Source organism: Papaver somniferum, chromosome 11 (assembly GCF_003573695.1).
Source record: "Papaver somniferum cultivar HN1 chromosome 11, ASM357369v1, whole genome shotgun sequence".
In the NCBI taxonomy this organism is placed as follows: domain Eukaryota; kingdom Viridiplantae; phylum Streptophyta; class Magnoliopsida; order Ranunculales; family Papaveraceae; genus Papaver; species Papaver somniferum.
The window spans coordinates 81882238-81954326 of record NC_039368.1 but is presented as its reverse complement, the minus strand read 5'-3'; the positions used below and the strand labels follow the sequence as shown (position 1 = coordinate 81954326).

At 36.6% G+C, this 72089-nt stretch overlaps 4 protein-coding genes, 1 long non-coding RNA gene and 1 other non-coding gene across 9 annotated transcripts; 4 read left to right on the top strand and 2 right to left on the bottom strand.

The window, feature by feature from the left end:
• The first annotated feature begins 8712 nt into the window (after window positions 1-8712).
• LOC113321422 lies at window positions 8713-11646 on the top strand. The gene is made up of 5 exons (XR_003346646.1): window positions 8713-8831; window positions 9407-9559; window positions 10297-10396; window positions 11170-11340; window positions 11558-11646. It is a non-coding gene; the product is annotated as an uncharacterized LOC113321422 (long non-coding RNA).
• Window positions 11647-12017: 371 nt separating this feature from the next.
• TRNAE-UUC lies at window positions 12018-12091 on the top strand. The gene has a single exon. It is a non-coding gene; the product is annotated as a tRNA-Glu (tRNA).
• A 594-nt stretch (window positions 12092-12685) lies between these two features.
• On the bottom strand, window positions 12686-13255 carry LOC113324679 (bifunctional protein FolD 4, chloroplastic-like). The gene has a single exon (XM_026572977.1). It carries the CDS (start codon window positions 13253-13255, stop codon window positions 12686-12688), a length of 570 nt encoding a protein of 189 aa, XP_026428762.1.
• A 31216-nt stretch (window positions 13256-44471) lies between these two features.
• On the top strand, window positions 44472-51836 carry LOC113320292 (ankyrin-3-like). 4 transcript variants are annotated; one of them, XR_003346016.1, is made up of 12 exons: window positions 44472-44824; window positions 44908-45078; window positions 45170-45301; window positions 45596-45735; window positions 46261-46281; window positions 46933-46993; window positions 47669-47751; window positions 48575-48676; window positions 49601-49771; window positions 50013-50092; window positions 50462-50581; window positions 50692-51836. XR_003346016.1 is itself a non-coding variant. In XM_026568220.1 (12 exons), the coding sequence occupies exons 3-12, from the start codon at window positions 45063-45065 to the stop codon at window positions 50493-50495; spliced, it is 840 nt and encodes a 279-aa protein (XP_026424005.1). In that variant the 5' UTR covers window positions 44472-44647; window positions 44766-44824; window positions 44908-45062; the 3' UTR covers window positions 50496-51834. The 4 variants fall into 4 exon arrangements, 2 of the variants coding, with proteins under 2 accessions (XP_026424005.1, XP_026424004.1); XR_003346015.1 differs by having other exon boundaries at window positions 50462-50599; window positions 50692-51835; XM_026568220.1 differs by having other exon boundaries at window positions 44472-44647; window positions 44766-44824; window positions 50462-51834.
• Window positions 51837-60050: 8214 nt separating this feature from the next.
• On the top strand, window positions 60051-62363 carry LOC113324678 (F-box protein CPR1-like). Its single transcript, XM_026572976.1, has 2 exons — window positions 60051-60730; window positions 62303-62363. The coding sequence occupies exons 1-2, from the start codon at window positions 60051-60053 to the stop codon at window positions 62361-62363; spliced, it is 741 nt and encodes a 246-aa protein (XP_026428761.1).
• Window positions 62364-64775: 2412 nt separating this feature from the next.
• Window positions 64776-68924, bottom strand: LOC113321419. The gene is made up of 11 exons (XM_026569320.1): window positions 68820-68924; window positions 68686-68731; window positions 67801-68126; window positions 67418-67498; window positions 66821-67273; window positions 66572-66707; window positions 66299-66461; window positions 65909-66037; window positions 65596-65790; window positions 65380-65502; window positions 64776-65155 (listed from the first exon to the last, which is right to left on the bottom strand). The coding sequence occupies exons 3-11, from the start codon at window positions 68069-68071 to the stop codon at window positions 65042-65044; spliced, it is 1665 nt and encodes a 554-aa protein (XP_026425105.1). The 5' UTR covers window positions 68072-68126; window positions 68686-68731; window positions 68820-68924; the 3' UTR covers window positions 64776-65041.
• Between the last annotated feature and the right edge of the window lie 3165 nt (window positions 68925-72089).

Here is a 72089-nt window from a genome sequence, read left to right as displayed (position 1 = left end):
CCCACCTTCTTCTTCCCCAAAACTCACTTCCCCCAAATTTCTCCTCTTCCCCCGACCATGGCAGACACTGCCATGTCTGCTCCGCCGTCTCCATCTCCACCACGACCACAAGGACACCACCACCATCACCTACCTCTTCCCTAGTCGTGTCTGTCTTGTTCTTAGCATTAATTTTTGATGCTACCAAGAAGACAAACATAGCTAGGGTTTCACAGTGGAGAGAAGATGGAAATTGTAGCAGCGTTCGAGTAGAGGATTAGCAGAGGAGGAGAAGTACAAGCATGGGTCGAGCCTATTTGCATCAGAGGGTGAGTTAATTTTATTATTTCTCGAAACCCTAATCCTGCTGATTTGGGGATTTTCCAATTTAGGGTTTGTAGAAATTTAGGGTTCTGTAAACTATAAATTGATGTTATGGGTGTTGTAGAAATCATCTCTGGGCTAGCCAGTGAACAATATTTCCAATCAATTTTCATTTTCCAATTTCCATTTTAGCAACAGTTGATTGTGTGTAACCTGTGTGCATGTTGTATCTTAATTTAGCTTGTTTGATGAATGCTTGTGTGTGTAACATGTTTAGCATGAGCTAAACTGCATTAGGCTGAGGCTCAGTGAAGCCTTGTGCACTGTAAAATGATAAGTTGCTAGGATAGTTAACTCCTTGCCCTGTTTTGCTTGAGCATTGGGAAGAGATTAATGCTCATAGTGCCTGTGATTGATTGTTCTGTCAAAAGACAGTCAATGCTAGGGGCAAACTAGGGAGCAAATTAGTTTTCCTCCCATTCTAGATGTATGCATAGGATTTTCAACTCAACCTAGAAATATGCTGTTTGATTAGGACACAAGGTGGATCCTAAGCCTTAGCTTAGCCACAAATCCTTTGCAGTCACTTAAATTCAGTTCTATTTTGCTCCTTGTTCAGTTTATCTCCTTGCCTGTTTTGCCTGTTTTTCTTGCATTTTGAAGTTGTTGTGCACTGAAATCAGTGCACAAACTCCCCCTGCCCTTGGCTTACAGCCTTGGTTCCCTGCTATTGTTATTTTATATCCTCTGCCATTTAATCTTTGTTGTGCTGCCATCTTGTGTTAATTGCTTTGCTTGCTAACTGTTTTAGTGCTATCCACTGCCTTCATCCATCACTGCTCACTGCCATAGTGCCTTGTCTCCATTACTAGCTTAGGAAAACTTCTTGTATGATCCCACTCCCTGTGGACAAACCCCTACTCATCCCTATACTATAAAACTTGGCCTTGTATACTTGCAAGTTTTGTGTGCAACCCCATTTTCACACCAGTAAGTTTGCTTCTTAAATTTAAATATTAATGTAAAACTAAGACTTTCGTGGTTTCATATCTAATGGAAAATGAAAACAAGAAAAAAATGTTATGTTTTTAAAAACAGTATAAAATGATTTTCGAAAGTTGTTATTAAAAATTGTACCAAACATGTCTTAACTTCTACATACATAACAAAAAAAGTACGTAGAAATCTTATGAATGCTATGAATATTTCCAGATAAATATTTGTTTATCATATTATTTACATGTGTTTTTTTCCCAAATGTATTAAAACTAGCAGTTACTTTTCCAAGTGAAACTCTATACGTTCTTATTTTTATGGGGTTCAATGATATTTTTTACCCAAATGCACTAATTTTCATACACCATACCAGAAAAATTAAAAGTCGTGATGTTTAATTTATTTTATCTAAACAAAACCGACCATACTAATTTCCATACATCATGGGGGGAAATTAAAATTTATGATGTTTAATTTGTTTTATCTAAACAAAACCTACATGTTAGACAAATAAAAAATCCATACAACACAAATCGAACGAAGAGGTTGACCCTCGGTAATGCTTATTGATGATCAAGGAAGATCTTTGTTTCCAACATTTTGCTGCCTTGCCTGTTTTGATTCATTTTGTCTTTCCTTTTCTAGAAATCTCGCCTAAAATGTCATGTTTTTTTGACGATGTCTACGGACTCCTTTCTGTTTCTGTAGCTTGTCATTCTTTAGTCATCACGTTTTTTCCTACTTGGGGATGTATTCATCTATGTTCGTATGGATTCATCCTGCAAAAAAAAAAAAAAACTAACTAAAATATAATTTGAGTTAACAAAATATCTTGTTCTATACTAAGTGGTTACGTATGTAATTTAAGGATCTCATGTGCCTTTGGAGTTTATTCAATACTGGCAACAAATGACCCAAAAAATCTGGGTTTGGTACTTTGGTTTTAGCAGTTCTCTAATTGTCTTGTTGGTTCAGTGGACTACCTGATGGCTGATGATATATTTGGTGGTAATGGACTTGAATAAGAAGAAAAAGGAATTGATGGTTCACTTGACTGCAAAAAAAAACATAAAATTTTTTAAAAAGTTTGAGTTAAATTTTTTTGGACTTAGATTAGTGGAAACTTAAAGAGAGAAAACGAAAGGATTACAGTTAACACTAGGGGTATAATCCATAAGAGAAGCAAGGAAATCTGGGGGTGCAACATCATCATCATCATGTCTCATTTCAACTGATTTTGATTATTCATCTTCTCTTCTATCTGTCAGTAGAATTTGGGGATTTAGGGTTGCAATTCCTCACCTCGCTTTGCGTTTCAGCTCCCACTTTCTTTCTCCTTTATTCTAGTCTCCAATTTGGATTTTCAGTCGACTAAATCCCGAAACCTAACCTTAGATTTCAGTTCGTCTGATCTCGGAGATAAAAGAGAAGAATTTTGACTAAGATGAAAATCGGTTTGTTGTGCTGTTAAAATGAGAAATTAAACGGATGAAATTCAATTATTTTTTAATGGCTGTTGTTTAATGTGTTGAATGAGGTGTGGTGCAAGAAATTGGGCGGTGAAAAGGCTACTAACAGGGAATACCAATTTGCTTGGAGTGTATTACTAAAAATGTATACTTTTTTTTAGCAAAGAATAGGATTTTATTCATAAAGAGAGCAAAGTACAATACTTCAACAAATAACAACTGACGCTCATAAACTCAAGAATAAAGACAATACATATTCTAAAATATGAAATTAGACAACTGAATTGGAATTATTCTTAAACAGAACCCGACTAATGATATTACGTGGGTCATTCCGCCAAATTTGGTACCTAATACTTGTTCTAGCAAATACTGCAGCTTCTCAGCTGCAAGATTACAAGACCTTTTTGGAAAAGTAACATTACACGACTCAAGGCTCTTGATGATTTCTTGGAATTCTAGAAGGATATTTTGATCTTGCCATTTGAAACCCTCAACATCACTATTACAACGATCAACTACTGACCTCCTTCCATAATAACTTTTGTGTACTTCATTTCCTTAATCTTGAGAAATCTTAAAAGTACAATAGACCCAGCTTGATTTACATCTCTGGATCTTGCTGAGAAGGCCATTGCTTCCAGGAATTTCCTTGTCCAATTAGGAATAATCAATGCAAAACCAACATTAGAATTTTCAGATACAAAACGTATACGAATTGTGTTTTTTTGATTCATATCCTTTAAAGAAGGGCGCGGGTTAGATTTAGAAGGCATAATTGGAAATACGCTCACAAATTGGGAGATACTCAAAGTCATATGAGGTTGTATTTTCGCTAAGTTTTTTTGTTTTTGGAAATGAAATGTCAATACTGCCTTTTACCCTAATAAAAACTAAAAACACCTAAATCATTTTAAGTTGATATCCCCATTCCTCTAAAACCGATTGCTCCTGTTTTTCACTTCTTACATGACTTCTTCATTTCATCGTCAATTAATCAATGATTCCAAAAAAAAAATTGAAGCAGAAATTAATCCATGATCATTTCATCTTCTTTTCTAATGAAAATTATTAGAATAGGAAGTTAACTCAATCGTAGCAAGAAAGAAAAAGTTAACTTCAATACAGCAAATCCAAATAGTAATATTTCAATTGTAAAGCTAATGAAAATGATTAGAACAAATCTTTTCAAAAAAAATAAATGCTATAGTATGTGGTATCTCACACGTGGGTCAATAACACAGTGACACACATCATGCAGAAAGACAAGTAGCTCAACATATTCTTTTCTTTTGTTTTCAGTGTATAAATTTCAAGCTCGCATCCGTCATTATTTCGTTGTCTCAAATTTCTGCACCCAAAATGACCACAGTCAGCATTGTCGAGAAACATTTTTCAAAGCCTACTGTGAACTTACCATTGCTGACTCTTTGTTTGACAATATCGACTGTACCTGGATATTGAGGGAATATTAGGCATTGTTTTATGATGAATGAAATACCTATTTTAGAGTCGTTATTGCCTTCATCATAAGAAAAACACTGACTGTCGACTGTGATTTCACGGATCAAATACATATAAATTATTAATGGATGACTTAGGGGTTAATTTAGGGTCCGATTTGGGTTTTTTTCATGGATGAAAGTTTGAGGTTGCAACATCAAATTTGGAGTCATTAAAATCAATGTAACCACCTTCTTTTTGTTGAGATGAGGACTCCTCAATATCAAATTCCTCACTAGTATCTTTCATATCACTGAAACCTCCTAAAATCCTCCTTCTTCTTCTACTCTCTATATTCTATAACTAACACTAAAAGATATAATCAAAATATAGAACTTAAAATTAATACTCCTGGGGATACTTAAGGGTGATTCAATCATTAGTAATAATAAAAAATTGGATAAAGGGTTTTTCAAATTACTTCATAATATTATTTTTTTTGTTTTTGAGTATCCCCTAATTTGTGGTGGTGTCCCCCAAGGTTATATTGGGTTGGACTTTGGTTACGTGGTATTTTGTTTTAGATGAAATGTCAATACTTCCTTTTACCCTAATAAAAACTAAAAACACCTAAATTATTTTATGTTGGTATCCACCGTTCCCTCAAAACCGACTGCTCCTCTTCTTCTCTGCTTCTAACTTCTTCATTTCGTCGTCAATTAGTTGATGATTCCAAAAGAACTCGGAACAAAAATTAATCGATGATCATTTCATCTTCTCTGCTGATGAAAATGATTGGAATAGGAAGTTAACTCAATCATAGCAAATATATATATATATCCAATACAGGAAATCCAGATAGTAATAATTCAATTATAAAGATAATGAAAATGATTTATAGTTTTTTAGAAAATAGTATAGTACTTGGTATCTCACACGCGTATCAATAACACAGTGACACACATCACACAGAAAGACAAGTAACTCAACTTGTTTTTTTCTTTTGTTTTCGGTGTATAAACTTCAAGGTCGCATCCGCCATTATTTCACTGTCTCAAATTTTTGCTCCCAAGATGACCACAGTCGGCATTTTCGAGAGACATTTTTCAATGCCAAATGTGAACTTACTAATGTTGTCTCTTTGTTTGACAATACCGATTTTTCCTGGATATTAGGGGAATATCAAATGACGTTATTGTTTTATGATGAAGGCAATACCGATTTTAGAGCCGGCATCGCCTTCATCATAAAAAAAAAATGCCAACCGTGGTCTGTAATTTCATGTATCAAACACACATAAATCAATGGATGACTTAGGGTTTGATTTAGGGTCCGATTTGGGAGGTTTTCTTGGATGAAAGTTTGATTCTCTAGAAAAGGTTGCAACATCAAATTGAGAGTCATTGAAATCAACGTAGCCATCTTCTTCTTGGTGAAATGTGGATTCCCCAAAAATCAAATTCCTCACTCAAATTTCCCAAAATCTTTCTTCTTCTACTACTACACTTTCTATAACTATATCGTTAAAAGATAAAATCTAAAGTTTAATCTTAACGTGGTTGGGGATACCAAAGGGTGATCTCGTTATCATTTTTTTCTGGATAAAGAGTTTTTCAAATTACTTAATAATATTTATTTTTTCTTTATTTTACTTCATAATGTATTGATGTGTTTTTTTAGTATCCCCCAATTTGTGGTGGTGTCTCCTAATTATGATTTTTTTTATAAACTTCCCACATTACGAGCTAAATTGACTTATTAAAGACCTTAATTATCTTCATCCTCTGGCTCTTTATTAAGGTCGAGAGAAGACTGATAATATGTTTATAAACTTCAATGATCATTTATCCAGAGAAGGTCCCATTCACACAACTAAATTAAGAACAAAGAAGATTACAAAGGTTATTCCAGAAGTCAATTGTGGTTAGTAATTTCATGAAAACCGGGTTTAGACCTCTACCCAAACCCAACCAATCGGACTGGTCCCACTACTAGATCAAATCCGCCAAACCCAACTATACAAATATTCTAGTCTCAAACTCAATCCACCAAACCCAACTTATACAACGATTCTAATATAAATCTTTACGTGGGGATTGGAGCATGATTTTCTCCTTAGAGTTTGATGGTAAACCACTAAGCTATAAACCTCGACCTAATTGGGGTCTGGGGAGAATTTACAAGGGAAAAAAAATCACGTGTCGGGTCAGTAATGGACCCAGAATGATATTCCTAGTAGATGGAATAAAAAGCTTAAATTGGATGACCCCCTCCACTCCAGTCCATTCTGTTCCAAAACCAAAAACCCTCGCTACTCTTTTAGAATTTTCGACAACTGATCAGTCAAATTTTCTGAGACGGAATCAAAATGGATCATTGTAGTGGTATATATTCTTCTTTCCAATAGTAAAACCCAAAAAACAATTAGCTTCGATCTTCTTCTCCATCAATCGTTTCTTTTTCACTTGCAGTTATGGAATCATCAAGACGTGCCGCTGTTATCAGCGCGGCTACCAACGGGGAACTTAAGCGACTCAAGAGTAAGTAATTTTGAAAAGAAAACAAGAACACCTTCTAATTTTTACTGTCTAATTTTTCATAATTTTTTGATTTTTTTTTCTGTTTTTGTTTAAATCAGAATTACTTGCAAAATATGATGATGGAAGAGGATTAGCAAACACCGCGATGAATGTTAAGGATGACAATGGAGTAGGAGTTATTCACTTTGCTGCCGTAGAAGGAAAGCTAAATGTTCTCAAGTACTTGATTGAGGAATTGGGACTTGATGTCAATATGAAAGATAAAAAAGGTATAATTGAATAATTATTTAGGGCTTAGGTTAAGACTAGAGATTTGTGTCTTAAAACTAATTGTATTGGTTGAACAGGTGATTCTCCATTGTTACATGCAACAATGGATGGGAATATCAACACTGTTGATTGTTGAATATCTACTCGGAAAAGGTGCTGATCCTGAGACATCCAACACAAAAGGTTATAGTCCTTTGCATTGCGCTGCTGAAAAAGGTATACCACATTCCTAACAATTGAAGTTAATCAATTTTTTGTGCATTATTTTCGAAATTTTTCTCATGGTACATAACTTTGTTTTAAATCTGTGCTGCATCTTTATCTTTTATGGGCATAAAATTTAATCGGAGGTCAAATACAGGATACACGGAGATACTAACCAGACTACTTTCAAGAGGTGTTAATGTAAATGCTTTAAGTGAAAATGGCACACCCCTAGATATGGCTGCTAATCACGACCAACTCGAGGCATTGCAGATTTTGTTGGAGCAAAATGCAAATATGAGTTGGATTTACGTGTTGTTTATGAATACATGTGCAGTTGTGAATTATCTACATGTAGAACCCTATGTCTGTTTCTGATATCTGTTAATATAGTTGATTGGTTGATCTACCACTTATACACAGGGTTTGACATTACGTTTTGTCTGTTTTATCTCTAGAACTGTTATGATTTAGTGAGTAGTGGATAAAGGAGTTCCGTTCAATATCATACTCTAGTGAGGGGTCTAATTATCCTTTCACTTGAGTGCAATAACTTGGAATTGTAGTTAAGGCAGAATACACATTGGTGCTTGATTTGGTTAGTCAACCATGGATAGCTACAACACAACTACTAAGAATTTCTCTCTTTAATGTATATATTTATTTAACCTTTTTTGTTATTATTATTTCTTTTCCAACTATACGTAGTTAAATAATCTAGCTCTTTTGTCTATGCAGCCTAATTTGTCTTCTGGTCGTGCATTTACAACACTGGCGGGATCTATTGTATCTGGATCTTTACCATGCGTCGAGCCTTTACTTGAGGTACCAAAAGAATCACCCTGTTAGTCTGTTACAGGCCTGTCTGTGGTAGTTTTCTTAGGAATAGCTGCAATTCTGTTCCCTCTTTGTTGATTGTGCCATTGTGGTCTTCCAAAGGGATAGTCAATATTTGCCCTGTGTTTTTAATGTCAGCATTTAGATTTGGTTTATTATTTTCGGTTTCACCAATTTAGTTATTTTCACACTTTTCTGAGTATTTCCACCAAATATATCAGTATCTGGGATGGTTGAATGTGACAGAAAAATCAAAAGCTCCTATCTTGGATACTAAATTCAGCTGGAGTTGCCTTTGATGCATCATTAAGATGTCAGTCACCTGTGTAATCATATGGTAGCATACATAGAACCCAAGATCAAATAGATACGTTTAGGAGGCCCCAGAGACCCTGTCACCAAAGAAGCAAAGTAAAAAACAGATCCAAGATTTCAGATGTTGATTTTTATTTTCTGCAGAAGTTGCTCCTCAGATTGGTCAAAATTTTCTTTCAGTAAGCTCTGGCAGTGGTTCAGTATGTTTTGAATGAAGTATCTTCTTTAGAGTTTAGCAAGTTGGTCTACTATGATCCTGCTGAGTACTTTAGTGATTTTTGATGCCTGTATAATATGAAAAACATTCTACCTTCTGCCATCTTTATAGGCTGGTGCTGACCCGGATGGTGGATCATATGGAGAGACACCTCTGGTAGCTGCGGCAACAGATGGGCTAACTCAAACTATCAAGCATTTAATTCAAGCTGGTGCTAATCCAGATATCACGGATACTGTAATGTTATTTGACTTTTACATATTTCATTTATCTCTAACTTCGTTATTTCGATGTAGTTGTCGACCAATATTTTATCTCAACCGCAAGCTCAATACATCCGCATGACATGCTTTGCTGCTTATACTATACCGATGTAACATGCACAGATATTTGAGGAAAATCTCCTCACCATCTTGAAAAGTTTCAAGTCGTTTTTTAGTGTGGAGTTAGAAACTGTTAGACTGATTATCCTTCATATGATCAACTAAGATTAAAATTGGTAAACTTATAGACCAGAGGATGATAATATTAATTAAGGTTACATTCTGGTGACACCTCTAAATATCGATGTGACCTTACCTCAGACGCATGTTGAATTTTATGCAAGTAAGCAACCCTTTTCATTAATGCTTCTCTAGGCCCAGCATTCTGAATTTATAAAATGGTTCCAAATATGTACGACTTTTATTAAAACATAGATCTTGCATTTTTAAAAGGTGGGTTTGCTAGATATTCTGCTTGACATCATAGATCCTAAATTTTCTTTGGCATATAATTAGGCTTAAGAAATTCAACTTTTTTTTTTATCACAGTATGGACTCACACCATTAGAAATTGCCGCACTCAATGGTTATCATAATGCTGTTGAGATTCTTTTCCCTGTAACCTCTCGTATTCCGGAATATATCAACTGGAGCGTCGGTGGAGTAATTGCACATGTACAGTCTGATCAAGCTAAGGAACAGGTATTCAACATGTAACTTACTTCTGTAGTTCATAACCAAATAATTGGCGGCCTTCCTTCTATTATTGTTGCTTAAGCCTTAAATATCAGGGGAAGCTTGCTATTCGTGAAAAATATGGATGCTGAATTTGACTTGGAATCAACTGCCCACGTTGCACCGTTTCCACCTCATGTTTCTTACATACTAAACTTGGGACTTTTTTCACATATCTGAATCTAAACGAATCAATTTCCTGTGAATGCACATAGAGTGCAAAGAAATAGTTTGGCTCTCCAATTTAAACCATGGGTTGCGGATAAGCAAGTGCAATATGTATAATAACTAACTTGCATTACTGGTGGACCCTTGGTATAGTCTTTCTACTTTCTTCTTTTTTATGAATGGACATTTGTTATTTCAGTAACGTCGTTTAGGTTAATGCACTAAAATTGGAATAACCCCGACAAGAATAGAAGTTTAGTTGTTCATTCTGTGACGGTATAGATGACGCATGTTTAAACAACGCACAACCTTTTCTTTCTAAGAAAATAACATCTTTTTCATCAAAGAAGCAAACCAGGTTTACTCTAATATTTTCAAAGCTGCATCATAGTTCATTTATTTGTTTTGTACATGTATACCAATATTGTGTAAAATAAAATACAAGTGCGATTTTTATAATGTTATAGCTGCTATTTTTGTAACCTATGTTTTACGGCATTATGTCTTAATAACTGTGATATCCTTAACTTTTGAAGAGGGAGCTGAAAGCCAAGGAAAAGTTTGACGAGGCAAAGTTAAGTGGTGCAGATGCATTTAAGAAACAGGACTATTTTAACGCAATGGTTTGCTACTCAGGTACGTTTTCTTTTTAACATGACTCTATATATCGATGATGCTTTTAGTTGAATTTATGGCTGCGAAAATTGTTAGCTTCAGTGAATTCATTTTGACGTATACAAGTTTTATTGTCATTGTTGGAAGTTCCAATTTGAATTTTTTTAGAATTAATTGACTAGTAGTGTATTTCTGGGTTCTATCGTATATCCTTGAATAAAAGCTGTTTGACTTCTTTATCCCGGTTTCTTAGACGGTTCTGCATAACCTAGCAGCCTAGTTAAGTGTTAACTATTTAGTTACTGTCTACTGATGTATTGCTCTACGTCTGAACAATGCTAGTCTACAGCAGGAACTTTCTCGTAAAGTTTATGTATCCATTTTCCTCAAATGGTTACTTAGTTTAATGTTGTAAAATGTCTCCACCATTTTGTTGATTAAATATGTGGTGGTTCTTTTCAGAAGCTTCAAGAAAATACTTGTAGTAATTGTATATTAGACCAGTGTGAGGTTGTTCTCCACCTGACATGATATTTTCATGCTATTGAGAAAATATATTTTCATTGATTCCTGGTGTTTGTTCGAGGTCTGCCCATTTCCTAAAATGTATTGATAGCTTTGACTAATTTTTTTCTTGTCACGAGTTTTTACCTAATTAATACTGCCTTCAATCGATGACTGATGTTTCATACTTTCATTTTTTTTCCATCTCGGGTTCATATTTTCATTCCATCTTATGTTACGTGAAGCAACCATTACATAACTAATGCCCTCTGTTTATGATGCGAATATAGGCAAACGAAATTGATCCGCATGCTGCAATTATACTTTCTAACCGTAGTATGTGCTTGGCCCGCATGAAAGAAGGCACAGAGGCCTTAGAAGATGCCAATGCATGCATATCACTAAGGCCAGATTGGCCTAAGGCTTATTATAGAGCAGGTGTAGCGTACACTTTACTACGAGTAAGTGTTTTCCTTTTTTTCTTTTTCCCTCCTTCAAAAGAAAGAAAAAGCGAAATGTATTTCTCGTTTCGTGTTTCCGCTGTTTATATTGCTGCTTTGTAGGGTGTTTTTTTTTTTGATGAGCATTTTCTAGGACGCAATCTGTATTTGTTATCGAGCAGAAAAATGCAAAATGGACTGTGTTTTCAAGTTTCTTTTGTTGCATTCTTTATTGCAGAGGTACAGTGATGCACAAAAGGCCTTCCTCGACGGTTTGAAGTTGAGTCCTAATAATCAAGAGCTTAAAGATGCATTCAGGTGGAATTCTATTACTCCCCTTTTAAAAATTATAATTATTTGATCTATTTTTCTTTTTAAAAAAAACTTTTGTGAGGAGTACATGTTTTCTCTAAACACACACTATCATCACGAAATGAAGTTTCAAGTTACTTCATCTGGCAGTCTGGTTACCAACGCTTGAAATGATCTTATCCAGATTCAATAACCCATTTTTTACATGATAAACATAAACTTTTCTTGCGGGTTCTATCTTTTAAGCCGTGTCCCCGAGTCATTTACTCCAAGTGTCCTTTAAGTCTCTTTTCCCGGTGATATTATGGTTCCATATTTTGCTTCTTGTTTGGCTACAGGGTTGAAATGAAGACATCAATTCATTGATGTTTAAATGAAGACATCAATCCATTGTAGTCCAGCCCGGTTAGGATACCTGGCTTTCACCCAGGCGACCCGGGTTCAAATCCCGGCAATGGAATTTTTTTATTTCTTTTGTGATCTGAACAGTGCAAATGCTTCAATAAGCTGTTTTTTTTTTGTTATTATACTTGGTTAATTTCTTTGCTCTTATACCCTGTGCTTCCAGTGTGTCATGCTTTCTTGTTTTGATCAGTGCTTCTCAACTAAAACACTATTACCTGGAGTAATAAAGACTGTGAAACTTAGAAGCTTTATCAAACAAAAGGATCAAAAGGATAACAAAAGTAGAATTATTACCCACGTCCGTCGTACCTCATTTCTCGGAGATTTCCAAAAAAAATTTATTTGTGTTTTCTTGGCATAATTTATGATGAACAAAGTTCAGCGTACACACCCCATGCTTGGTGCCTCCGAGAGGAATCACACCGTAAACTAGTTAAATCTCTAAGAAGAATTTATTAATATATTTCTGTCTATAAAATACGAAAGAATTTAAAACCGAACAGTACATAGAAGAAAATATGTTCCAGCTGGTCATTCAATCTTGAGAGCTCTCTTAGCTAAACGTAACGTGTTTGATAGAAGCATTGCAGTGGTCATGGATTCCATTGCTCCCGGTGGTGGACTTATAACTGAATCAATCTCCCAAGTCTCAAACGTCCCCAACAAATCGATAGCCTGGTCCTAGATGACGTCTCTGATCGATGATTCTATTATTCCCGGTGTCAATGACTACTGCTCCTGGCTTAATCCAGCGACCCCTCACTACGTATGCTCTTTCTGCGGCACAGATCAGGATATCTGCTTGTTTGACGATCTCCGCGAGGTTCTCTGTTCCACGGTGCACAAGAGTGACCTTATTGGCTCCATGCCTCTCTAATAAATATGCGACAGGAGGTGCAACAATGTCAGTTTCACTTCCATTACCAATAACAACTACTGAGTTCCCCTTTATACGAATCTCACATCTGTACAACAATTCTATGCAGCCTTTGGCTGTACATGGAATTACGGAAGGAAATTTAAATGGCGGCTCTTGATCTCGAGTTTTTAGTGAACTGAATCCATTAACATCTTCCTCAACTCGAACAGCATTCAAGATTTTTTCCTTATCCATATGACGAGGTAGAGGCAGCTGAATGTGGATACCATGAACGGAGGATTCCTCGTTGAATCGCGAAATATAATCAAGAACCTCTTCTTCTGATGAATCTTCTGGCATACAAACTACATCTGTTTTGATCCCTGCTGCTTGAGCTTGTTTTCAAGATGAACCGGCGAGTGATTCCTATCCCCAACTATATAATAACAGCTAACATTGGTGTGACACCAATTTCATCCCTCATCCACATTACTTCATCGGCGATTTCCTTCGCAACTGCCTTTCCGTTAAGTCTCACTCTTGGAAATCTAGTACTCATGGACATCGCCACAGCAGTAATACAAGAATTGGAACTTCGACGTTGCATGCTGATGGTGTGAACACAAAGATCTGGTGTCATCTGAGTATTCACAAATAATGCGCGCAGACTCATGACAATACAGTAAATAAGCTGCGCCTGAGGGGAATGGATAGGTTATGTCGAATCCTTGACTCAGAGTTCTAATATTCTTCCTCGTCTCATCAACTACAATCATGGTTCTTGGCTCATACAATAACATAAATAGCGGACGAAATATAAAATGTACGAACATGATATACCATAAGTATCGAAATGAACATATAAAGTGTAAATGCATGAATATAGATGAAACGATTAACTTATATGATTCATCACTCAGATCTCTGTCTACGGGTTTGGGTTTTTCAATATATGTATGAAGGTTACAGAAATATTCGAATGACTTTGAGACCAATATAAGCCTGCGTAGCAGGAGGAACTTCACTTACACTTTCTCTATCTCTTTGTCTCTCTCCTATTCTCCTCTCAATGTTTTTCGGCCTCCTTCTTCACTTGGGAGAGAGGGGTATTTATAGGGAAGTTACGTGGGGTCCACTTCTAAAGCCCGTTATAACCTTATCCTCTTGTGTTTTGTGCCACTCACGCAGAAGTCTTCGTGTTCTCGGCTGCATCTGCGTGTTCTGTCTGGATACGCAGTATTATCTGCGCTTCCAATACGGGCTGACTGATACGTATGCTGTTTGAGGGTACTTAATGTGGGTAGTTGAGATGTCTGTCCGCGGTAGACAGCTGTCCTCTGCCCCTGTCTTGTCTGCGTCAGTTTGACTATCCCCAGCTGTAGATCTTAGATCTTTCTAGGGATAGGATAAAGTGACTCTTGGCTGTCCACGCGTGATATCATATCTTGATGCCCTTAGCCGCATGTCCTCCACGTGTGTCTTTGTGGGCACGTGGCGGAAGATGAAATATGTACCTACAATTTGCCCCTTTTCCTCCTACTGGGCGGTTAGTCGAAGTGGGAAGAAAAAACGTGTTACTCTCTTCATCTTCTCTTTACTATTTTCCTAGATTTTAGGGCACGTTCCCCACTATTTGTAATAACTTCTTCTTGTGCAGTGGGGCGGTTTTTATTTCTCTTTGCATATATATATGAGAAGGAATGTGAAAATTCTCTAATCATAAATTTCATTCCTTCTCTTTCCTCGGAATTTTCATTATTTGTTCTCTGCTTTTGTATCTTTGTAATTAACTGCTGCTGCTGCTACTGTTGCTCCTCAAAGTTTTCTGATGTTGTTGCTACTGTTGTTCGTCGAGGTTTTTTGCTGCTGCTACTGTTGTTCGTCGAGGTTTTCTGCTGCTGCTACTGTTCGTCGAGGCTTTCTGCTTAATTTTTTATTTATAGGTAGGTGGTTTTACTGTGTGTTGATTATATTTTGATGAACTGTTACTATATGTGTTTGTGATGAAGAACATATATATAAGTGTGTGTATGATTGCCCCTGTTCGTTATTACAAACAGTAATGATTTCTTCCTTCGTATATGCTTGCCCCTATTTGTTATTTCCTCTTTTATTTAGGGTTTGTTCTTATTTTCCATCTGGTTCATGATTATGAAGAACTGGATGAAATTGGGTTTTTTGATTTCTGTTTTGTCTTCGCGGAAATCTGAAACTTGTTTGTGTACTACGCATACATGGCTGACCGTCCGCAGTTTTCTTATCAAACTCCACCGCCTAGTCCGCGTAGATCTCCTCCGCGTAGGGATCCTGATGTTTCTCCGCCTGGTGTAGGTTCGTCTAAATCTTCCCAAGGTGATGCCCGTGTTTATAGGGTTTCGTCTTCTTCTGGCCAGAGGCACTTATCTTCTAAGAGGGGTGAGTCGCATAGAGGGAATACGTAGAAGGGGGACCGGCCAAAAGAGGCTCCTGGCTCCCGGTATGTTGTTTCTCGTCCCTTAGTTAATCCGCGTGATGATCCTAAGAGAACGCGGGATGTCCTACCTCTTCGGTCAGTGGCGCCTCCTTCCGCGTCTCATCAACATCCTCTACCTACCCCTCCAGTGTCTCAACCCAAGGGGAGGTCTTCGAAAGAAGTGGTTTCGAAGACTGATATATCTAAGGTTCATCCTAAGAGGAAAGCTTCCGAGAGAAACCCTTCGAAGGGTTATGCGCCTGATCCCGTGGAGGAGGAAGATATTTCTCAGGAAATACGTAGCGTCGCTGTTGGGGAGAAGAAAGTGACCTTCAAACATATTGATCTGGAGGTTTTCAAGGAAAAGCATGGTCTTCAGCTATTCGATGTTCGTTTTTACGCTGCTGATGATGATATTACTTATGAGATGATATCGACATATAAGTTTGATGAATTTCATCTGCTGACCACGGTGGGGGCCTTTGAAGCGGGTCTTATGTTGCCTTTGTACAAGTCTGGGGATTCTTTTTATTATGATGTGTTGGCTGGTCGAGAGGGTTCTTCGAAGAACACACACTGTCGCTCTATTTCCCAACTTCATGGGAATTATCTTCGTGCACTGAGGGAGTGTTATCTTCGGAGCAAAGGAGAGACAATGATGACTCTTTATGTTCCCAATCCTGAGGAAAGGGAGTGGTATACGCCTGAGAATTTTAACAAGTCTTTCGGTGACTATGTTAACAGTAGGAATCGTAAACCTTGGAGTGTGAGTCTTCGGAATATTACCGCTCCTCATGGTGAGATCCGCCTTCTGAGTGAAGTAAGTGGTGCTAAGGTGAAGTACGTCCCGGGTACAGAGAATTCTACTAACAAACTGGAGTTTCCTACTCGTGAGCGGATCAAGCGTGATCATGACTATGAATGGCACGCAACTTTTATTGAGTTTGTTGGTCCCTGGGATTGGGGGTGGGTTCCAGGTCCGCACGGATGGCGTCCTACCGCAGATAGCCAGATACGTGCGGCTCCTCCTGCTCGTTATGGGAATTTCCGTCCTTGGCATTTGAATTTTGAGGGCATGAATTTCCAATATGCCCTCGATGTTGTTGATGGAGATGACGAAGAGAGTTCCGATGTTGATCTTCAGGCGAAGAATGTTGCGGTTGTCAAGGTAAGATTTCCATATGCATTGTCCTTTAGTTGAGGCAGTTTTAATTCTTTTCAAAGTCAGGGATTTTTATTCTTATGCCTTGTCTTTTTAGGCGACGAAGAAGAGGAGGATAAATCCCAAGCAGTCCACCACCGCAACAATCGAGGAGGCGGAGGTTTATGAAGAAGTTAACAGTCCTGTGACTGAGCTTGGAGAGGATGAAGATATGTCTGATATAGAAGAGCGTACTGATACATCCCCTCCAGTTCATGATGATGAAGAATTTGTTAAAGGGAATACTACCGCTGGTGGCAGCGGTATTGGTGGTGAAATTAATCCCGCAGGTTGTCATGATGCTGGTGCCGAAGCTAATCCTGCGGGTTGCAGTGATGCTGGTGATGATAACACTGGCCTTGGTGATGAGGGTGTTGGTGGTGAAATTCCTGCTATGTCTCAGGAGTTTTTTTTTGGTCGGATTTTTTTTGCGGAGGATGGTTTTGACATAAATGCTTCCCTGGGCCTGGCTTCTGAGTTCAACCTGCTTTTCCCAAACGATGATTGGGATGTGCTTGGTAACTCTAGCAAGGCGGATGGAAAGGGAAATGGAGTCGTGGATGCTAGTGATGTTCCAGAGGGGAGCGGTGCTAGAGACCTTCCAGATTTGGATGCGGGAGTAGCCTCGAACTCTTCGGGTGCTAAATTCACGGACATGGGTAAGGCCTCGGTTGGGTCTTCTGGAGATGATTTTCCTCAGTCACTGATCCTTGAGGGTGATGATGTCATCTTAGCTTGGTTTAAAAAGAAAAACTTGATGTTCGTACCCAATCCAGCTCATGTGGTGGAGGGTGAGAAGAAATCTGATGCCTATACCCGTAAGATGATGCAATTGTCTCCCGAGGACCAGGTTGCAGAAGCGTGGGATAAGAATCTTCGGGCCTTGGAGTCTGCTCTAGTAGTCGACGCTCCCTCGACTGTTGCTGATATGATGGCGTTGGTTGATTGGTATCAGTATGGATTTCCCCAACAACGGATGTTAGAGGTGAGTTCTCTCATCATTTTGCCTTGTATCAATTTTTAGCAATTTTTAGAGTCAGGGTGTTCTAATCTTCTAATTCGCAGATGATGAGGAGTGAGCATTGCAATCACATGCTGTACCAGTTTTTTAAGGCCAAATCCCTTAAGTTGGAGGCTAAGCTTCGTCTTCGGGAAGAGGAGCATACTGCGGCTAAGACTGTCATTGCTGATAGGGATAGGGAGATATGTGAGTTGAAGAGTCTCCTCAAGGCTAAGGAGCAACAAGGCAAGGAGGAGGAGAAGCTTCGCTTGGATCTTGCTATGGATCGTAGTAAGTGTGAGGAGGCCAAGAAGAATTCTTCGGCTGTTACAGGTTTGATTATCTGTTCTCTTCCTTGCTGTTGTCCTTTACTGTAATTAGTGTTATGTCTGAGTCTCCCTCCCCCACCCTATCTTCAGTGGGTGGAGTTCCTGAGTTAGTATGGCTTCGGAAAGAGCGGCATCGTCAGAAATCTCGCATCGCAGAGTTGGTAGAGAAGATAAAGAGCGAGGCTGATAAGTGGAATGCTCGTGCCGATGAACATAATGCTCTGGCAGAGGAGTGGCGGGTCAGACGAGTCCAAATGATTGATATGCAGAACAAATATAACAATGATCGTCGTTTGTTTAATGGAACGTTGTTGTGGACGCGTGATAATCTTCGTGAATCCCGAGAACAGGTCTCATCATTGGAAGCTAAAATCAATCTCTTGGAAGAAGAATTGCGTCAAGCTCGTTCTTCTCAGTCTTCTGATGTTAAAGATTACATTCAGCGCCTTGCTAGGGAGAGAGATGACGCTAGGGCTGAGGCTGGTAGCAGAGCTTTAGCTGCGTCTAGGGCTGATGTGGTACGCCAAGCTGAGTCTCAGAGAAATCTTGAAGTAAATATGTATCGGCTCAACAAGGGTCTGGAGAGTTTAAACAATTAGGTCAACCATCTTCGTCACTTGGATTCAATGAAATAGGTAGAATTAGATGCGAGTCAGTACGCCCTTTCAACCCTTCAAGCGGATTATAAGAAATTGTCAGATGAGTATGATTTTCTTGATGAAGCCCGTGATGCTGTTGTTAACGAATATGAAATAGCTTCGGCGAGAGTCGAAGGTATATGCTTATATTATCGAGTGTGATTCTGTAATTTCCTGGACCTAACCATATGCATTTTTATTTTCCTTGCAGAGCTCCAGGGACAGCTTCGCATTGCAAATGAAGAGCTTGCGGAGGCTCAATCTCAATTAGTGCATCAAGAAAGCCAGATTAATTATCAAAAAGGTTTAGATACAACAAGGGACGAGGCTGCCCAAGCCGCTTCGAAGGAAGTGAGTCGCCTTTCCTCGTTGTTGTCAAAGGCTGAGATGATGAATACTGTTATTACGTACAAGGCTCAGTGTCAACTAGTGGAAGAGACTAACAAAATTCTGGATAGCATCGAGTATGATCTTAAGACCGAGCATGGCCTTATCAAGAGCTATCCGCGCCGTGAGAAACCCCCACCCCTACATCTGGTTCTTCAGGGCCTTCCTCGGGTGGGAGCGTACCTTCAACGCAGAAGGGGAAGATTGCTAAACCTGCTGGTGGGGTTGAACCATCCAAGTAGATTTTTGTAGAGAGTTGATCTTTGTTGATTATGAGGCTTCGTGAGATTCCTTTTGTATTTTCTTGTTTCCGCGTATCATTGCGAAGCTTGTAATAAACTTTTAATGAATTGATCATTGTTATGGTTAATTTGGAATATAACTGAATGTAATCAGGGATAGTGAAGTGTTTGAGTGCGAACCCGAAGATATGTGTATCTTCGTGAACGTCTTGAGAACTGTCACCCCGCTGGCTAATCCCGGGCCATAGGATTCCCAGATGGTGGGGGTCGGGGAAGCGTTCTAGGATATGAGTTGTTTGGAATGTACGTTCATAACGTCAACCCGCTTCCATAAGATTGGTTGGGTATCTCTTTCTGCTGGATGCCTTCCCCATGGTCCTACACTTATAGACGCTGATAGGGGAGTCCCGAGAAATTGTAGGTGACTACTTTCCCCAAGTAAAATAGAACAACAATTAACACCAGTGTTTACGTGGTTCGACAGCAGAGTGTCTACGTCCACGGATGAAATAGGGTTAAAGTGTTTATTCAGTTTGTTGAGTTACATTTAGAAGAACTCCATTGATGGAACCTCTGAGGTAGTAAATAGTAAAAAACAGAAGGATGAAGTATTGAAGCGGAGGCTGTATTTACAGGTGTAGGGTTCTCGTGAGGTGTTATATTTACACGCAGTCGTCTTGTTACTATGTTGCTACATGTATTGTGACTATTTTTTGCCAAAAGTTTGCTTGATTGATAGGTTGAGGTTTGCTATTCCTCTCTCAGAGATGGAAACATGTCGATCGCAAGCGTCGTTTTCTTCTTCTGGCGCTCTTCACGCAGATGCAGGTCTGCGTTGCCCTCTACGGGTAGTATGGCTTGAGATATTTTGCATTCCATGGGTGTTTGAGGATCTCCCCTTTTAGGTTGCACAGATAATAAGACCCATTTCCTGCAACATCATGTATGACGAAGGGTCCCCCCCCCCCATGTTGGTGCTAATTTGCCCCACTTCTTTTCTCGTTGGTATTGGGGAATGGTCCTCAGCACATACTTCCCTTCTATGAAATTTCTAAGCTTAACCCTCTTATTATACTCCCTTGCTAGTTTTCTTTGATAGTTTTCCATTTTTTGTAGTGCTGCCTCCCTCCTCTCTTCTAGATCATCCAACCTTTCCAACATCATGTCCGTTGTGAGGTTCTTCTCCCATGCTTCAGTCTTCGTAGTTGGAATGATTATTTCTGTTGGGATAATGGCTTCGGCTACATAGGTGAGTAAGAATGGGGATTCTCCCGTGGCTGATCTTCGAGTTGTCCTATAAGCCCACAAAACGTTGTGTAGTTGCTCACACCAATGCTTCTTGTATTCGTCCAACTGCTTTTTGAGGATGAGTGCGAGGGTTTTGTTTGTGGCTTCTGCCTGACCATTGATTTGAGGGTAAATTGGTGTTGACTTGTTCTTTCGAATTTTGAAAGTATCGAAGAGTAAGTCGATGTTTTTTCCCTGGAATTGCGTGCCATTGTCAGATACAATCTCAGCTGGTATGCCAAACCTGCAAATGATGTTTTGAAAAATGAATGTGAAGACATCTGCGTCTCAGATCCTTTCCATGGCTTTAGCCTCTACCCATTTGCTGAAATAGTCCGTGGCCACTATCAAAAATCTTCTCTTCCGTGATCCTTCGATTAGGGGACCCACGAAGTCTATGCCCCATTTTGAGAATGGCCAAGGGATGTCTACTGGGTTCAATATTGTTGCGGGTGCATGGATTTTTTTGGCGAAACGCTGGCATTCTTCGCATCTTCGTGACATTCTTGCAGCGTCTCGTATCATTATTGGCCAGTAATATCCTTGAGTTTTCGCCTTATCTTCTAGGGATCTCATTCCGCTGTGATTACCTGCGTCGTCGCGGTGTATGTCTTTCAAAATCAAATGTCCTTCGGATCTGGATAGGCAACGTAATAATGGTCCGAGAAAAGATTTTTTGTACAAAATTTCTTTTCTCAGATCATATCTTCCTGCCTTGGACTGTATTTTTCTGGCTTGCTTTAGATCCGAGGGTAGTATTCTTTCTTTTAGGAAAAGATGAATCTCAAATCTCCAATCTTCTTCTTTGCTGAAGTCTTCATCTTGATCTGCCTTAGCCATGATGTCGTCTTCTTGGAAATCATACGCGATGAATTCTCCCACGTCATCATATGCAATATCTTCTTCTGCGTGGTTCCTCTGTTGTGCAGCAGAGTTCTTGATATCAATTGAAGACTCATAAATCCTGGTTACTTTGATTGCTTTGACGTCCTCGTTTCTAAGCATCGATGATATGTAGGCCAGGGCATCCGCGTGCCTGAGTTCCTTCCTTGCCAGGTGTCGGAATTTGATGTTTGGGATTTGTGATGCCAGTGTTTGCACCAATTCCATGTATGCTGACAATGTTCTGTCATAAACATTATATTGCAACCCTATTTGTCGGATGACCAGCTGTGAATCGCTTGTCAGACGCACGTCAGTTATGCCCATTTTTATTATCAACTGAAGGGCATGCACCACTGCTTCATATTCAACTATGTTGTTGGTATGCCCCTTGAATTCTAACCTGAAAGCATGTATGATCCTTTCTCCTGTTGGGGTGGTGATTACGATGCCTATCCCCGCCCCTTCTTTATTTTTCGACCCATCTACGAAGACTTCCCATTGCCTAGGATTTTTTGGTTCCAAGATGTTTATAGGGTCTTTACCTTCGTCCATTTCTGGTAGTCCTGCTGCCTTTCGTCCTTCGATGATGACTTCTTCGCAGTTATCCAATGGTAAGTCTGCTAGGAAATCTGCTAATACTTGTGACTTCTGAGAGTGTTGTAGCTCATGGATGATATTGAATTGATCTAGGTGAGTATTCCATTTTGCAATTCTGCCTACTTTTCCTGCGTTTTTAAGGACTGCTTCTAGCGGAGCTTTGCATGGTACGCGGACGTAGTGAGTCAAAAAGTAAGTTCTGAGTTTCAGGGTTGCCCATACTAATGCCAAGATGAGCTGCTCGATCTTCGTGTAGTTCCTTTCTGCTGCGTTCAGAGTCTTGCTGATATAATAGATGGGCTGCTCTATCTTCGTGTTGGTTTTAACCAATACTGCGCTGACTGCATCTTCTGTTGCTGCTATGTATAGTGCCAACACTTCATCAGGGTCTGGTTTTTGTAGTATAGGGATCTCAGCCAGGTATTCTTTGATATTTCGAAAAGCTTCCTCGCACTCTGCCGTCCATTCGAATTTGCTTCCTTTTTTGAGAATGTTAAAAAAGTGCTTACATCTATCCGAGGACCTGTATATGAACCTCCCCAGCGCAGCCAGCGAACCATTGAGTTTCTGAACCTCTTTTAAATTCTTTGGGGATGGCATTCTTACGATGGCTTCAATTTTAGCGGGATCGACTTCAATGCCCCTCTTCGTCACCAAATATCCGAGGAACTTTCCGGAAGTGACACCAAAAGTGCACTTCTCTGGGTTTATCTTCATGTTGTGCACTCTCATTGCTTGGAAAATATCTTTTAGGTCTTGGTGATGATCTTTGCGCAGCTTGCTTTTAACGAGCATATCATCCACATATACTTCCAGCGTACTTCCAATCCATGGTTTGAAAATTGCATCCACCATTCTTTGGTAGGTTTCCCCTGAGTTTCGCAGTCCAAAGGGCATTCTTACATAACAATAAAGGGCGTGTGGTGTATAGAATGTTGTATATTTCTGATCTTCTTCTGCTAGGAATAATTGATTGTATCCAAAGTATCCATCCATGAATGACATTTCTTCGTATCCTTCAACTGCCTCGACAAGTTGGTCAATGCTTGGTAGTGGATAGCTATCTTTAGGTCAAGCCTTATTGAGGTTGGTGAATTCGATGCATATCCTTACTCCGCCATTTTTCTTCGGTACGATGACCATGTTAAAGATCCATGTTGGGTATTTAACTTCTTTGATGAATTTTGCGTCCAGTAGTTTGCGGAGTTCCACTTCAACTGCTCGATGGTATTCTGAAGCTACTTTGCGCACCTTCTGCCTAAAAGGGGGGAGGGGGGAGGTACCTGGTTTTATTCGAAGTTCGTGATGAACTAACTTTGGGTCAATTCCCGGCATGTCCCCCAATTTCCAAGCAAAGATGTCTGCGTATTCCTTTAGAAGTTTGATTAGCGCGGCTTCTATTTCTTCATCCATCAAGGTGCCTATTCTGATAATCTTCGGGTTTCCCTCAGTACCTATGTTGACTTCTTTAGCTGCTTCGACAGGTGTAAACGTGGGTTTTGGTTCCCCCAAGAGAGGAACATTCTTTGATTGATATTTGCTGGGCTCTCCGTCTTGTTTTGCCGCGGAGGTGCTTGCTTCTGCGCTGCCAGTGGTGCTTACGTTCAGAAGGCTTTTTCCGGAGATTCTTCCAGATATGTATCTATGGTTATCTCCTTATTTTTGGCTCTTCGGGACTGGTGCTTTTCTTCCCGCTCATTATTGATCTGATTCTGTAAGGTCTGACATTCCCGCACAGTTACTTGGTCTCCTTTAATTTCCATGACTCCCTGGGGTGTTGGGAATCTGAGATATTGATGGTAGGTTTCCGCTACTCCCTTGAGCTTGTGAACCCATCTTCTTCGGGTGATGGCGTTGTAAGGTGAAGGTGCATCTACGACGCTGTATCGAGTGTCCACTTTCATGGGCCCTGCGTCTACTTGTAAGACAATGTCCCCTAGGGGCTTTGTAGCTGCGTCGTTGAATCCGTAGATGGTGTAGTAAGATGACAGCAGTTGCTCGTCGTTGAGTTCCATACGTTTGAACGTGTCATAGAACAGGACGTTGACTGAGCTTCCTCCATCGATGAGAACTTTCTTGACATTGTACCCTACTATTGGGAGTGTGAGGACTAGAGGATCATTATGGTCTTCCATGTCTTCTTCCACATCGTCTGCATCGAAAGTCATGGGCGCGTCCATCCATTGTTCGTGCTCGTTTTCCTCTTTCTCATCGATCTTATAAAGCTCACAATAATCTTCGAATTGTTTTCTCAATCTCTTCCCAATCTGGGCGGTTAGGGATGGTCCTTGAATCTCTGAACATGAAATCGCGTTGAGGGTGCAGTTGCCTTCTGGTAATTGAACCTGCTTGCCTCTCTTGGTTCTATCTTCGTTAACAATCTTCTGTATATATTGCTTCAGGTCTCCTGCGTCGATTATTTTTTGAATCATTATCTTGAGATTTTTGCACTTTTCTGTTTGATGACCGTTGAAACAGTGGTATTCACAGTATTCCTTGGATTTTTCTGATCTAGGAGGCTGCTTTCCCTTGGACCATGGCCAATCGAAGTTCTCCCTCCCTTTGATCTCTCTCAGGATGCGCCAATAACTGGTATTCATCTTGGTATAGATTTGATCTTCAAATTTTCGATCACATGTTCGTCTATCATCCCTTCGTTCTTTTCTTTCTTCGTTAGGACGTTCTTCTGTGATTCCTCTTTTGGACCCGCTGGCTTGATCCACGGAATTTGTGCGTGTGGGACGTTGAGTATGAGCTCTGGGATTTTCACGTTGAATTTCTTCTAACCTTGCATGCTTTTCTATGATTATCCGGAGATCTCCTTCGGTGGTAGGGATGGTTCCGTGGATCTCGACAAATAAAGGACTCATCCTGTCCATCCCCCATTTGTAGCAGTTGATACTAACCACGGGATATACGTTGTAAATAGCTTGGCAAATCTTGTGCCATCTATTAGTATATTCTCTGATGGTCTCTTTGTATTTCATCTCCATCGAGAATAGTTTGTCCATGCCGGTATTGATAACCTTGTTGTACATGTATGTTTCTAGAAATTTTTCTGTGAGTTGGTCGTAGGAGTCGATGGAGTTTGATGGCAAGTTATCAAACCATGACAACGCGGACCCCTTTAAACTTGATGGGAAGTATCTGCACAGTATGGAGTCTTCGTTATCCCAACGGTCCATCATTCGATTATAATATCGAAGATGAGCCGCAGGATCAGTTGATCCGTCATAGCAATCGAAAGCAGTAACCGAACACTTCTGCGTTATGGAAGCCCTGGCCAAGTGTGGTGTCAGCGGGGTAGTGTTTGCTTCCTTCATCACTTGCTCTAGCTTTCCGCCTCCCTGCCTAGTCTTTAGCTCCTTGATTTCTTCCAGCATCTCAGCACGCATACTTTCCATTGCGATCTGGTGTTCCTCATGAATGGAATATTTTGCTCGTGGGAAGGTGGTACCGTCGTAGTAGTCCGAGTTCTCGGGATTGTAATCAGGGTCTGATCTTTGGATGCTCCTTTCTCCTCTTCGATTCAATGGAAGTGGGTTGTTTGCGATCACCATTCTTCTATCTTGATTAGGTGCTACAGCCTTGGAGTTGGCTTCGTCGCGTTGGTTTTCTACCTCTGCGCTATGAATGATTCTTTCCTTTAGTGTTTGGTTCTCTTGTGCTAATATCGCCACAGCATCTGCGTATGCCTTCTGGTTCTTCCTTAATTCTGTCATCTCGGCCATCATCTGAGCGGAATGATTTGACCCTTGATTTGGTGTTCTTGCCCGCAATTGCTCATCAGCGGTTATGGTTTGTTCCTCATCCACGATATGTATTACTGGTTCTGGTGGGTCTAACTGTGCACCGTGGGACCTCGACGGTTGTTGTGAGGGTTTGTCTGCTATTAGAAGCGGTTCCTTGGCTGGAAAGGGTATGTTCTGTTCGTTGGTTAAGGGCATCCCATAGAGGGGTTGTTGTATTCCTGACTCTGCCACGACTTCCTGATGTTCCTGTAGTCGAGCATTGGTTACTCTGGGAGCTCCAACTTTGGATCCGCCAGCTCTTGAAGCTCCTGTTTTGGCTGCCGCGGCATTTACTGCGTTTGCTGCGATGATGTTGACATTGATGGGGGCCATGATTTCTCATTATCCTGCGCCCTATCCGCTGCCTTTAGCTTTTCACCTCTCTACTTACTCCTAGTTACCACTGGGGTTGTCCTTGGCATACTTAAGGAGTCCATCTGTGTAGATGACCGCAGATCTGTTCGAAGTTTTGATTTTCAAATACCTAAAAACTTAGAAAATGCATGAAGAATCAGATCTACTTAGATAAACGCGGATCTGTTCATAATTTTGATTTTCAAAGACGTGAAAACTTAGAAAATGCATGAAGAATCAAATCTACTTAGATAAACGCGGATCTGTTCATAATTTTGATTTTCAAAGACGTGAAAACATAGAAAATGCATGAAGAATCAGATCTACTTAGATAAACGCGGATTTGTTCATAATTTTGAGTTTCAAAGACGTGAAAACTTAGAAAATGCATGAAGAATCAGATCTACTTAGATAAACTTGGATCTGATAAAAATTTTGGTTTTTGAAATCATGAACGGAAAAAACTGTAGTGTTCCATACATCGTTATTTTCAGAAAACGAAGCCCGAAACAAGTCACGGGAGAAGATAAATCTTTTACCGGGATGAAGATCCCTGTTTCTAGCACTAGATTGTGAACACAAAGATCTGGTGTCATCTGAGTATTCACAAATAATGCGCGCAGACTCATGACAATACAGTAAATAAGTTGCGCCTTAGGGGAATGGATAGGTTATGTCGAATCCTTGACTCAGAGTTCTAATACACTTCCTCGTCTCATCAACTACAATCATGGTTCTTGGCTCATACAATAAGATAAATAGCGGATGAAATATAAAATGTACGAACATGATATACCATAAGTATCGAAATGAACATATAAAGTGTAAATGCATGAATATAGATGAAACGATTAACTTATATGATTCATCACTCAGATCTCTGTCTACGGGTTTGGGTTTTTCATTATATGTATGAAGGTTACAGAAATATTCGAATGACTTTGAGACCAATATAAGCCTGCGTAGCAGGAGGAACTTCACTTACACTTTCTCTATCTCTTTGTCTCTCTCCTATTCTCCTCTCAATGTTTTTCGGCCTCCTTCTTCACTTGGGATAGAGGGGTATTTATAGGTAGGTTACGTGGGGTCCACTTCTGAATCCCGTTATAACCTTATCCTCTTGTGTTTTGTGCCACTCACGCAGAAGTCTTCGTGTTCTCGGCTGTATCTGGGTGTTCTGTCTGGATACGCAGTATTATCTGAGCTTCCAATACAGGCTGACTGACACGTATGTTGTTTGAGGGTATTTAATGCGGGTAGTTGAGATGTCTGTCCGCGGTAGACAGCTGTCCTCTGCCCCTGTCTTGTCTGCGTCAGTCTGACTATCCCCATCCGTAGATCTTAGATCTTTCTAGGGATAGGAAAAGTGACTCTTGGCTGTCCACGCGTGATATCATATCTTGATGCCCTTAGCCGCATGTCCTACATGTGCGTCTTTGTGGGCACGTGGCGGAAGATGAAATGTGTACCTACAGATGGAGGCACCAAATCCGGCGGGATTTTGAGGTTTGAAAGAAATAAAAGATGGTGGTGGTCTTAGACGAAGAGAATGTGGTCATATATCTACCGATTACTAAGTCATGTGTAATAATATATTTATAATCGGTAGAATAGGAAACTTATAATGGTACCGGGTTTGAAAAATCCCCCAAATTGAAAATTTCAATATATAATAATTGGTAGTTTGGAAAATTTACAAAGGTCGCCCCAAATACCGATTTTTCAGAACTTGAACAATTGGTTTGTTTCATATTTCACAATCGGTAGAATACAAAAATTTTCACACCTCCGATTATGGTTGTCTCCCCAAAATCAAGTTCCCACAAAACTGAAAATTTTGGAATTCTTCAGATCTCATAATCGGTAGTTTATATTAGTTTTTCTACCGATTTCAGTCAAATCGGGCGTATGACAAATACAAAAGCTACCAATTATTCAAGTTTATTCATACAGAAGCCCCCGACTTTTTAAAGTATTTAATCGGAAGGTTATTTTCTTTTTTATCCTCGGTGAGTAGAAAAATCGGTAGAAATTTGCTATCTCGTGCGTCCAATTATAGTGACCTAACTTGTTGTTGTTGTTTGTAGGCTATTGTAGCGGTGGATGATGAATTTTATTTGAGGCCTGATACTTCTCACCACTATGAAAACGATTTGGTATACTCATGAATACTCTTTTCTTTTCTTCAAATGATGTATGTTAAATGCGCATGCTTATGAGGTTTGTTGTGTATATGCGCATATAGTCATTTGGAAGTAAGGAGGAGGGAAAGGAATAGCTTAACAACAAGGCTAAAAAGAAGATGTACGAGGTAGTTCAGAACCGTTGTGTGAGGGATATTCATTTTGAAATGATATGTGAGCGAGGTGGAGAGAAAAAGAGTCACTAGGGAAAGAACAATAGATATGTAAGGAAGACAGAGAGGAAGAAATACTGAACCCGTAAAAAGAAGATTGGATGCTCATTTAAGATTGTCTTCTATAAGACCGATGGTCGGGATGGTAAAGAGTGGAAAATGTCTAAAGTTTCTAATGGTTGTCACAACCACGATGATCCGGATACTCTTGTTGGACATGTAATGTTGCCAAGTTAAAACCACATGAAACGGATATGGTGAAGTCTATGCGGATCCAAAAAGCGAGTGCCATATTAAGTAAGATAAAGGAGGACGACCCCGAAAACCTTTCTTCTTTGTCTACGATCAAGGCGGACCTAGCTACGATCAAAAGGACGGAATGGGATGGTAGAACGGTTATGCAACAATCAGAGTGGTTAGCGGAGTTACATGACTACACGTTGTGAACGGAAGAAAATGATGGTAAAGTGGTAAGTATTTTCTTAGCACATCCTTTGATGACCTAATTGGCACAATGCTTTCATCAAATTTTGCTGATAGATGCAACTTATAAGACAAACAAGTATAACATGTCGTTGTTGAACATTGCTTTCCACACTTCCGACAAAAACACGTTTACGATTGCATGGGGTTTAATGGATCACGAGAACGACGTGAGTTTTGTTTGGATGTTGGAGACATTGAGGTCCATTTATAACGGCGACAATTTTCCAAGGGTTATTCTAACGAATAACGATCAAGATCCAATGAATGCAATAGAGGTAGTGTTTCCGGAAGCCCAAAACTTGCAATGTACATGGCACATTCAATTCAACCTCCTATCCAACTGCAAGCCTCATATCCAATCTAAAAAACCAAGGACGGGTACCAAGAGGTCGAAGGAATAGGATGAACGTCTTAGCAAATTAACCGTGGAAGAGCGGGAGGAAGAGAAGAGGTTATTTGAAGAAAAGTGGAATGAGGAAGGAATAAAGTGGAAATTATTTATGAAAGCATGGGACAAGATTGTTTGGTCGATAACCAAGGAAATTTATGAGGTTAATTAGAAGAAATTTGAGGATGAATGGGGCACGGACTATCCAAAACCCGTTGCGTATTGTAAAAAAAACAATGGTTGAAACCGCATAAGGAGAGGTATGTGTTTGCATGGAAATATGAATATCGTAACTTCAAGAACGAGGCGACAAGAATTGCGGAGGGTCTCATGGACGATTAAAGAAAACATTACTCCGTAGTCAAAATGGAGTTGTGTCGATCCAAGAAGCAATCCATGAATACACCAATCGAGATCTCACAAACATTAGGAGTTGTATCCAATTTATTGTACATAAATCCCTTTGGAACATAAAGCGGAAAGAATGCTTCTAAGGGGCATTGTTCACAAAGTTTCAAAATGGGCAACAAATCACATGATGAAACAATTGTTTCCAAAAATATGATAGGTATTGGACTCCCGTGTTGTCATATGTTGGGTAGGTATGTTGAAGTGATTGATATTAATGGCATTCATCCATTTTGGAAACAATTAAATTTCACTCCAAGCACCCCGGTAGTTGAAGGTTCGTCGTTCTTGGAGTCGGAATTGTGTGCACGAATAGCCGAGCGTTACGCTACATCAAATGGAACCAAAAATCAAATATTGATGCACCATTTAGAGGAAGCCCTTCACCCTTGTTTAAGGGAGGTTGATGAACCTATTAAGCAAAAGTTGGCGGGTAGGCCGAACACCGAAGTGTCGAGGACCATCCAAAGAAAAGAGTTGAAAGAACATTTGTAAAAAACAAGGGATTGGTCTAGGCACGATCATGTGCAATCCGAACTTGAAGGTGATCCGGAACCTAAGAAAAGAGGTATGTCGGAATCTAAGAAAAGAGGTCGTCCAATAAAGGATCAAGGTGGGCCAACCGCTTGAAAAATGAAACAAAAGGTCTCTACGGATCCTTCTCAAGTAAGTCAAATCGAGGTGGTGGAATAAGTTGTGTTTGTGGAGCCTCAAACTAGCTCAGGAGTTTTTGATCAAGTGAGCGACTCACAACAAACCCAACCAATAGAGATGGTGACTATAAAAGAGAAGTATGGTACTCTTCGTTGTCCTAGGGATCTCCATGGAATACCAATTCGATCAACGTATACCATTATAGAAGAGTATTTGGAACAACTCCCTCCACACATTGTTACATTTATTTTTTCCACCGACGAGGTTGATGGGGATGGAAATTGTGGGTTTCACATCGCTACGGAACAAACTAGTCACTTTGACGAGGCGGTAATCGAAAATGTCACCCAATGTCAATATTTAAGAAATAAGATGGCGGTGCAACTAATAAAGGACAATGATTTCTATATGAAGATGATGAGGGTCGGAGATATACACGACAAAAAACAAGATTTCAAAGACTTATGTGCGCGTGTAAAGTGCCGAAAGGGATTGAAAACAATCGAACCCAATTATTGGATGCCAATTCCTAGATGCGAATATCTCCTAGCGGACGTTTTGAATTGCTTGGTGCATTTATTTTTTCCTCCATTGCATGGACATGGTATGACGTTTGCACCTACAAGGACGGTTTGTGATGAATCGATTAAAGATAGAAGAATTGTTACGGCATTTATAAATGAGATGTTTTGGTTTACAGGTAAAAAAAAGATTGTCCATTACCTCCGGTGAGTAAGTGAACGGATTACTTCCCGACGAATCATTGTAAGGATTGGGAGAAAAAATATGAGACTAACATGTTGGATTGGGATCATGTCATGAACAGTGATCCGGAAGTCCTACTCGAATTGATCCCCTCGGACGATGACGATGAATGATCGTTATGTTTGGAAGATGCATTTTGAACCGTCCTTTTTGTACATGTTTTTTGTAAGTAAATGTAAAGATATATGCTGCAAGAATATGAAGATGTATGTTATAATCGGTAGTTAGTTATATCATATGATATAACTACCGATTGTACAAGCTTTTCAAAATAAATTCCATTTTTTTGACAAATTTCCAGAATCGGTAGATTACGTTATATACAAACTTCCGATTATAACCGAACTCTGACAATGAAATTGGAAAATTTTCCTAGAATCGGTAGATACATTAAATACTAACCTCCGATTATAACCAAACTCTGAGATTAAAATTGGAAAATTTTCTCAGAATCGGTAGAATACATTATATAATAACTTCCGATTGTAACAATTTTTCCCTAAAATTTGACCACGGACTTCAGGAATTCATAACTTCCATCATATACAAATTCTTGTCCTTTTTCCTCTAAGTAGTGCCTTTTTGCGAGTGTTTCCTACATAAAACAACCAATACAAAAGAAAACTAAGTTTGTATAGTGTAGCCACCCGGTGTTATGTAAAAGAAGTACACAAATACTTACTAATTGTTGGATCGATAAGCTTAAGTGTCTAGTGTTAAAGGTCCTCTTTTGTATCGTTATGTAATCATTTACCCCTTTTTGGACAAGTCGGAAACGATCATGAACTTGTTGGAGCGATCTTTGATTTGGATTTCCATACTCTCGCACAAATTGGATATATACCTTCCCCAAAAAGATTTAGGGTGCGATCCTTCCAGCTATGACATCTTCCCATCTTGTTTCGTGATACCATGTTTTTACATGACCAAATATTCAGCTGCGTCAAACGTTGCATGCTTGTAAGTTGAGATATAGAATGAATTCACAAGAGTAGACGATGAAAAATATACTTGTAGAATACAATGAAAAATCTATTTTTAGAATACACGACGCTATATATGTGTTGTTTGGTGCAGAGTTTACCCTCCTTATATAGATGAGAGTCCCAAGGTCTCTTCTTTTTTTTTTTTTTGAAATATGATCGTTGATGCGTACTTTTACAAGAGTGTACTGAAATTACGTACAATGATTACATATAATCGGTAGACAAGGATTGAACTCTTCCTACCGATTATACATAATCGGACGTTATATATTGTTTTGTCTTACCGATTAATTGTAGCTTTGTCAACAGAGTTCTAAGTTTCATTCAACACCTATAATCGGAGGATTATCAATATGTATTATTCACCGATTGTGTGTGATTTTCGAGGAACGACTAATTTATTTTGAACGAAATAGTTGTTGGAGTATAATCGGTAGTTAGATAAAGAATAAAAACTTCCGATTGTTAATGATATCACCTACAAATCATAATAATTTTAATTTTACAATCATAATTATTGATTGAACTTCCACATTTCTATTACAATGACTTGTGATTAGCGTCGTGGACATGTTAGACGAGTCCTAAACGGATTAAATCCCTTCATCGTCTTAAGAATTCTGAAATGAGCTTAATAATTGAAGCTTGATCTTTTCTGTCTCCGTCGTTCCCCGATCGTGCTTGTTAGAGCATTACTCGGTCGAACTCGTATGTGTTGCGATCTCAAGCATGTTTGTCAATGTTAGTGATCAAAACTATAAGTCTTGATTTCTAGTCTACTATAGCTAAGTCTCGTACTAAGATAGAAAGTGTAGTTGTGCTCAAGGACTTCATGGCGATTCATCATACAAGAAGAAGAACTACTCAAGGAACCGGTGGAACTTCTCAACAAAAAGGTATGTGAAAACTTGAACTTATCTGTCACTCAAAAGTCTATCTATTCTATCTCCTACTTCTTGAGACAAAAAGTCGTATGCTATATATAGACTTAGATTATATATATTTGGTATTTCGAGCCGAGTATACCTCGTCTATATATATCTCGAAATATGTGTTAGTAAGCGTTTTGCTTCGACCATGTTTATCTTTACCTAGTGACGAAGGTCATGATATGTTTCAATCACTTTGAAAATTGCTTTGACGAGAAATGGTGTAACAACTATATAACGTCCTCTAAGAATGTTTCAATGGTTGGAATGAGAGTTTAGATTACATAACCAATGATGGACATAAGTATTGTTGTGGAAACACATATGTGCATAAGTCCTATCACTTGAACCAAAGTTTACGAACTTTGTTGATCAAGAGAAACCGGAAGAATGGCTTGTTTTTAAGTCCGTGAACTGCCGAACTTCTCATCCAGAGAAATTCTGCTGGAGTTGACATACTAGTTGCGTGAGTACCTGTTCGCAAACCCACCCCGCGAACCCAATCCGCGAAACGGCGGAAAGTCTTTGCCGAGATTTTCTGCTGGAGTTTGTAAACTCTACCTGGTTGCTTAAGTCCGCGAACCTAGTGTGCGAACTTAAGAAGGTTATATATCTGAAGATGATTTCTGAACTTAAACTTATAAAGACTAAGGAATGAAATTTGCAAACCGTGGCTATAAAGTTCATGAACCGATTCAAGTGAATCAAATAATCTTTTCTTCAATTGTGTCTTGTGTAGTACATAAGATTTCCTTGCAATTGAACAACTATCTAACTAGTTCATTTGAGTCATTTTAACTAGTTATGGTGAAGAAGAATATGGTTGGTATGAAATGCTCATATGGATAACCTTTTGGTTAACTATTGTTGAATCAAAAATGTACACGTTTTGGTACGGTTAACAAAACTAGAAGCGTGCATTTCATTTGTGTATAACAAGATAAGTTTTCAATCTAACGGTTGAGAAATATTAGCTTGAATCTAAATCAGGTTTTCATCTAACGGTGGATATTGTTTGCTTTGTGACCAAGGAGAAACCCTGATTTGAAAGACTATATAAGGGGACATCTAGAATCTCTGCAAAACTAATCCCCACACCTCACGTGTGATACTAGTTTGCGTGCTAGTGTCGTTTATCCTTTAACCTTTGGTTTTCTTCTTCTAAAACCAGGTTAACGACTTAAAGACTTCATTGGGATTGTGAAGCCAGACCGATACTACTTTTATCGTAGTTGTGTGATCTGATCTTACATCTTCAATTGTACGAGTACAATCAGATTGATTGGCTTGAGATTAATATCTCCGGTATGGAAGATATAAAAAGTAATCACAAACATCTTCGTCTCATTGTTTGTGATTCCGCAACATCTTGTTTCGCTACCATACGATTAAGACTATTGTGAGGTGATTGATTTATCTAGGCTGTTCTTCGAGAATATAAGACTGGATTATCAATTGGTTCCTGTTCACCTTGATTATTATCAAAAGAAGAACAAAAACTTTAGGGTTTTTATGTGGGAGACAGACTGATCCTTTGATAGACTTGTCTGTGTGATACAAATTTGTTTATTGTCAAAGCCTGCGATTTTGGGTCGTAGCAACTCTTAGTTGTGGGTGAGATCAGCTAAGGGAATCAAGTGCGCAGTATCCTGCTGGGATCAGAGGCATAACGAGTACAACTGTACCTTGGATCAGTAGGAGACTGATTGGGGTCCAACTACAGTCCAGTCCGAAGTTAGCTTGGAGTAGGCTAGTGTCTGTAGCGGCTTAATACAATGTGTGTTCAATCTGGACTAGGTACCGTGGTTTTTCTGCATTTTCGGTTTCCTCGTTAACAAAATTTCTGGTGTCTGTGTTATTTCAATTTCCGCATTATATTGTTTTATTTTTATAATTGAAATAATACAAGTTGTGTGTTAGATCATCAATTAGAGTAATCCAACCTTTGGTTGTTGATTGTCATTCATTGATCCTTGGATATTGGTCTTTGGTACCATCCAAGTTATTCCTTGTGTTTGATTAAAGACTCTCTGATTTCTATTAGCTCGAGTAACTCAAAATAAGAGAGAGATATTAACTCCTTGAGATACTTTTACCTAGATTGAGTTTGACTGTCTAGTTGATTCTCTATAAAGTATTTCGGAGTTAGTCCATACAGATTGCTAAGCGAAATATTGGGTGGTGTTGTTAGACCCCGCTTTTTCAGTGTTATAACCTCATCATTTGTTTCACCCTCAATCGAAATTGATTCGTAAGATAAGTTAAATGGACGAATTCTTCGACGTTCCGTTTATTGAACCGACTCGGCAGAAAAGATCAGCGGAGTGACGTTTATTTGGGTTACTGGTGTCGGCGCAGAATTTTTCCTGAATTCTCCCCAAATAGCTCATACTCATTACGCCTCCTTTCCTACGTTCTGCTCCTCGTCTCAGATAGAATTGAACATAACGCCTACATAAAGATAAATCTTCTTCTATCATGAACTCCTTAGGTTTAATGAATGGTTGGGGAATTATGTAGAAGATGATGATGTTGGAGAGAGTTTAAATGTATTTGTGTTGCATAGAGGGTAAAAGGATGCCATCCTTATATAGTTTAGAGTACCAACGACTCTATTTTGTAAATGACCGACTATAATAATCGGTAGGTTAATAATTTCACCTAACTTCCGATTATGAAGTTGTCCCAAATTTTGTTTTGTCGAAATCTCTATTTTTTCGAATTTGGGAACTACAATAATCGGTAGGTTAATAATTTAACCTAACTTCCGATTATGAAGTTGTCCCAAATTTTGTTTTTTCCAAAATCTCTATTTTTTCGAATTTGAGAACTACAACAATCAGTAGTATACTAAATTTACCAAACTTCCGATTATGAAGTTGTCCCAAATTTTGTTTTTGCCAAAATCTCTATTTTTTCGAATTTGGGAACTACAACAATCGGTAGTATACGAACTTCACCAAACTTCCGATTAATAAGTTGGGTTAGAGTAATCAGCAATTTATGAAGTTATTTATGAACTTCACCTATCTACCGATTGCTTACGGCCACAAGTTACATTTCGAGTTTTATACTTTAACTAGAGTTTAACCCGTGCCGTAGCGGCAGGGGCTTTATATTAATTTCTGGATGATTATTTTAAGTTATCTATCGAGAATTGGTGGATTTCTAATCAAATCCTCCAGAACTTTGAAACGAAACCCGAAAAACTTGGAATTATGACACCTGAACCAATAGCCTTAACTGAAACCAACTCAAAATTCAGTTATAGGATCCTTACGACTTGATATCTAAATAGAACATAATAATTAGAGCATCCAAAGTCCAAACATGGTTCCATAAGACAGTCCATTAAAACAGGAATTCAAAATATCAGTAAATGCAATTCAAAATTATAACATTTTATAGTTAGCAATATTGGAGTCTAAAATTTTATACTGCGTACAAAGGAAGTTCGTAGATCAAACAACATGATTAATTAATAATTGATCAGTTTGAAAAAGCGGGGGTACAACAACCACACCCAATATTTCGCTTAGCAATATGTATGGAAAAACTCCAATATACTTTCTAGAGAATCAACTAGACCGTCAGACTCAATCTAGACAAAAAGTATATCAAAGAGTTTATATCTCAATCTTTCCCGATTTGATATATACTCAAGCAAATATAAATCTGCGAGTCTTTATCAAATACAAGAGAGATAACTTGGATGGCACCAAAGTCCAATATCCAAGTGTCAATCAATTTAAATCAACAACCAAAAGGTCGGATATTCTAATTGATTGAACAACGCACAACCTGTGATATTTGAATTATATAACAAATATAATGCGGAAAAGAAATAACACAGACACCAGAATTTCGTTAATGAGGAAACCGCAAATGCAGAAAACCCCCGGGACCTAGTCTAGATTGAACACACACATTGTATTAAGCCTCTACAGACACTAGCCTACTCCAAACTAACTGCGGTCTGGACTGTAGTTGAACCCCAATCAATCTCACACTGATCCAAGGTACACTTATGCTCCTACGCCTCTGATCCCAGCACGATGTTACGTACTTGATTCCCTTAGCTGATCACACCCACAACTAAGAGTTGCTACGACCCAAAGTCGAAGACTTCAATAAACAAATTTGTATCACACAGAAAAGTCTACACTAATAGATAAATCCGTCTCCCACGAATATACCTACGAGTTTTGTTCTGTCTTTTGATAAATCAAGGTGAACAAGAACCAATTGATAACCCGGACTTATATTCCCGAAGAACAGACTAGTATTATCAATCACCTCACAATAATCTTAATCGACGCAGCGAAAAAAGATATTGCGGAATCACAAACGATGAGACGAAGATGTTTGTGATTACTTTTCTATCTTTCCTATCGGAGATATAAATCTCAAGTCAATCGTTACGATCGTACTCAAAACGATAGAATCAGCAAGATCAGATCATACAACTACGAGAAAGTAGTATCGATCTGGCTTCACAATCCCAATAAAATGTTTAAATCGTTAACCTGGTTTAGAGAAGAAAACTCAAGGTTAAAGGAGAATCGACTCTAGCTTATGCAACTAGTATCACACGTAAGGTGTGGGGATTAGGTTTCCCAGTTACTAGAGTTCTCCCTTATATAGTCTTTCAAATCAGGATTTGCAATCAATGTTAGCTTGGTAACAAAGCATTCAATATTCACCGTTAGATGAAAACCTGATTAGATTCAAGCTAATATTTCTCAACCGTTAGATCAAAAACATAGCTTGTTACACACAAATGAAATGTCCTATTTTGGATTTATGTAACCGTTCCCAAACATGAACATTTGTTGGTTCAACAATAGTTAACCAAATTGTTAGCCATATGAGAAATTTCATATCAACCATATTCTTCTTCATCATAACTAGTTCAAATGACTCAAGTGAACTAGTTAGAGAGTTGTTCAATTGCTTAGATCTTATGTAACTACAAAAGACACAATCGAAGCAAAAATGGTTTGATTCACTTGAATCGGTTCATGAACTTTATAGCCACGGTTTGCAAAAGCATTCCTTAGTTTACATAAACATGAGTTCAAAAACAACCGATTTTAGATATAACAACTCAATTTCGTGGACTTAAATTCACGGAAGGAGTTCACAAACTCCAACAGAAATTCTCGGGTCGAGAACTTCCGCAAGTTCGCGGACTGAGTTCGCGTACTTGACTCACGCCACATTTCGTTTCTCTTGATCAACAAATTTCGCAAACTTTGGTTCAAGGAATCAGGACTTATACATATATGTGTTTCCACAACAATGCTTATATCCACCAATGGTTATATAATCTAAACTCTCATTTCAACCATTGAAACATTCTCATAGGACGTTATATAGCCATTATTCATAGACCATTTTTCGTCAGAGCAATTTTCAAAGTGATTGAAACATAACATGACATTCGTCACTAGGTAAAGATGAATTTGGCTAAAGCGAAAACTTACCAACACATATTTCGAGAAATAGATAGGCGAGATAAACTAGGCTCGAAATAGAAAATGTGTATAAACAAAGTCTATATATCAAAGCGACTTTTTTCTCAAGAATAGGAGATAGAGTAAATAGACTTTTGAGTGATAGATAAGTTCAAGTCTCCACATACCTTTTAGTCGATGAAGTTCCACCAGTTCCTTGAGTAGTCATTCGTCTTGTATGATGATTTCCATGGATTTCTTGAGCTCAACTACACTTTATATCCTAGTCCGAGACCTTATCTATGATAGGATCAAGACTTATAGTTTTGATCACTAACATTGACAAACATGCTTGAGATAGCAACGCATGCAAGTTCGACCGAGCAATGCTCTAACAAGTATCATATTCATATTCATATTACTGATTTGAAAATGCAATTCAAAAGTCTACGATCTATCTAATACAATAAAAAAAAGGCCATTACTGATTAGTATTGCACACACCTAACCCAAGTAACATCTCTTTGATACAAATTGTTTAATGCACATAATTGCTCTTGTGAGAAAAATATTCATTTTAGAAACTGAAATTCACAATTATATGTTCAAATAAAAAATGGAAAGTTTTACGTGTAAGTAAATTCCTTACTCTTACTATCATCTTTTACATTGCAATCAAATCTTTATGATGCTAGAAATGAATATAAAAATAGTGGAGAACGTATCCATTCATCCTAATACTTCGTAAAGTATAAAAAGTGAGAAAGAAAATCAAGATATTGTACAGTGGTTTGACGACAAATCAAAATATTAGTACTTTCACATATTTTTCCCTTTTTAGTTACATTGAGTCTGAATTACCGAATCAACGTGGTGCTTCTAGCTAGTTGTTGTCTCTTATAAAAAAAAAATCTAGTATTCCTAAAATTCAATTCCTAAACTGACATATCCCTTTCGCATTTCAGATATTGCTTCTCACATCCAGGTGCAAAAAATATAACATTACTGATTATGAAGTCATTCTACAACATGAAATCTTATTTAAAGGAGGGAAGTTTCCTCTTATTTTCAATGCTTACTCATGGTCTCTGGGTTAGATCTATGCCCTTTTTTAGACCCATCTACCCAAAAAATAGCATTATCATGACAATATAATAAGGTAAGAGGTGTCGTGTTTCTTATTAATCATATAGAAACCTTGACTGACTGAAATATATGTCTGAAAAGACTATGTTGGATGCGTGCTAAAGATCAAGAAAGCTTTTAATGACATTGATGGTAATTAGTTGTGTCATAGACCATTTTTTGTGTTACTTTTCATTATTATTATTTTTTGTGTTTTTCTAGGTGATAATTCAAAATTCATTTGAAAATTTGCAAGGCCTATACGACATATATTGATTTCCTAAACAAAAGATAACAATAATAGGATGAGTTTATCCTGAAAATATCGTTAAGTTATTGGGAAGACCAAGAAAATGGTTATTATTTTCATCTGAGTCTTCCTAATCCCCTGTAGAACCAATAAAATTGCTACAGTTAGAGGAAGAATTGATTTGGTTGTCCTTCTAGAAAACAATTTTTGAGCATTGAATACTGAAAATATTAGATAGATATACTGAAAAAGAAAACATTCAACCATGAGATTATCGTAAACAATTAGCCTATATTTGGAAATGTATACTTTCAGTTAAATATACAAAAAATGAAATTCAATAAAAGAACCCTTATAGTTCGTACATGAAGTAGTGTAAAAAGAAATAATTTTCTCAAAAAGTATTACCTCAAAGTAGTTTGATTAGTCAGAAATGTATGTTTAGGCGGAAGAAGATTGAAAGAACATGGATAGAGGATTGAGCAAAAGTATGTTTTTGGATTTAAGTTCTTTTTCTCTCTACATTTTATCTCTCCTTCCCAATTTCTTTCTAATTTTCGTTTACTCAAAAACGGGGAGTTAGAGTTTTTAATTCCAGTTGTCCTACTGGGTTCTGAGAGAGATCCAGTTGATTAGTTTTATGGAAGGTAGGTTTTTTATTTTCGGTTGACCATATTTATACGTTTTGATTTTGACTTTTGAGATGAGAAAAAAAAAATATGTAATGCATTCTTTCTCAACTAAAGCGTGTATTCATGGGATCGACCTCAAACGTGGATTTATTATTTGGGAGGGAAAATCAAGACATCTCTTTATCATGCTTAACTTAGTGAAACTTTGCTTTGTAATACAAAACAAAGAAATAGGAAGAAAATAATACCTAGCTAAGGTGTAACTTGTGCCGTAATCATATAACGTGACATTCCAGTTTTTTTTTTTGTTTTTTTTTGTTATTTTGTTTTTAATTTTTATGTATTCTTACCGAGTTTATTTTATTATTAAGACGATCACCCACATCTTAAACTCTATAATGTTGTCCATTTTATGGCGAAACAAAATTAACATAGTTTATTACTACTCACCAACAGCCTACACCACCACAAATTGATTTGCTACCACCACTTTCACCGCCGGCAGAGCGGTCCACCCGTCGTAAGCCATTCGGCATAATTTTAATTTTAATTAATAACAAAAGTCATCAATAAAATTTAGATTGAACAAAATTTAAATCGTCAATTAACTTATTCAATTTTTTTTCTTGTTATTGTTTTACTTTAATTTGTAAAAAACGGTATTTATACAATCGGGTACTAAAGATAGCATGAGTACCGTTTGGATGATCCGTTGGTCATGATTATTTTTTCCAATATGTTATCATCCTAGAAATATTTGGCATCTGCCTTTGTCAATCGTGCTAAAAATAGCCAATTATATCTTTTGCAATACAATGTTACCCGGGTTGTAAAGACAGAAAACTAATATTGTCCACAACTACTCACCGATACCCACCACCATAAAATTTATTTCTTCCAACCAACACTAATATTACCTCCTCCACTACTCCACTGCATCCACCACTCACTAACACCCGCCACCGCTTCTACCACCCCTACTTACTCACTACTAATAAGGTCCTTTGACACCGATATCATTGTAGTAAAATGGTAAAGTCATTGGGTAATGATACCAGTGACCTGAGTTCGAAACTCGTCAGCACCGTATTCTTTACCGGTCAAAAAAAGATATCTTGATATAATTTTTAACAAAATTATTTATTAATGAATTATGTATTTATTAAGTTGATTAAGGGAAATGAAAAAATAATAAATCATTTATTATGAGAAACTAATGAGACCCCAGTTAGTAAATTATACTAATATTTAAGTTGAACAAACCCCGATACTAAATGAATGTACTTGCCTAGGGTTTAAGCACGGATATTATACAAATTACGTATAATTATGTTACATTATTAATTGAAATACTTTCTAATCAAATCCTTCTGGATTTTGAAAAAAAAAGCCTGGGCGTTCATATATGATCATTTTGTAAAAACAAATCGGTTGTGAAATTATAAAATGTAATCTAAATAAATTTATTAGTTTCTCTGTAAGCGTATCTATCAAGATGAAACCAAAATGCTACTTCCACTAAAGTCTAAAAATATATAAAGGAAAATTTAGTACTAGAGAAAACCTCACATTTAATTCTCAACTAAAAAGTTGCCAATATATTAAAAACCTGGCGACATGCGATAGCCATATTTTCATAATCTGGCTAATCAAAAAAAAACAAACATCTCTAAATTTCGACCATGAGATTATCTCAATCAAGTAGGCTATCTTTGAAAATGTATACTTCAACTAAATATACAACAAATGAAATTTAAGAAAAGGATAGAATCCCCAAAAATTCATACATGAAGCAATGTAAAAAAGAAAGAGTTTTTTCTCAAATATTATTACATCGGAGTAGTTTGATTGGTCAGAGATGTACGTTTCGATGGAAAAAGACTAAGAGAACAAGATAAACTGTTTTTCTTTTCTTTTTTTCTTTCTTTCATGAAGGAACCTAGTCCCCATTAAGCTGTAACTGTAGTTGGATGATAATAATAAGAAAGTGAAGTAACAAAGTATTAGTATTGATTTTTCTTAATGGGATCGCATAAACAAAACATAAACTGATCCATTAAATGAGTTATCGGACAGGTCCAGGTCTCTAGTACTTGTTCCTTAGATTAGTGGTTAATTATGTGTTAATTTATTAGGGATTAACTCGTGTCATAATTAATATCTGCTGATATTATTAGGTTAGTGATCTATTCGATCTTCGCCACCGCTTTTACTACCTACTATTGCTACTAATATCTATTGATATTGTTTCTAAGAAAAATATTTATTAAAACTTTGTATGATTGATTAAAACAAACAAAACAAAATAAAATTTGTTATTGGAAATAAAAATTTATTAATTTAATTAAGAAAAGATTTATAATGAAAAAATTAATATTTAATAGATCGTTTATTATGAAAACATTATCATGAGCAATTAATAAATCATTTATTATCAACGGTTAGTATGAAACACTAATTACTTAGGAATTTATTATATTAATCATTTATTATATTAGATTTTCTTTAATGGGTCATTAAATAAAGTTTGATGGGAGAAATTATAGCCGTAGATTTATGTATTGGGAGAATAAATCTTAACCACCACTTGTACATGCTAACTTAGCCAAACTATGATTTATACTCTTGATAATCGGTAGCTAACACCCCTATACTTACTACCTATTGTATAAAGGCAATTAGGTAATCTCCGAAAATTAAGACATCCCATAACCTTAACTATAGATTGGGAATAAAACAATCGCCCATAATTCTTTCCGAGTCATTCCTAATGACGCCAGGCTTTTCTAGTTAAAATGGAGTTCCTGATGTTTTGGTTTTGGTTTTTGTTTTTGTTTCTATTTTATTTATTTTTTTATTCGTTCTGGAAAATTAACTTGTTTTGCGAACTCGCAAGTATGTCAACAACAAGTGATCATCCTAATGAAACAAGTGATCATCCTGATAATATCAGTAGATAAACTATCTAGATATAAGAATGATATTGAGATTCACTGTAGTCTGTGTGGGCATCCTAATGAAACAAGTGATCATCTTTTCTTGAATTGTCCTTATGCTAGATCTATATGGTTTGCTCTAAACATAAATGTTGGAATTATCTTATCACAGCATGGCTCTTTCAGGAATTGGGTGATATCTTGGTTTACAACAGGCGCTAATTTGAATTTTGGAATAGGTTTACTAAGGGAGGATATGAATAAATTCTTAATAGTTTCTGCTTGGTCTATATGGAAAGATAGGTGCACTAAGATTTTTCAGAATCTTAATCCTAATAGATTAATGACTTTGGAAAATATCGATAGAATTGTTTATCATGTTCCTAACAATGCTGTTAATAATATTGTGTTATTACAGAATTTCAGATGGAAACCACAAGATAATGGTTATATGAAAATCAACTTTGATGCATCTTTTGTTGAACAAAATTTTCAAGGTGGTATAAGACTGATATTAAGGGATTTTGCATGTACCTGCTTTGGTGTGCAAGAACAATATTTTAATGGAGGAATGAACGAAGAAATAGAGGTGGAGGAACTAGAATGCAAAGCTATAAAGGTGGCTGTGTTCATTGGTTGAATCAAGGTCTAGTTTTAGATATTAAATTTCTTTTGAATAAAATTGTTCATTGACAATGTGTTTCATTTAATTGAGATTGTAATTTTGTTGCAGACAAATTGGTAAAAAAGATTAGAAGTCTGAATGCCAATTTTGAACCGTTTGATGAGTTCGTTCCTGACATAAAAGATTGGGTCTCCCGAAACAATTATATATCCTCTATTAAATGAATGAATATCTTTTTTTTGAATAACAGAAAAAAAAAGGTATGTCAACAACAAAAATGTTTGATGCCGAGAAGCGTAATAAACAACCATTTTGCATAAAGTCCCATAGGAAACTCTTTGCGGCTTGTTTTTATTGATAAAAAAGAAATGTACATAAAACACGTGTTGGATTCTGAATTTGCCCGCATTTCTCTTGGGTCTTGGACATATCTCCCTGAATGATTTTGCTTAAAATATAAAAAGCTTAATTGGTTTGGCGCCTTTTGGATTACCCCCTCCATTTTGTTCCAAAAACCCTGGCTACTCGTTTAGATTTTTGGTAATTGTTCAGTCAAATTTTCTGAGAACGAATCAAAAGGGATCATCGTGTTGGTATGTATTCTTCAATGAAACCCTGAAGACAATTAGATTCAATTTTTGCTAATAATGAAACCCTAAAAACAATTTTTCTCTTTTTCTTTATCTTCTCTTTTTCACCTGCCGCTATGAGATCAAGACGTCAAGCTATTCTCAGTGCGGCTAGTAGCGGTGAACTTGACCGGCTCAAGAGTAAGTACTTTTGGGGGAAAAAAAATGAAGAACATCTTTTAATTTACATTTTTTTAATTTTTTTTTTGTTTGTGTTTAATCAGAATTACTTGCAAAGTATGATGGCGGAAGAGGATTAGCAAACACAGTGAGGAATATCAAAGATGATAATGGAGTAGGAATTATTCACTTTGCTGCCATAAAAGGGCACTTAAATGTTCTCAAATACTTGATTGAGGAATTGGGACTTGATTTCAATATGAAAGATGAAAAAGGTATAATTGAGAAAGGTTTTTAGGGCTTAGTTTATGGGTAATTTAAGTATGTGGATTTCTACTGTGTCATACTGCTTATTGTGCTGGACAGGTAAATCTCCATTCTTACATGCAACAACGAGTGGGAATCTTAACACTTTTGAATGTCTACTTGAAAAGGGTGTTGATCCTGAGTCATCCACCAGCAGAGGCTATAGCCCTTTGCACTGTGCTGCTGAAAAAGGTGTCCACATTTATCAACAACTAGTCGTTGGATCTCAAGATTTGTGCATTATCTGTATTTTTTTCCCTTGTGTTACATTGTTTCTTAAGATAAATGCTGAGGTTTTTTTTACGACCATAAAAGAATACTCTAATGTACTGCAAGATCGATCTTGCTTTAGTACTCTGCACCACTGCAGCATTCTTACTTACCATTGGCGTTATCTTTTTTTTTGGATTATAGGATGATTGTTTTAATCTATTCTGCGTCTTTTTCTTTTGTGGGCATGAATATCTAATGTGAGGCCACATGCAGGATACACAGAGATTCTTACCAGATTACTCTCAAGAGGTATTAATGTAAATGGTTCAAGTGAAATTGGCACACCCCTTGATTTGGCTGCTAATTTGGGCCAATTCGAGGCAATGCGGATTTTGTTAGATCACAATGCAAATGTGAGTTAGAGTTACCTGTTGTTTATGAATAAATGTGCACGTGTGAATAATCTACATATCAAACCCCATATCTATTCCATATGTAGTTGATTGGTTGTACCACTTATACCCATATTTTGGTATTATCTCCTAGGATATGTGTTGACCGTTTTATCAATAGAAATATTATAATTAGAGAGTGGTGGATAAAGGAGGTTTGCTGAACCTTATACTCTTGCTGAACCTTATACGCTAACGAGGGTTGTAATTACCCTTTCACATGAGCGCAAGTAACTTAAGATTGTTTTTAAGGCAGAATACTCATTGGTGCTTGATTTGGTTAGTCAACCATGAATAGCTACACAAATACTAAAAACTTCTTTTCTTTATATTTGTGTAACCTCTTCTTTAGAATATTTCTTTTTCAACTATTACGTAGCTAAGTAATCTTGCTTTCTTTTGTCTATGCATCCTAATTTGTTTTCTGGCGAGTTGTTTACACCACTGGCGGGATCAATTATATGTAGTCTACCCCAATCATTGCAGTGCGTCGAGCTTTTACTTCAGGTACCAAATTCAATCACCTTGTTTACACCACTGCAGTCTTCTAGAAGGCAAGACATTATTTACCTTGTGTTTCTCATGTCGGCATTTGGATTTGGTTTATTATATTCGATTCTTACTGCCGTAGTAGAAGTACTTCTCTTTGATCACGTAACTAATAAATTTAGTCCTGTTCACTTTTTTCGAGTAAATTCCACCAAATATATCAATATCTGGGGTGATTTAAATTGACAGCAAAATCAAAAGCTTGTATCTATGATACTAAAACTAGCTGGAATTTTTTTGATGCTTCATTAAGATGTCAGTGACCTGTGTTATAATTTTGGTCCCGTACACATGACCCAAGAGCAAATAGATTCTGGGTGCAAATGTATGACACGCAATATGGTTTTTTAGGAGATCCCAGAGATCCTTTCACCAAAAAGCAAAGTAAAAAACAGATCTTAGATTTTAGAGATGGTGATTCTGTTTTCTCCAGAAGTTGCTCCCAAGCTTGGGTCAAAATTTTCTTTAGTAAGCTCTAGTAGTGGTTAAATGCATTTTGAATGAAATAGCTGCTTTAAAGCTTAGCAAGTTGATCTACTACTGATTACTTTCATGATATTTGATGTCTGCATAAAATGAAAAACACTCTACCTCATGCCGTCTTTGTAGGCTGGTGCTGACCCAAACTGTGGATCAGATGGAATTAATCCTTTGACAGCTGCAGCAATTGGTGGGTATACAGAAATTTTTAAGCGCTTAATTCAAGCTGGTGCTAATCTAGATGTTACTGATCGTGTAACGTTATCTAACCTTTACTTATATCGTTTATCTCGAACTTTGCTATTTCGGTGCAGTTGTGAACCCATCTTTAGTCTCTACATTGCAAGCCCAATACATCATATATCACCGATGTAACATCTACAAATACTTGAGGAAAATCTCCTCACCATCTACATGATCCATGAAAAGGATTAAATTGTTTTATGATGCGGAATTAAAAAATGTTAAGACTGGGCATCCATCATTTGGTCGACTAAATTTAAAATTAGTAAACCAATACACCTCAGTATGAATATTAATTAAGGTTCCATTCCAGTAAGTCTTTGAATATAGATGCGACCTTATCTCATATGCAGAATTTCTGTTATGCAAGTAAGCAACCTTTTCTGGAGGCCTAGTTTTCTGTACAAACTTCTATTTTTAAGCAGTGGGTTTGCTAGATATTGTTAATTTGTTATTGACATTTTCTTTTAGCATTGACGCATTGACACGTTGTACGCATTGTTATTGGCGTATAATTAGGCTTAAGAACTTCAACATTCTTTTTTATGACAGTATGGATTCACACCATTGGAAATTACCGCAATTAATGGTTATCGTGATGGTGTTGAGATTCTTTTCCCAGTTACTTCTCGTATTACGGAATATGCCGACTGGAGTGTTGGTGGAGTAATTAGACATGTGCATTCTGATCAAGCTAAGGAACAGGTATTCAACATATAACTTGCCTCTGTAGTTCGAAACCAATTATGGGCGGCCCTTCCCCTTTATGGTTCTTCTATTATTGCTGCTTAAATATTAGGGTAAGATTCTGGTGTCTGCCTCAAGCTGTTGGTGAAAAATACGGGCAGCAATTTGACTACGTAGTTCACATTCTAACACAAAAAATTAAAAATTATTGAGTACTTAGAATCAAGTGCACACGTTGCATCATTTCACCTCATGTTTCATACGATCTTAAAATTTGGACTTTTTCATTATGACATTTCTATATCAACAGGAACAGTTGCATGGAATGCATTAGACTTTAGAGTTCAAAGAAATAGAATGGCGCCCCATATTAAGACATGAGTTATGTATGAATAACCAACTGACATCACTGGTAGACCTTGGGTATAACTTTGGGACTTTCCTCTTTTCTATGGATGGAGAAACTTTTAGGAAATGGCAATTTATTCTTACAGTTTCATTTATATTGTTTAGGTTGATGCATCGAGTTTGGATTATCCCCGGCAATTATAGAAGTTTAGTTTTTCATTCTGTGATGGTATAGATGAGGCCTTTCGAAACAATGCGATCTTCTTCTATCTAAGAAAAAAACATCTTTTTCGTTAGAGAAGCAACCAAGTTTCAATAATCATATCAAAACTGCATCATAGCTCGTGACTTTTTTACATGTATACCCAATTTGTGAAGAAAATGCATCATACAAGTGTGGTTTCTATCACGTCAGAGCTTCTGTTTTTGCAACCTATGTTGCGGTACATATATAAAATTTGTATTAATAACTGTGAGGTCCTTAACTGTGAAGAGAAAATTGAAAGCTAAGGAGAGGTTTCACGAGGCAAAGTTATGCGGCGCAGATGCGTTTAAGAAACAGGACTATTTTCAGGCAATGATTTGCTACTCACAGGTATCTTTTCTTTTTAACATGACTCTGTATATCATTAGATGTAAGTGAACCCTGAATCATATGGTGTGATAACGATGATGCTTTTAGTTGAATATATGGCAGAGAAAATTGTTAACTTCAATCTTCAGTGAATTCATTTTAACATCAATCTTCAGTGAATTCATCTAAGTTTTGTTATCATTGTTGGAGGTTCTAATTTGAGATTTTTGAGATTCAACTGACTAGTAATGTATGTTCAGTGTTCTATCATAAATCCTTGAATAAACTCTGTTTGACTTATTTATCCCGATTTCTTCATCCAAGAGGGGTAGACACTCCTACATAACCTAGCAGCCTAGTCTAGGGTTATGCAGCCTAGTCTAGTCATAACTATTTAGCTGCTGATATATTGGTCCACACGGCTGAACAGTATCAATCTATGGTTGGAACTTTTTCGTAAAGCTTACATATCCATTTCTTTCAGATGGCTGTTTAGTCTAATAATGTTGGAAAATATCTCTGCCGTTTTGTTGATCAAATATGTTGTGACTTTTTCAGAAGCTCCAAGAAAATACTTGAAGTCGTATTTTTGCCCAGTGTGAGGTTGTTCTCACTATTTTATTGCCTCTCGGGCCTGGGCCCTGACACCAGTTTATTGAGAATATATATATATTTTAATTGATTCAATCAGATTTTTGTGTTTGTTCGATCTCTGCTCATTTCCTAAACTCTGTTGAAAGCTTTCACTGTTTTTTTTCTTCCACGAATTTCTACCTAATACTGTCTTTAATCGATGAACTTAATACCCTACTCTTACTGGGTCGCTTTTAGTGATTGTTGCTATATCATTTTTTTCCTTCTTGAGTTCATATCTTCATTCTTTATTATGTTATGTGAAGCAACCATTACGTAACTTATGTACTTTGTTTTCTGGCGTGACTTTAGGCAAACGAAATTGGTCCGCATGACGCAACTGTACTTTCTAACCGAAGTATGTGCTGGGCCCGCATGAAAGATGGCAAGCCGGCTTTAGACGATGCCATTGCATGCATATCTCTAAGGCCAGATTGGCCCAAGGGATACTACAGGGCAGGTGTAGCATACAACTTACTAAAAGTAAGTGATTTTCGATCTTTCTTTTTCCTTCCTTCAAAAGAAAGACAAAGCGAAATCTATTTTTGCGTCCGATGTTTTTCTTGCTGCTTTCTAGGTTTTTTTTACAGCTACCCATAATTTTGTGATTGGTTTATCTTTGATGAGCATTTTCCAGAACACAATCTATATTTATTGTCGAGAAGAGAAAGAAAAATTAAAATGGATTGTTTTCAAGTTTCTTTTGTTGCATTCTTTATTGCAGAGGTACAGTGATGCACAGAAAGCCTTCCTCGAGGGTTTGAAGTTGAGTCCTAACTGTCAAGAGCTTAAAGATGCACTCAGGTTCAATTCTACTACCACTATTGTAATTTGATCTATTTTTTCTTGAAACTTTTGTGAGGAATTCATGTTTTGTCAAAACACACACGATCGCCATGAAATAAAGTTTCAAGTTACTTTATCTGGCAGTCTGGATATCAAAACTCCATATGTTCAGATTCAATAAATGCCGAGATAACATTTTCCCATTTTTTACTTGATAGACATAAACATTTTCTCGCTCGTATTATTTTTTTAAGCCGTGTCCCCAAGTCATTTACTTCAGATTGTATTGTTTTCCCCAAGTCACTCCAAGTGTCCTTGAGTCTCTTTTCCTAGTGATATTATGATCTCATCTGGTTGTTTCTTATTTTGGTTCTTGTTTGGCTACAGGGAAGCTGTTCAAGCTCAGTTGAAAACTCTATGAAATGAACAATATCTTGTCTGGAAGGAGATGGATGGCTATGACACTTTTTTGACAACTTTCTGAATGAAATTAACTTCACTACACGTGTACAGCCCTTTTCTTAGGTTACCATCATCATTTTGAAAACACAAAGCCCTACCTCTTTCCATACTTTTCCACTTGGAACCTCGAGACTAATTCATACATTTTGCGCCAGGGTATCAGTTGGATGGCGGAAATCTTAATGTCTAACTTCAAGATGCAAGACGTTATCTATAAACAAGTCATGTCAAATATATCCCACTATGGTGTACAGTCACCTCAATTAATATCTGACTCTTTTTTTTTCCTGATAGCATGAAATTTATGGTGGCGTCGTTAGGGGTTACCATGGAAGAATTAGGGGCGACACAAAAAGACAAAGAAGATCACCCAAGCGTAAATTAAGCTACCCCTAATCTCCGATTTTTCGAAATGGTAATTTTACATTCCATAATTGGTAGATAAAACTACAATCGGTGGTTTAATTTGGTATACCTCGTGTTTTTTTCTACGAACTCTTTAATCGGTAGCTATTGTTAGAATCGGTTGTGTCGGTGTTCAAAATTGATAGATTACTCAGCAATCGGTAGTTACGGTGATGAAAATCGGCAGATAATGTGTATAAAGTTGGTTTTGGGAAACTTTTTCCCATTATTTGGTTTAAATTTTTGGTGGGAGAGAGAAGAAGAGAAAGAAGAAGAAGTGTGAGTTTATCATTTTCTTAAAATCAACAAGAAACATGGATGGGTACGAAGAAGGTGAAGAACATAATATTGAAGCTTCACTACCGTTTAGAGAAGGCGATTTGGGGTTTTTGTTGAATGATCCAAACTTTTGTGGAGAGGAAACCCTAGACGACGCTTTCATGGAAGCACAGAATCAACTGAGATCGAAGCTAACGATGCATCTAACACACGGGTATTGTGTTAAGAAACTCATAACCCACTTTGTATGCGTTTTTATGTGTTTTTGACAATGACCAAATCTTCAGTTGCGTCAAACATTGCCATGCTTGTAAGTTGAGATGTAGAATGAATTCACAAGAATAGACGATGGAAAATCTATTTGTAGAATACACGACACTATATATGTGTTGTTTGGTGCATAAACAAGAAGAGTTTACCCTCCTTATATAGATGAGAATCCCAACGTCTTTGTTTTCTCGAAAATATGGTCGTTGATGTGTACTTTTACAAGAGCGTACTACAACACTTACGTACAATGATTACATATAATCGGTAGATAAATATTGAACACGTCCTACCGATTATACTTAATCGGAAGCTATGTAGCGTTATGTATTACCAATTATTTGCAGTTTTGTCAACAGAGTTCCCAGTTTCATTCAACACCTATAATCGGAGGATTATCAATATGTATTATTAACCGATTGTGTGTGTTTTTCGAGGCACGGCTAGTTTATTTTGAAAAAATTATCCGTTGGAGTATAATCAGTAGTTAGGTAAAGAATTCAAACCTCCGATTATCATAAATAATTTGAAATTCTTAACGATATCACCTACAAATCATAATAATTTCACAATTATAATTGTTCATTGAACTTCCATAATTCTATTACAAGGTATTGTGATTAGCGCCGTGGACGTGTTGCACGGGTCCTAAACGGAATAAATCTTTCCATCGCCCTAAGGGTTCTGAAATGAGCTTCATAACGGAACCTTGATCTTTTCCATCTCCGCCATTCCCCGAGAGATCGTTCTATAACCTCATCATTTGTTTCACCCCTCAATCGATATTCATTCACAAGATAAGTTAAATGGACGAATTCTTCGACGTGTCCGTTTATTGAACCAATTCGGCAGAAAAGATCAGCGGAGTGACGGTTATTTGGGTTACCAACTTACCGGTGTCAGCGCATAATTTTTCGTGAATTCTCCTCAAATAACTCATACTCATTATGCCTCTTTGCCTACGTTCTTCTCCTCGTCTCGGATATAATTGAACATAGAGCCTACATAAAGATAAATGTTCTTCTATCGTGAACTCCGTAGGATTAATGAATGGTTGGGCTATTATGTTGAAGATGATGTTGGAGAGAGTTTATTCAGGGTAAAAGGATATCATCCTTATATAGTTCAGAGTACCAGCGGCTCTATTTTGAAGATGACCGACTACATAATCGGTAGTTTAATAAGTTAACCTAACTTCCGATTATAAAGTTGCCTCAAATTTTGTTTTTGTCGAAATCTCAATTTTTTTCAAATTTAGGAACTACAATAATCGGTAGTTTAATAAGGTAACGTAACCTCCGATTATGAAGCTGCCCCAAATTTTGTTTTTGCCAAAATCTCTAATTTTTCAAATTTGGGAACTACAATAATCGATAGATTAATAAGTTAATTTGATGTCCGATTATAAAGTTGTCCCAAATTATATTTTCGTCGAAATCACTAATTTTTCGAATTTGGGAAGTGCAATAATCGTTAATTTAATTAGGTAACGTAACCTTCGATTATGAAGCTGCCCCAAATTTTGTTTTTGCCAAAATCTCAATTTTTTCGGATTTGGGAACTAGAATAATCGGTAATATATGAAGTCCACCAAACGTTCGATTAATAAGTTGGGTCATAGTAGTCGGAAGTTTATGAAGTTATTTATGAACTTCACCTATCTACCGATTGCTAAAGACCACAACATTGAGAATACTAGTAATCGGTAGCTAATACCACTTTCTTAACTACCGATGGTATAAGGGTACTTTGGTAATCTCCATAAATTTGGACATCCCATAACCTTGTCCATAGGTTGGGAATAAAAAAGTAGCCCCTAATTCTTTAATGATGCCAGGAAATTGATTGCTTATTGGAATGTAGTGTTTTGATCTTTTGCAAGAAGATCACAAATAGATGCAGAAAAATTGTCAAAATGCAGGATACTAATGTGTAAGAAACCAAAAATCGTCAACGCTATTAGACCGATCAAGTGTCGAATTAGCCGATAATAACTCGATTAGTTTAAACACGAACAATAATTAATAGGAATTAATCTAACAACGAATTACATACGAAAAAACTAGTACTGTCAGATAGAACTCGAGAAGTTATGCGAAATTGAGTACTTGAACGTGTCATCCGGACACTGGACGAAGAAGATATCACCGGATGAGTGTAAAGGGAAGATGAATCATTTTATAGTCAAACCAACTTGGCATCCCTTATCAGATCGTGGGTGCCTCAGTAGAATCGGGTCGGCCTTATCAACTCAATCGAGAGGATAAACTCTCATTTATTCTTCTTCTTTCTCTTTCATTCTTCTTTATTCTCCTCTTTCCTCTTTCTTCTCCTGTTCTTATTTCTCCGGAAAATTTGATAGAATCAAATGGAAGTTCTAGGTTCGGCAGAAGGAGGAGAAGATCTTTTAGCAGTCGGTGGTGTTGGGGATGGTGTGGCCATTGATTCAAATATGAATCTGAGATAAAATGAATTTAGGGTTCTCAGTAAATCGGTGAAGATGAAGATGGTAATAAGATTAAGATCGAGAGATGAATAATAGAACTGCGGGGAGATATGAAGAAGCGAGGGTTGAGGTTTAATTTCAGTTTTGAAGTTGTTATGGAGAAGAATCAGTGAGTTAGGGTTTTGCTTAAAGTTCAGAGAACAATTGAAAGATGAAATTGGTGAGCAGGGATAACGATTAGACATGGGTTTGTTGAGATGAGGATTTAGGTTGTTGTTTTGGGTTTGAATTAGAGTTTAAGGTTTTTATGAGAATTAAGTATTTGAGATGAGGATTGTGAGATGAAGACTAAGGCTAGATTCTTCTAACAAGAAGGTGGTGGAGTTACACTTGGTGCTGATTTAAGACTCGGGAGAAAATTGTAAGTTGAATTGGAATTCCTGAGGTTAATTATGAATTGTTTAGGAAACTCATTTGATTCAGTTAATTTTTGATGAGTTGGTGTTTATGTTGAGACAAAAATGATGATATAAAGTTGTCATATCTTCTTTGTGAAGTTGGGTTGAACAGTGATTGGAGTATGAAGTTAGAGGTGAACTGGTGGAAGTTTAGAAACTAAGAGAATTGGTGGAGAAGATTATATGAATGATTTGGGAATTAAAATTGGTAGTATACACTGGGTTAGTAGTGATTATGTATTTGGGAATTAAAATTGGTTATGCTGAGATTGAGATTACAGGTTGTGATGGTGGTGTTGAATTGAGTTTAAGGCAGTGGTATGAGATGCAGTTGGATTATTGCTCAGCTGATAGTGGTGTTAAACCTTAAGTGTTGTTGTTAGAGGGATTGAACTGAGTTTATTTTGGATGTGTGAATTGTTGATAATGTTGAAGTGAAGAGTATACTTGTGTTGCTAGTGGGTTGTACAGGTGAAAATATAAATGAGGAATTTGGAGTGGCAAGTGTGTTTCAATAAGCAGAATGGTCTTGCAATTGAAGGTTGTTAACTTAAATTGGGGTGAATGAGTTTACTTGAGATGACAGTGTTGAGGTAATGGAGTTACAGTTGAGATGATGTTGGATACGGCTTGTGATATTTGATAGATTTGACAGTTCAATGAAGGAGGCGGGATGCATTTAGAAATAGGTATATTACGGTATTACAAAGATATGAAGTTATATGTATTGTTGGTACCGGGATGGAGGTGTAGGTGAAGTAATTAGTGGCTCAGGTCAATAAAGAAGTTAGAATGGTGACGTAAAGTTGTAGATAATAATTGCTGTGAAAGCTTGTTACTGATGCTTTTGCAGGTAAAGCTTGAATTACCATTGTATTGAAATTATAGAACTGTATAGATTGAAAGTTTGTATTTTGATCAATTGAATAGAGTCAGGTAGCTAGTGAAACTGTAATTACACTACATTGTTTGCATGTTATCCCAGTCAGTCTAGATTACTCACCTGAATCAGTCCTATGGACTGAGTTAACTCACCGAGTTCCCTACCTTGACCTAGTTGACACTGACCGATTCCTTTGTGACCAGGACTTGACCTTTGACCGACGTTGACTGTTAGTTGACTCAGCTGACCATTAGAGACCGTTACTTGACCAGTTGGATCAGGCCTTTGGTTAGTAGGCTTGTTTATTGGACTTGGGCTTAGAGCCAGTTTTCCTAATTAGACATTTTGGACCTCTTGTGGTTTTAATTAGCATTTTGTTTCTTCTGCAAAGTCGTAGATATTCATTATAACTATCCAATGGACTATAAACTCAACTTATTGGATTAGTGAATCCTTAGATATGCTAAAGATAGAGAATAAGAATGTGTAAAATCATAAATGGACCTGGAACCATTAGATAGATTTGTGTAATTCTTGTGTGAGCCATTTTGGCTAGTTTCTTAGACTTCTTGTGTGATTAACAATTAGTTTATATTAACAACGATCGATTCAAGGATGAACCAGTGGATCATGGATCTCGAGGTAGGCGTGGCTTGTCATCAAAAGAGGTGGGAATACATTTGACTCTTTGGTAACCATTATTTTTTTCCTTTACAACAGTTTATGTTTAACAAACTCATGTATTTCTGTTTGTGCGCTCTATGCATTGTTTAACTTGTTTTACGATAATTCTTTTGATTCTGTTAATCTTTCCATGGTTTGGAAATAACCTGTAATGTGTTGTGGTCAATATGAATTGTTATGGGAAATAAGAATTTCCACGTGTGGTATATAGGATATGCTCCTTCACATTTCTACCTAGATCTTTTATGATATATTGGTCGACAGTTTGCGAGTTCGGAATTGTCGACATCCATATTTACGATTAGGTGTGGATTTGCGAGTTCGGAATTGCACAGCCATAGTATAAATTGTTTGAAGAAGGAGTTTGTCCATATACATGTTTGTTTACTTCTGTGAGGATATGCTCTTTCATATTTATACCTACATGAATTCAACTTTTATGCTTATATCGGTCAACAGTTTGCGAGTTCGGAATTGTCGACATCCATATTTACGATTAGGTGTGGATTTGCGAGTTCGGAATTACACAACCATAGTATACATTGTTTGAAGAAAGAGCTTGTCTGTATTCGTGTTTGTGTATCTCAGTGACTTGGTCACTACTTAATGTCTGAGAAAACATTATTGTTTTTCTTAATCTTGTTTATGATTACTTAGAAGTTAAATGTTAATTATTCCCACTTTCAGTTTTCAGAGACAGATCAGAGTTGCGCAGCGAAAGCCACAAGTGTTGACTCCGTTAATTAGTTAACTTCTGCTATGTTTATTATGATGTTTATTGTATATGTAAACCAATTGACTATTGTATATGTATCATTTGAGAGAATTTGATGTATATATATTCTGAGCGGGGTTAGTTTTTGGATAAGTTTTGGAGCAGATTTCTTAATTGAATGTTTAAATATTTGAATTAGATTCGTAGTTCCTCTTTATTTAGATAATCTCTTGGATTAGTCAGCTGCTATCTTAGGGGTCGCTATATAATGGCATCTCTAACAGATTTCTCAACTGCATTCGCAACTTGGTTGTCATCTCTACTGACAAAAGAGAAGCAACAAAAACTAAAGAAAGTACTTAAATGTTTTATTTCTTTTATTGGATTTATGTTCTCCTACTGTATAGACAATGGATCTTCAGTAAAAGCTTTGACCACTAGTTATGCATCAGTTTCAACATGAATTCTCCTTGTTGTATTTCTCTAGCCCACAGTAGCGCCTCACGTATAGCTAAGCACTCTCCTTGTTATGGACTTAAGACTCCATCATCATAGGAACCTCGGATTTCTTGGCATGCCCCTGTAAAATCACGCAAGACAATACCAGTTCCATCTTGTTTAGTAAGATGATTAAAGGATGTATCTACGTTAAATTTAGTGGTGCATTGTTCAGGAGGCAACCAGTGAAAAATGCTATCATTAATGCAGTACGGAACACTGTCAAAATTTTCATTGAAATAAGAACTTAGGTGGAAACGGATTTTGTTAATGGATGTGAAGGGATTAAGAGGAACTCCCTGAAATATTGCATCGCATTTGTCCATTCAGATGATCCAAGCACCAATCGTTACAGAAAAGAGCCATCTGTCATCTAGGATATCATTATTTTATGTGAACAAGATACAGTATTGCATTGGCTTCTAACTGCATCAATATCTATATGAATTCCTCTCCATACAGCTCGAGCATGTCTGCAGTCGAAAAGAGGATGCTCTACAGTTTTAGTGCCACGACCACAAAAACCATAGTGAGTATCGATACACTGTTGAAAGCACCCCAGTTTGTATCTTGTTGGATGGCACTCGTGTATGCACTTCTAGGCAAATATCTTAACTCTATGAGCAACACTAGATCTCCATAATGTTTTCCAAACTCCTGAAGGAATGCTTCTTCATTGACTTGAACCTCTGTTGAACATTTTGTTAAGTGATTATGTGCACTTTTAACTGAGAATTTTCGATTTAGCTGGAGTGCAAATCATTACATCTTCTTGGTAATATCAATAAATAAAGCTTGGATTCTCCTTGAAGTATTATTATCAAATAGCTTATCTCAAAGGACAACATTCGAAGTGCTTGTATCTGGAAGCATAAGTTCAAAAACATCTTGATAAAATCTGTGTAATTCATTAACAGGTAATGGAGGGTGATCCATACCTGGTATCCATTTATCCAACAAAATTTTGGTTGTCCTGCCATTATTGATCTCCATGAAGTAACTTTTATTGGATGATCTGGAGACCCTTAGTAATTACATTCCACATATATGAACAATTATTGGCTTCAATTTTTTGATGAAGTAAGTTACCCAATTCAAAATATTTGCTGCCAAGAATTTGAACTCAAAGTTTCCCATCTTCTGTACAAACTCTCCAAGCTAGTTTGGTAAGAAGAGCTAGATTGAAATCAAGAATACCAATGTCTTTTGGCTTACACATTTTAGAGTAAGAAATTGCATTGAAACCTCTACTAGAAGAATGGCCCAAGAAGAACTTCCTTTGAATGGTTGTAAGCTTTGTAATCAACTGATCAGGCAACTTGAAAGAGCCCATTTGATATACAGGAAAAGAGTTGAGAACATGTTTTATCATTGTAGACCTGCCATCTTGAGAAAGAGTGGTGGAGTTCTAGATAGATAATCTATTTCCAAAAATTTCCTCAATAGCCTTAAAAGTTTCATGTTTAGAGTGACCAAGTATGAGTTGAGACCCTAAGTATTTTTCTCTGGAATTCACGACCTTGACTCCAAGAATTTGAGTGAGAGTTGCAGCAACCTCTGGTTTGGTTCTTTTGCTGTAATCGGAAGATTTTTCAAAGTTTATTACTTGTCCTGACTGAGAACTGAAATTGTGAAGAAGCTCCAGAAGATTGTTGACTGAAGTGAGGTTTGCTTGAGTGAAAATCAAGCAGTCATCTGCGAAAAAGCTAATGATTAATGGCTGGTGAAGTGGCAGACACTTTAATTCCTTTAATGTTGTTGTTTTGCTGAGAAGCTACACGATATATTGAGAGAAACTCCATAGCTATAATGAATAGATAAGGTGAAGGAGAGTCACCTTGTCTGATGCCCCTTGTAGGATAAAATTCATTACAAGGTGAACCATTTAGAACCACTGATAAAGAGGTTGTGCTGATGCATTGATAGATAAGATCACAGAAGTCATCACTGAAGCCAAAATACTTTAGAACCTTGATGAGGAAATCCCACTCTAGTCCATCAAATGCTTTAGACATGTCAAGTTTAAGATCCATCCATCTTATATGTCATCTTTTCTTCTTCATAGAGTGGATAATTTCCTGAGCAATCACTGTGTTATCATTGATTAGTCTCCCAGAAACATAAAAAGCTTGATATGGTAAAATTATCTTATCCATTATAGGCTTCATTCTGTTGACAAGAATTTTAAAAATAATCTTGTAAGATGTGTTACAAAGACCAATTGGTCTATAATCTCCAACACAAATAGGTTTTTTGTTCTCGGGAATTAAGGAGATATATGTTCTGTTTATCTTCTTGAGAATGTGCTTGGTCTGAAAAAACCAAAGACCATGAGACAAACATCTTCACCCACTAAATTCTACTGACTTTTGTAAAAGCCATCTTGGAACCAACGGTGTTGTGCCTACTTCAAATGTTCCATCGCCAGATGCACTTGCGTAAATATCATCATTAAACCATGAGCATAAAATTTGTAATGCTTCTTTTGATAGCACTCGAGGTTAGGTTCAGGAATAACATCTCCCGACAGAATATATTATAATGCGTCCGTGTACAATCCGGTTTCCTAAATTAATTTAGGTAACACTCATATTTATACAAAGTCTTTTTCTTGTGAGTGTTCAAAAACTTACTTGAAAACCCTATTTTCTTTTTCCTCATCCTCTCACACGACATGAAGTTCAAGAAGAAGAAAGTGGAAATTGCAACAATGCCAAACCCTCCGGAAGAGATTCTCCAAAAAAATCTTCTTAAGGTTACCAACAAGGTCTCTTGCACGATTCAAGTGCGTAAGCAAGTCTTTTTGTGCACTATTTCGTAGCCGTAGTTTTCAAATTTTGCGTAATGAGCTTAGTAACATTAGAAACAATACTATTATTATGTTTTATGAAGGTGACGATATTTTTGCACAGTTCTACATGATTGATTATAAGTCGGTATCCGCTTTACTTCCATTGTCAACATCATCATCAGCAACAATATGTGAATTTATTAATAATAGGATGGGTTTTCCTACCATATTTCTACATTATCAAGTTGATTTTTTGCCTGCCTGTAATGGCTTGGTTCGGGTTTATCTTACCCCAGAAAAATGGGGGGATGCAGAATTTTATATTTGGAACCCATCAACAAAAGTATACAAAAACATACCCACGGCACCAGATGTAGACTACGAAGAGATAGATGAAGAAACAGATGGACATGGATTTTTTTATAATTACAAGATTGAAAATTACAAATTGATAAGGGATGTGATCAAGGCTGTGATCAACAGGGATTCAAAGTGTTCCAATGTTGATGTTTATACATTAGGATCAAATTCGTGGAGAAGCATACAAGGCATACCTTACCATCTTTATCACAAACGAGCATTTGAAGTGATATTTCACGGAGCTCTCCATTGGCTTGCGCTTACTTTTGAAAAAGACTTTGTATTACTTCGTTTTAATATTAACAACGAGATATTCGAGGAAGTAGCACTGCCTGAAGTACTTATGCCATATCTCGAACAACCTTTGGAAGAAAATACGTTTGGTATAGATGTGGCAGTGTTGGGAGGGTGCCTATGTGTAGTTTTTCATGTTTATAAAGTCCACGTTAACATATGGACGAAGCAAAATTATGGAGTGCGGAAATATATGATTAAAAGTTTTTCCATTACCCAAGAGAGTATAACAAATAGTAGGTATTTGTAATTAATATGGAATTTCAAGAACGATGAGATTTTATGGAATGATGATCAGGAGGTTTTCATATTGTACGAACCAAAGAGCAAAATATGCAGAAAACTGGTGTTGGGTTCTGTTAACAAATTGTATGTAGCAAGGAATTATATGGTTAATTCGATTGTGTTTTAATTAAGGTACTTTATGAAGGGTCTTATATCATGTTTGTGAAAATTTAATATTAGGAGTGTGTCTCAAAACTTATTTTTATTTTTGTAAGAAACTCTTTTAATTTGATTTTACATTTAATCTTTTTGCCTCCCTGTAATGGGAATTTTACTTTGTTATTGCCCTCTCCTACTTACCAACCATATATCCTTGTTCCGCCATAGGATTATGGAGCGAGAGATTGTTTTGGACTAATTTTTCTCAAAGATTGTCATTATCTCCCGTGGATAGATGCAAAAAAGTTGGAAAATTGGGAAAATGCCCCAGTACGAGGTGCAATATTGGAAATTTACTCCAACTTCAAAAATAGTTGGAAAAATGTCTCATTCCATTAACATTGCCACCCAACCCAGTTAAGTCATACATGTAAGGCCACCATCACCACCAGGCCACCACCAAAATAGCCGCTGCCACCACCTGAACCTTAAACTCCGAACCCTAAACCTTGATCATTGAATTTTAAACCCTTAACCCTGAATTCTGAAAGGTGTATTTGTCTTTTTCACGTGTGTGGTTTCACACATGTGACTTAACTGGGTTTTTGACGGAATCGGGCGTTGTTTTCCAAAATTTTAAATGTTAGGACAGATTTCCAGCATTGCACCCCGTATTGGAGCATTTTCCCAATTTTCCTGAAAGTTAATGTTGAGTTTTTGAAGCCAATTGCTCTCGATTACAGTCCTTCAATAGATTTGAGGGAATCTTTTCTTTTTTTTTTTGACGTACAATTTGGATGAAAATTAAGCATGAGAACTAATTCTATATATGTACAGTGTCGATCTTAATTATGTCAAGATTTGTGATCTCATTACTAGCTTTTTTTTTTTTGTAAATTAGATAGTCATTCAAATGGCTAACTTAGGGAGTTAGAAACATTTACATCAAAATATGTAGAGCCATCGATGTTGGGATTACATGATCTTCCCTAACATTAGATTTATCTATTTCTTAAGATTAAACAATACAAGAAGGTGATACAAATACCCAATTAAGAATAGTTCTAAAAGATTTAGCTTCCTTAGCTAGAACATCAACCACATTGTTTGCTGATCTGGGGACAAAGAAAAAACCCAAAAAATTTGAACAAAAACTAATTTCTTGTTTTCCTCCATGATGGATTGATTTTGCCAAGTTATCTGAGAAGCTAAGTCTTTCAAATAATCAAAAAGGTTCTTGCGATCCGCTTCAACGCTGAAATCTAAGAATCTGCATTATCTTGCCCACTTCGTTGCTTGTAGGAGTCCTAATGCTTCTGCTTCTTCTGGGGATGCTGCTGAGATGGGTCATTCTCTTCCTTAATTATTCAAAACTACCTACATCAGATCTTATAATTAAGGAAAAACCCGTTGGTTCAATTTCTGAAACCCAAGATGCATCTAGATTAATCTTATTTTGTAGTTTCATAGGAGCTTTCCAAGTTGCTGTTTTTTTTCCAGTAATGCTGGCCAAATTATTTGTTGCATCATATTTCTCCTTATGCCAGAAGTTTAGGTGTCTCTGTATTTCTAAAGCTAACTACAAATAGGATTGGTATTTCTTCTCAAATCTAGATTGATCTCATTACTATCTAAAGAGTCCATATATGTTTTTACATATTAGAGCATCGACTGAATATGAAGAACTCCATTAAAAGAATATGTATCTACCCATAAAAGGGACTTGACCTTTTGCCAAGATGATTGCCTTCTTTACTTCTGGACTCTAATTATTGAAAAGGCTCTGAATCTTTTCTTATATACAATATGTTCACTTATAGATGGCAAAAGTTTTTTATAGTGGAGTTTAAGACGATTATTATTAATTTTTGTGGTCAGAAAATGCCGATGCTAGGAAATGTATTTATATTGCTTGGGAAAAGGTTTGTACTCCTCTTGATGAGGTGGTCTGGGAATTAAAAGAATCAAGGACATCAATAAAGCTTTGTTGATGAAGCTTTTATGAAAAATTCAAGCTGCGGACGCTGAAATGACAAAAAAAATCTTAGGAAAGTATGAAGAAAACCACGGTAATTGGATTTCTTATTATAGGAAATCCTCAATTTCGATAGATTCAGATTTGAATGAGTATACTAGATGGATTGCTAGGTCTGGTAAGAAAGTGTGGATTTGGAATGATGCTTGGATCCTTTATTCTACTATTTCTAAGGAGCTTCCTGATAATAATTAATTCAACCATGAAAGTTTGTGATTTGATTGTCCACAATCAGTGGACAATTCTAGATGTTATAATTATATGTTGATAATTTACCTACTCCACATTCTGATGATGACTTAATGGTTTAGAGTGGTAGTCAAGATGGTGTTTACTCTGTTTATAGTGTTATTGAAAAAATTATAATGAAAATTCTTGAACTATGATGGTATAAGAAGATTTGGAGTTCTTGTGTTTTTCCTTCCACTGCTAGCAATGTTTGGAAAAAGAGGATCCAAGCTGGCTTTTAGATGTTTTATGTGTTAATTATAAAGGTCATGATACTACGAATCACTTATTATGGCATTGTGACTTTGCTCAGATCATCTAAAAACGACTATGAGGTTTTTTTTCTTTTCTGAATCCTTACTATTGTTAATGTTTGTTAAATCTTTATAAGCATAAAATTCGGTGGTACAAGAACTTTGGATTAGTTCTAGCTCAATGTTATGGTCAAATTGTGGTTCATGAAAACTAGAATTTTATATGAAGATAGTGTAACTGAAATTGTAACTTTTAAGAGGAGGATTATTCATAGTGTTCATGATTATGAATTAATACTCTAAAGGTGATATATGTAGACTCATTATCCTTAAGTTCTCTGATATAGCCTGCTGAAGATGGTCAACGTTGCTGAATGTTTCTTCAGTCTATCTGTAGCTTCAAATATCTTAATTTATTGTGATCAAGAGAAAATCCAGGTATATATGGTTTCGGATTCATGGTGCGTAATTTGAGTAGGGAATTCCTTATAGTTATGTGAATCGATCCTGGTATTAAAAAGAATTTTATTGCAGAGATAGTGGCCACTATCTGTACCTTAGAATGGTTTGTGGAAGTGAATTTTTTACAAGTTGCAGAATATCCACTTCAAGCATGCTTACTGTGAGATAAACTTTTTAGCTGATTTTTTGGCGAAAAAAGGGGTTCATCTTGCAAGGGGTCGAGTAGTGCAGCTTTATTCAAGACTTAGTAACATGTATAGACTAGAATTTCCTTATTGTATTTATTTTAGATTTAACGTATTTTTTGGTTTTGGGCTTTTGCTTTGTTTTGTGCGGTTTCTCTTTTGGGACTTTGGGCTTTCTTTATAAGACCCTTGTTTTTTCTCTTCTTATCTCTTTGAGCTAATATGAGTGGGTTATTTCTGTTATTCAAATATAACAACAATAAACACCCAAATCATTTAAACTAATGTCTTAACTAGGAAAATTTAGACCCCTCTAAAATCAATTCTTGCTTCCGCCACTAGCGAAGGGAAGGAAGAAATAAAAAATTTAGGATTCCAGAATCTAGAGGAACCACTACGTAGCCCAACGAATTACTACATAATATACCAGTTCCTCATCGATTAATAATATCGGCAACTTTCTACCCTCCTAATATGAATTCATATGGAATTTTTTCTCAAAAGTGGTTAAAGGGATCATGCAAGGACATGTATTTTCATACACCAAATAGAGTACGCACTCCCCATTTTGCATGCAAACATTGATCATAAAGGTTAAAGGTTATATATGATATTAATAACATTGATATTATTGAAGTTATGGGTACAAAAGTGTAAGAAAAAAATTTATATGCACAAATATGTTAATCTTATAGAATGTGAACAATGAAAGATTACAGAACATACAAATTCAAGAACATGAAACATCATATAAATTGGTTGATAATCTTCATTTAGTTTCCCATTAGGCTTTTTTTTTCGTCATTCAAGTAGATTTAATAATCTTTTTTGTTGTTCGCCTATTAAAAGATTCACCCAAAACCTTGAAAGGGTAAAGTTAATCATCATTGAGAGTCATAATCGTTGGTATTTGTCCGTGATTTACAAAATCTATTTTGCTCAATCTCACACAACACAAGACTTTCTCTGGCAGTTCTTCTGGATTTTGTGCCTGTAACAAAATCCAAAACCATAAGTTAATCAGGGATCCAGTGAAGAGATTACACTTGCATATTAATGTTACTGATGAAATATCATATTATCTTCGTTCCTGGAAAAGAGGTATTATCACTTTTTTTATTTTAGCCTAAAAAAAGGCCATATTGAAAAAGTGATAATAACTTTTTTTCCAGAAATGAGGGGAGTATTATATTGTAAGTAACTAAAAAAAAATACCTGAATAGTTAAACCAAGATCAAGTATGCCGTTTTTAAGACGATCACGAAAAGAATCAAGTCCTTTTCTCGAGATATAGCTAAAACGGTGTATGTCCAAGTCAATTTCAAAATAATTTGAACCCTGCATTATCAGAAAATTAGAAAGGGAATTCTACTGCACTCGTTGTTGATCAAAGTAAGATGATTCACTTATGAATAATAACTAGACATATACCCTATAAAAATTATGTTGAGGGCGCGACAACACTGGTTTTTCATTGTAAGCATGTACAAGTTTCCTTTCCGTAGAATTTAAGTTAAGCTCATCTGGATTGACCACACTAGCCATTATTTTTAGCCTCTCCCTATAAGAAACAATACATTCCTTCGTAAACCCTTTCACCTTCTCCATTTCATCCTCAACTAATTTCTGCATCACATGCATATGTGATTAGAACTCCAATATCTGAGAACAAGAACAAGAATGCAAAGGACTTAACTAAATTACGATGGAAAATCATATTGCAGTAGGAAATTAAGGATACTACCATGATGCAGTCCTTAAAATGAGGAGAAATCTCTTCGTCAAAATTTTCAGAAACTTTGAAATATAGAACGAGACTCATTCCTTCACCATCGCTATCTCCGAGGAACATAGCCGCAGCATAAGTAGGAAGCTAAGACAATGAAAAAAAGAAACTGATTGGTCAAAAATATGCAACACCGTACATATGAACTATAAGTTGAGTTTTACTACCTCTCATTCTAGAAAAGAAGTATTGTATCACTTTTTCATTTTAGCCTACAATAGGTCAAACTGATAAGGTGATAGTGACTCTTTTCCAGAAGCATAAGGAGTAATATTTTAGCAAGAAAGTTCCAAAATCACCCAGAATACAAAAAAAAAAAGAACAATGAATAAATAAAACATATAATACCTGTATATTAACAATTAGGAGTGAGGGTACTTTATCGTGTGTATTTACATAAGGAAGCTCAAGATGTTGAGCAATGTGATGTACTTTTCGAGGGCACACAAAGAGGTCAACTCCAATAGGGATGTAAGGGCTATAATCTGGGGCAAATGATTTTTTCTTGTCTCTACGTATTGTATTATAAATTTCAGATGGTTAGTTCACCTAAATATATCTGAAAAACATTTATTGAATATTACACAATTTGTAAAACTGGAGAAGAAGGTAACAACTTACTTAAAATAGTTAGTACCACGAAGTTTAAAAATTGAAGGTGCAAGAGGAGACCAAGATCCTTCCAAGGGATTTTCTATTTTGGAATAAGGAATGGTATGTCCTGCTCGAGGTCGATATAAGAATCTCTTTTCTGCACCTGAATAGAAGTAATACTACATCCATTAGCTCATGTTGTGGATAAAGAATAGATATTCTCTAAGATTTCATTTGTAAAATAGACGATTTAATAAAAACAAATAAGCTTCTTACCATTAGCATTTTCATCTGGTTCAGAGCAGGATTTCCTCTTAAAAGAGAGTCTAAGAACGGCTGACTTCATCTTTTGAGATAGTGGAGTTGTGTTTGGATGATGTAGATTTTTGTCATTAAAACTTACCGAAGGAATTAATCTACGTAGAAGAGTTTTAGGTGCATTTTCTTGATTTTTATCTACAGAATCACGTTTATCCTCTTTCCCGCAAACATCCTCAGCTTTTGCTAAGCAAGAAAACTCATACCCTTTTGTAGTTACAACAAATCCATCAGTTTCGGACAAACCATCTTTAGTGAACTTCTCAGTTTTACTTCCATCAATTTTCAGGTAATGACTTTCGTAGTATTCCCCGTACGTGCGTCTTGTATCCAAAATGCGTTGAGTCTCATAAGGACAAACTTGACTACTGGAGATGTTACCGATACAATTGCCTACAGATGGAAAACAATCTGCGGGAAATTTCCTAACTTAGTTAAGGATTAGGAACTCAAAAATTTATTTTATTACTAAATCAACATTCCTTAAAAGTATTATCTGAAATACGGATTTTATTTCCTATATTCATAAGTTGATAAAATAATAAGATGAATTACCTCCATGAACGCTGATAAAGTCCTCATCAGAGTCAGAATCAAGAATACTGGTAGAATCAAACCAAGCTTCATCTTGACAAACTATCCCGTATGAAAAAAAATGCAACGTTAATTACAATATCACTATCAATACTTATTATCATATAAAAGAGAATCATGTTATCTAACGTTGAAACACCAAATTCAATTTTACATTTGCTAAAAGTCTAAAGTGTCATGTGAAGAATAATGAGTTTAAAATGAAGGGACACCGCTAGTGTATCAAAAAAATTATTTGTTGTATGAATATGTATCACTTATGTTTCAAGTGGGAATGTAAACGAGCAATCACCTTTTTTTTACTTAAAACACCTGCGAAAAACGATGCAACACAGAAAAATTACCTTCTCCATCAATCTGACCATGGTGCCACTGTAACTGTGTGAGATGAAATGTCAAATTGGAAACCTCAGATTTTCTTGCTCCAGTCTGAAAATCTACATGTACAACATCACAATTTGTGAAATCTCCCAAATTTCCCACATTACTGATTGATTTCCTAGGTGTGTTAGCAGTGGAAGAAATCCTCCCACGACGCTTTTTGAGCTTTGGTCTGACACCATGCCTCCTTCTGGAATCAACTTTTGTGCCATGAGTTGATACACAACCACCCATTGTGACAAATTGGCCTTTGAATCAGATCCCAGAACCACAAAAATATATAACAAACCTGCCATTGTCATTCATTAGTTCAAAGTAAGAAATATTACAATTACAAAAAATGAACAAAATATATATCATCATTTTATATGTCGTTACGGGTGTTAAGGAAGTCTAAGGTAAGAAAACTACCTCTATTAGGTGCCACTTAGGCAACACTCAAAATTACCAACCTTAAACTGCAGCAATTGTCGTTACATAGGTCATATAGTTAGATGTCAAAAATGCACTAATAATGCGCGTTCCCTGAAGAACCTTGTACTGTTCTTTTAGGCGACCATAAGCAACCATTCCTAAGCCTTTAGTTATCTAATTGGGCGTGTGTTTTCTCCATATACGGCTAGACAACATTTTGTCTCCCCCGCCAATATAAAAAAGATAAATATTTATTTTGCATAATGGTGCACAACCAGCAAAGCAAAAAAAAAAAGGTCATAGTTTCATATTTACGTGGCTTTTATATTTCACTGCTAATCACCAATACAAGAACGTACAGTTTTAAAATTTTAATTCCAATTTTATCTCTCTTACAAATTTCAAATTAAAAAAAAAAGTCATATTGTAATTACCCGAGGTCTTCCTGGATCAAAGAATTGCACTTTCACATTGAAATTCCTGTAAACAGAAACATAAAATCAGAATTTAGAATAAATCAATCGAATGAGAATTCTTTATTTAATTTTTCTTATAAAGACAGAGACACCTTGGAAAAATTGTGAAATAGTGTTGCAGAAGAAGATTATGAATTATCTCTTCTTCAGCAACAACCAAAATAAAAAACAACCTTAGAAATGAGGAATCCATAGAAAATAAAAGAAAAGATAGTAATGATATTTGTGTCGTTGGATTATGTTTAGATATTCTGAAATTTAACCAACACACACAACTTCCGTATTTTTCTCTTTTCCTCTTTTCATGTTCTAAAATAATCCCTTCTTCGAACAAAAACTTCTCCCACGTATTTTGTAACCAAAAAACGTAGGATTAAATGTAAGGACAACTCATCCTTCCTTTCTCTCTTTGTTTTTTTTTTGCTCTACGCACTTTCCTCATTTTTTTTTCTTTTTTCTTTTGTCCTATGATGAAATTTTATTTATTTATGACACTAGAAGGTTAGGTTTATTAATGTTAATTTTATATGCTTGGTTAAGAAGTTAATGATTACTCCCATTATATGTGCTAAAAGTTTGATACCTCCTAATATACCTCCTTATATAACAAAACTAAAGGACATTGTTGGAATGTAGCAGGCACATTTGTCAGGAATTCCTAATCTCCAATCTATAAAAATGATCAAATTGTTTTTTTGTGAGAGTTTAGGAAGTGTTAGACATATGATCATCCATCATACGATCCACCAAATTTTAAAATTGTAATCTAATACAATGCAGTATGATAATATTAATTAAGATTCTGTTAAGAAAAAAACACAAAAAAAATATAAAACCCTAGAAAATTTCATCTTCTTCTTCTTCTTCACTTCTTTGATTTTTTCTTCTCATTTTTTTCTTTCTTCTTTCTAAATAGGCCTAAAAAGCCTTTTTTTTCTTCTTTACACCGCTACTCCCTTCCCCCTTCTCCCCCTTCCCATCAGAACTTTTGTGATGTTCTTGATAGGATGGATAATCACCTGATACTTCACTAAATGATCCGGTCACAACCATCTGTAGTTGAGGAATAATAATTGGCATAGGTCTGTTCACTACACGAGAGTTCCGGGTAGTGTTCCTTTTAGCGTTACCACTAGGTGGTGGAGGTCCTCTACATCGGTGGAAAAACAAAACCTCATAGGTGTATAACTACACACGACATGTTTTATGGTAGCAAGCAAACTTTTTTTTTTTAATCAAAATAAAAAATACATTAGAGAAAAAAGGATGTACACACAATCTACTGAAGAAAATGAATGAAAATGGAGAAAAACTTATAGATTACAGAAAGATATTCTCCCAAGTGTTGAGAACTGCACTTTTTCAGATGCCTCCCAAGAAAAAACCAAAGGCTTCGCTTCAATACTCAACATCCTTTTTGAAATTATAATTTGTTTTTAAGATTAAACAATTTCTTTCTCTCCATATAGAGTCCACACTACAACAGCTGGAAGCAGACTCCAATATAATTTCCAAAACTAGAAAAATGAGAGAAATGCCAACACTGAGCCATCCGATACATGGAAGAAGGAAAAACACATTCCCAACTTTCTCCTGGTAAGATCATAGACTAAGGTTTGTGTGCTATTTTGCAATGAAGAAGTAGATGATTTTGAGCCTCTAGGCCCAACTTTCAAAGTCCTATAAAATGGTTCCAAACATGTACGCCTTTTATGTTGCATTTTAAAATCCCATGTTTTTCTAGATCTTTTGTTTGGTTTCTTTTTTTATGAATAAGATTTAAGAAGTTGATTTTGACTTCTGGAAACAAAAAAGTCAGCGCTTAATGTTTGGATAGGTTTTAAGAAGTTTCTTTTGCCAGTGGATGCCTATGATGAGTACATTCGTATGGAAAAAACAACATCATACTAAAATATCAGTATGTTTTTTGAAACTTCAGTCAACCATATTAGTCCATGTTTTTACGACAACCAACACAAGTTGAGGTAGACCGACTACTAGCTGAAAATGCAAAAGGCTTTCCCAGAATGCTAGGTAGCCTTGATTTCAAGCATTGGATGTGGCATGGACATCCATATGCTTGGAAAGGTCAATATAAGAGACACTACTGAAAACCAATTGTTTTTTTGGAAGCGGCGACTTCTTATAATCGTTAGATATGGCATGCTTTTTTTGGACTCCCGAGTTCATCAATATATTGCACAAATAACCTTTATTCAAGAACTGAAGTATGGAGATGCTTCAGGTGCAAATTTCACTGTCAACGACAATAACTATAACGACGGACGAAATTTATCTAACATGGTCAATATTAATTCAAGCTTACGCTCAGATACCCGAAGCCGAGGTGCACCATGATAAAAGAAACTCTAACAAGAGGCAAATGGCATGTCGAAAGGATGTCAAACGAGCATTTTGAATTTTAAATAGGAAAAGTTATATATAATTCGTTTAAAGCAATAGAAATGAATATGGTTATGTTTGCCTATATCATTTTGCATAATATAGCAATCAAGGAGACCATACGGGATACCAGTTGGACAAGTTATCTATATAAGGATTTGAGGAAATAAATTCAACCCCTTCAGGGTGTACCCACAAAAAACTATAGAACAGTCCAAAAGAAAATTCAAAACAAAGATTTACATTTAAGACTAAGAGAAGATCTCACTGCGCACAATTAGGCAGAATTTGGAAGAAGAAATCCTCACATGTTGTTTGTTGTTACTTTATAATTATCGTTTCAGCTACAATATAAATTTTATAATATAATAGGATGTGAACACCCTAATCTAACTATTTTAGAGAGATATTATATTATTGATAATATAATAATAATAAATCTATTTAATTTTTGGATGTACAAAGAAATAAAGTGAACAAAGAATTTATAAGAAGTTAACCGGAAGTCTAGCTACTAGTTGGGCACCAACTTCTTTTTGAATGACTAACCCTATTCTATGGAAAAGAAAATTTCCAATTTTGATGTTGGTGTCATGGCTAGTAATATAGTACTTCATTCTCTTCAAAAAGTCTATAATATCGTCCCCGGGTTCACCCAACGTTGAAAAATCTAAGGCGGCGAAACCATATCCATGAGACCTGGATTTATCAAAATACTTGGTACGTCTCCGAGCTACAATATTGGACACAACAAGACTTGGTGTAAATGCATGTAAACCACCACCTGCAAAAGGCGAAAGCACAGTAACATCCTGTTAGAGCATTGCTCGGTCGAACTCGCATGCGTTGCTATCTCAAGCATGTTTGTCAATGTTAGTGATCAAAACTATAAGTCTTGATTTCTATCCTATTTGTAGATGTCTCTAACTAGGACATAGATAGTGTAGTTGAGCTTAAAT

Bases quoted from the DNA above. Each gene is read 5' to 3' on its own strand.
- LOC113324679 (XM_026572977.1), bottom strand. From the start codon at position 13,255: ATGCCAGAAGATTCATCAGAAGAAGAGGTTCTTGATTATATTTCGCGA.
- LOC113320292 (XM_026568219.1), top strand. From the start codon at position 44,761: ATGAGATCAAGACGTCAAGCTATTCTCAGTGCGGCTAGTAGCGGTGAA. The intron at 44,825-44,907 runs GTAAGTACTTTT...GTGTTTAATCAG, and splicing joins TGAACTTGACCGGCTCAAGA to AATTACTTGCAAAGTATGAT. The intron at 48,677-49,600 runs GTATCTTTTCTT...GCGTGACTTTAG, and splicing joins CAATGATTTGCTACTCACAG to GCAAACGAAATTGGTCCGCA.
- LOC113324678 (XM_026572976.1), top strand. From the start codon at position 60,051: ATGTTTTATGAAGGTGACGATATTTTTGCACAGTTCTACATGATTGAT. The intron at 60,731-62,302 runs GTGCCTATGTGT...CGTTGCTTGTAG, and splicing joins GATGTGGCAGTGTTGGGAGG to GAGTCCTAATGCTTCTGCTT.
- LOC113321419 (XM_026569320.1), bottom strand. From the start codon at position 68,071: ATGGGTGGTTGTGTATCAACTCATGGCACAAAAGTTGATTCCAGAAGG. The intron at 67,499-67,800 runs GTAATTTTTCTG...CATACGGGATAG, and splicing joins TGGTCAGATTGATGGAGAAG to TTTGTCAAGATGAAGCTTGG. The intron at 65,156-65,379 runs GTATTTTTTTTT...ATTTTGTTACAG, and splicing joins ATCTTGGTTTAACTATTCAG to GCACAAAATCCAGAAGAACT.